The sequence below is a fragment of the Triticum urartu genome, chromosome 1 (genome assembly GCF_003073215.2).
Source record: "Triticum urartu cultivar G1812 chromosome 1, Tu2.1, whole genome shotgun sequence".
NCBI lineage: Eukaryota > Viridiplantae > Streptophyta > Magnoliopsida > Poales > Poaceae > Triticum > Triticum urartu.
Genome location: NC_053022.1, coordinates 60452102 through 60524190, shown reverse-complemented (window position 1 = coordinate 60524190; position 72089 = coordinate 60452102). Strand labels below are relative to the sequence as shown.

The 72089-nt window shown below is 43.4% G+C and overlaps 2 protein-coding genes across 3 annotated transcripts; one reads left to right on the top strand and one right to left on the bottom strand.

Annotated features, from left to right (window-relative positions):
- The first annotated feature begins 41215 nt into the window (after positions 1–41215).
- LOC125547456 (nuclear envelope-associated protein 2-like) lies at positions 41216–45424 on the top strand. Its single transcript, XM_048711323.1, has 6 exons — positions 41216–41481; positions 42496–42927; positions 43018–43125; positions 43551–44012; positions 44135–44236; positions 44870–45424. Exons 2-6 carry the CDS (start codon positions 42733–42735, stop codon positions 45038–45040), a joined length of 1038 nt encoding a protein of 345 aa, XP_048567280.1. The 5' UTR covers positions 41216–41481; positions 42496–42732; the 3' UTR covers positions 45041–45424.
- A 351-nt stretch (positions 45425–45775) lies between these two features.
- On the bottom strand, positions 45776–49970 carry LOC125547439 (probable receptor-like protein kinase At2g47060). Of its 2 annotated transcripts, XM_048711306.1 has the most exons (8): positions 49815–49970; positions 47995–48102; positions 47629–47876; positions 47432–47558; positions 47044–47317; positions 46825–46957; positions 46658–46744; positions 45776–46170 (listed from the first exon to the last, which is right to left on the bottom strand). In XM_048711306.1, the coding sequence occupies exons 2-8, from the start codon at positions 48077–48079 to the stop codon at positions 46036–46038; spliced, it is 1089 nt and encodes a 362-aa protein (XP_048567263.1). In that variant the 5' UTR covers positions 48080–48102; positions 49815–49970; the 3' UTR covers positions 45776–46035. The 2 variants fall into 2 exon arrangements, with proteins under 2 accessions (XP_048567263.1, XP_048567271.1); XM_048711314.1 differs by lacking the exons at positions 47995–48102; positions 49815–49970 and having other exon boundaries at positions 47432–47541; positions 47629–47696.
- Between the last annotated feature and the right edge of the window lie 22119 nt (positions 49971–72089).

The window sequence follows — 72089 nt, the reverse complement described above, 5'->3', positions numbered from 1 at the left end:
TTAGTTTCAAATATCTTTTTTTTCATTTCAAGATTTTAAATTACATTAATTTTTATGCGTGGAGAATTTGTTGGATTTTATATTGATATACATTTATTTTTAAAATCAGTTTGAATGTGAGTCGAAATTTCGGGATTAAAAACAGTTCGGACCGCATCGAAATATGCAAAATTTCGTATAATTTTTTAACCGTGGCCACAATTTGGGCTGTAATGCTAACGAAAAGAATATGGACTCCAAAAAAACCTTAAGAATTGACAAATGGGCTAAAAATTATTAGAAACTAGTCGTCAACCCGTGCAATTGCACGGGCTAGTTATCTTAATTTATCTTGTTCTCTATGTTATGATCTGTTATTGATTTGTGATTTTGCTTGGATGTGTGTCCAATCATGTAGATTAAAAAACATGGGATTTCATATACAGGGAGAATATATGGTGGTAAGCCAAATATTGGATTCCAAAGTCTATCATATAAGGAATTTTAAAAAAGGTGGAAAACAGGCATGTGATGCACGCATAGTTTCGCTACTGATATATTTGTTTGTCTTGTTCTGGAAGATTGTGGAGCTGCCGAATGCAGTGCTTATTTGCTTAAACATAGGCACATGACCTCTTATACATGTAATTATCTCAAATTATGATTTAACAAAAAACATTTTGAGTAGTTTTATTTTTTGGCTAAAATATTCTTCACATGTATGCAAATGCATTTGTGTGACTTTGCATATGGAATAATAGTATTTTGTGCAACATGTGACTGCAAATGGATAGAGTGGTCCTAAAAAGTTTGTGAACCTTCTCCAATTTAGTCTATTTTAATTTATATAAGAATATGTTATATTTTCTTGATTGTAATACTATCATAGAATATTCATAGAAAAAAGTTACACAATATCACTGTGTTACTCTTACTTATTAACATATGATATAAAACTAAAAGTTCAAAGTAAAATATTTTAACTATGTTGTGCCCAAAATTTCTCCAATTTATCAATAGATAGCGTAATCGACTTATGGAAAATATCATGTATACCACATGAAGACGATCTTTATTAGCCTTTGTTGTACTCTCCTACATATATAAGTACAGAGTTGATAAACATTTGTCATCCAAAATTGTATAAAATATGCCTTGGTGTTTTGAAAAATTAAAACAGCTCAATAGTTAATTAATGTGTTCATTAATCCTATACCGACTAACAACAGAGAAATTTGGTGGTTGTTCAGCCAATAAGAAAGAGTAGAATATATATATGCCAATATTAATAATTAAACACGTATAGTTGCAAAATGAATAATTTATAAATACTTTTAACAAACGCATCATTATCTATATATGCAGAATTTTATTTCCAATAGAAGGGAAATAAGACAAAGTAATGCAGCTAATTTAAAGAAAAATAGTATGGTAAGTAAAAGGTGATTTACATGTTCACGGTGGATTCCAATGTAAAATATAATCAACCATTATATGATCAGAGTGAGACAATATGTCATTTTTATTTCTTCAGAGCTATACGGTTGCAAGTAAAACCCAAATAGTGCCTCGGATGCAGAGAATGTTCCATTGAGCCAAGAGCGAAGACAACAGAGACAGTTAATATATCAGAAACATTAGTCATGCAACATACCACTATAGGAAAATAGAGTGCTACTAAAGGAAAATAGTGACCGATGAATAAGTCCTATGACCCAAGGTACTCATTACCCACATACAAAATATAGTATATCGGAAGATGTAATTCAAGCACATTGTAATTTACTATGTATACCGAAAGCACATCATAGTAAAGATAACCTCCATTTGTCCGGTTACTTGCATGAATTTTTTGACTTGCATGATTGAGGCCATACACTATCGCTTGACACTAATCAAGTTGGCTACAAAATTCAAAATCCAAACAATACCATGCAAAGGAAGCATGCACAATGCAATTTATAACCGTGTGGGAATGATTGCGACAAAAGAACGATAATTGTTAGTGTGTTTCTTAAGTTTAGGTGAAGCGTCAGCAACATAATCAACAACAGAGTAGAACACCATAAGTATACAGATTTAAGGGGCTTTAGAACATGATTCATTATTTCAAACTCAGAAAAACTATATATTAATCAGTTTTGTGGATGTAACTAATATTAGAAGGACTGCACAACAATAACTACATCACACCACTCAACATCTAACAATATTGAGATATGTCGTGGACTACTGAGAGGAGCTCGAGATTAACAATGCCAGCAATGACTGATACCAGGGCAACATAATATTGTTTATGCATCAGAAATTGAAATCCTAGAAAGTCACTTGCCTAAAAAATATCTGGAAACCCAATGTTCCTACAGGTCAATTCGTCAGTACATTGTACCTCTTCTCAGATCTAATTTGTACGTGGAGAAAGCTAATCAACATATATGAAGTATATGATCGACCACAGTGCCCCTAATCAAAGCTAGCTCTCACGGTCTGAAGTATTGTTTTTATATGCATTGTCATCAGAACCAAAGATGATCCTAGAAATTAAATCAGTTGCACCTGAATGTCAACTGGACATGGCAATGATCAACGACAGTGCCCCTAACCACGGAATCATGTGGGCCTGTGCACCAAGAACGTTTCGTTGCATGCATGATGACTCAATGATCACCGTTGAATTGAAGGTGCTCCAGCATGACAGTGCACTCACTCCCGTCATCTGCGCAGCCCACCCTTGCGCCAGCGTTGAATTGCTTCCAGGCCCACGACGGAGCACATCAAGAACGACATCAGTGTCGCCACTGAGGTGTCCTCCCACACTGTGACTGACCATGTCGTCCTCATGTAGTCACGTAGATTGCATTACCTCCACATTCCTGCTTGGAGACGCCTCCACTATTGTAGCCGCCTGCTGGCTGCGCATGGCTTGTGAATCATGTATATGCACCAGGAGCTGGATCCATGCATGCATGATGCCCAGCCGTAGTAGCCAATAGAAGATGATCACGTTGTTTACCTGAAGCTTGTTTTAGGGGCCGATCACAGGGTTTCAGACAACACACAAATCATACGTGTTGCGGGCAAACTTCCGCCGGCCTTCAAGTTGAGGAGCTACAAAATCTGTATGATGAGGTCACGGAGGCCAGGGAAGGCAGAGTCGGCTTCTCTGCTTGCTGCAAACTAGAGCTGAATCATCGTATCCCGATGAGAAGTGGAACTTGATATGGACCTTACAGTGCCCCGCAAAGATCCGGATTTTTATTTGGAGAGTTCTCCATAGTGCTATTCCGTGTAGGGCGGTTCTGGCCTCGAAGCACATGAAAGTGAAAACACATTGTCCGAAATGCAATATGGGACCGGATAGCATCAAGCACTTCCTTTTTGAGTGACCAAGATCAAAAGAGGTATGGCGACAATTGGGGCTGATTGATGTTGTCAAGAGGAGATGTACACAATTCAAATCAAGTGAAGAAGTGATGCATGAATTATTAAGCATGGAGGAAACTGAAGTCCAGATCCTAGGTCTTCCCAAACTGAAGGAGGTTGTGGCCACTGCAGCATGGTATGAACACCGAAAAATGTACCATGGAGAGGACATCCAAAAACCCTCACAAATTGCTCTCGCTACATCTTCACACGCAAGGAAGTGCCTGACAGTTGGGACCCACCTGGTCGAAGCGTATGTAGTGTTGTCATTCTGGTCGCGAACGTGTACGTACATATATACTGGTGGATGTAGAGGCGTGCACGTGTCGTACTAGAGGCGGCCAGGGTGTAAGAAAGAAAATACGGCCACGTATGTGTACATACGGACAGGGTCTCAAACGCCTACTCGCGCATACGTACGGCAAGGGCTCGTTGACATGGCTGGGTCGGAACGGAGAAACAGCGTCGTCGTCGTGTTCATGGGGAGGCAACGGAATGCGTCGTGTTCATGGGGAGACAACGGAATGCGTCGTGTTCATGGGGAGGCAACGAAACGCGTGGGAGCCAATCGGCTGGGTCGGAACGGAATGCGTGGTCGTGTTCATCGGGAGGGCTTGGACGGAACAGGCGATGAAAACGAGGCCTGGCGTACCGCACAACGGAGGAAACGGATCTCCTACGTTCGGAACGGGGTCCTGTTGATCGGGAGGGGTCTGGCGTACCGCAAAACGAAGGAAACGGACCTCCTACGGTCGAAACGGGGTTCCTGTTCATCGGGAGGGGTGTGGTGTACCGCAAAACGGAGGAAACGGACTTGTGTTGGAGCGCTACGGTCGAAACGGGGGTCCTGTTCATCGGGAGGGGTGTGGCGTACCGCAAAACGGGACTCCACGGGATACTGTTCATCTCCACCGTCGACCCCCTCCAGCCTCCACGAGCTACTGTTCATCCACCGTCGACCTCCTCCAGCCTCCACCTGCGACTGTTCATCCACGGACTCCTGTTCATCCAGCCTCCACCGCGCGCTACTCCACCGGCTACTGTTCAACCAGCCCTCTCCACGGGCTACTGTTCATCCTGCCATCCACCGTCTACTATTCATCCTGCCCTCCACGGGGTGGTCCTGTTCATCCAGCCCTCCACAGGGTCCTGTTCATCCGGCCCCAACCGGCTCAATCGATCGGGGTCCTGCTCATCCAGAGGCAACACCACGGGGTCCTGTTCATCCACCCCTACCGGGAACTGTTCATCCACCCCCCCCCCCCCCCCCCCCCCCCCCGCAACGCTCACTGTTCGTCCAGAGGTAGCATCGATCGGCTTCAGTTAGCAGCAGTAGCGAAGGAATCGCTCGATCGGGTTCAGTTAACAGCCATCGATCGATCGCTCGGGTTCAGTAACGCGTAGCCTGCAGTGCAATTGCTCGGCTTCAGTTAGAGCCCAATGCCTCGCTCGGGTTCAGTTAGAACCAACGCCTCGCACACACGCGCGTACGTGTACGAGAGAAACGTGCATCGCTCGGCCCCCGACCTCCCACCGTAACCGGGAACTCCCCGAAATTTTCCTCCCCCTCGCTTCTACCACGGTTTTTTCCGTAATGGACGGCCCAAAGAATGTCATGCAGCTGTGTCTCCGGCCCGCCCAGGACGAAAAGCCCATTTTCTGTCATGATTTTTTGCCATAGAAGTAGGAGCCCACCACATCTATGATGGTACCGGGTTTTGTCACAATTATCGTCATAGAAGTGTCATATGTATGATAGGAAAAAAATTCGTTCAGCCCAAAATGTCACGGATGTGTCTTTTTTTGTAGTGGTACCTCTTTTCCTTATTCATTACATGGGTTGTGTGAAGATTACCCCACTTGCGACATTGCTTACAATGCGGTTATGCCTCTAAGACGTGCTTCGACACGTGGGAGATATAGCCGCATCGTGGGCGTTACACAAGGGATAAAAGTGAGCGTAAACGGTATTACAATGTGTTGAAACAAGGCCTAGGGTTCATACTTTCACTAGTGCAAGTCCTCTCAACAATAATAACATAATTGGATCATACAACTATCCCTCAACATGCAACAAAGAGTCACTCCAAAGTCACTAATAGCGGAGAACAAACGAAGAGATCATTGTAGGGTACGAAACCACCTCAAAGTTATCCTTTCTGATCGATCTATTCAAGAGTCCGTAGTAAAATAACATGAAGCTATTCTTTCCGTTCAATCTATCCTAGAGTTCATACTAGAATAACACCTTAAGACGCAAAGCAACCAAAACCCTAATGTCACCTAGATACTCCAATGTCACCTCAAGTATCCGTGGGTATGATTATACGATATGCATCACACAATTTCAGATTCATCTATTCAACCAACACAAAGAATCTCAAAGAGTGCCCCAAAGTTTCTACCGAAGAGTCAAGACGAAAACGTGTGCCAACCCCTATGCATAAGTTCACGAGGTCACGGAACTCGCAAGTTGATCACTAAAACATACATCAAGTGGATCACGTGATATCCCATTGTTACCACAGATAAGCACATGCAAGACATACATCAAGTGTTCTCAAATCCTTAAAGACTCAATCCGATAAGATAACTTCAAAGGGAAACTCAATTCATCACAAGAGAGTAGAGGGGGAGAAACATCATAAGACCCAACTATAATAGCAAAGCTCACGATACGTCAAGATCGTGCCAAAGAACACGAGAGAGAGAGAGAGAGATCAAACACATAGCTACTGGTACATACCCTCGGCCCCGAGGGAGAACTACTCCCTCCTCATCATGGAGAGCGCCGGGATGATGAAGATGGCTGCCGGAGAGGGATTCCCCCCTCCGATGGGGTGCCGGAACGGGTCTAGATTGGTTTTCGGTGGCTACAGAGGCTTCTGGCGGCGGAACTCCCGATCTAGGTTATTTTCTGGAGGTTTCTGTATTTATAGGAAGTTTTGGCGTCGGTCTCACGTCAAGATGGCGCCCGAGTCATCCACGAGGTAGGCCCATGCACCCGGGAGGGTGGGCGCGCCCCCCACCCTCGTGGACGGCCCGGGACTCTTCTGGCCCAACTCTTTTACTCTGGGGTCTTGTTTTTGTCCATAAAAAATCGTCAAAAATTGGCACATCAATTGGACTCTGTTTGGTATTCCTTTTTTGTAAAACTCAAAAATAAGGAAAAACATAAACTGGCAGTGGGCTCTAGGTTAATAGGTTAGTCCCAAAAATCATATAAAATAGCATATAAATGCATATAAAACATTCAAGGTTGATAATATAATAGCATGAAATAATCAAAAATTATAGATACGTTGGAGACGTATCAGGCTCCAACCGGTACTAAAGGGGCAGTCTTTAGTACCGGTTTCAGCCATGAACCAATACTAAAGGGGTCGCTTCCCACCGTTTGGCCAGGTCAAATTTGAACTTTAGTACCGGTTGGTGGCTCCAACAGGTACTAAAGGTCCATCCTATATAAGCAGCACTTCAAAAAAATTCAGTTTCATCTGCCACTTTGATACGTCTCCGTCGTATCTACTTTCCAAACACTTTTGCCGTTGTTTTGGACTCTAACTTGCATGATTTGAATGGAACTAACCCAGACTGACGTTGTTTTCAGCAGAATTGCCATGGTGTTATTTTTGTGCAGAAATAAAAGTTCTTGGAATGACCTAAAAATCAATGGAGATTATTTTTGGAATATATAAAAAATACTGGCAAAAGAATCAAGGCCCGGGGGCCACACCCTGTCCACGAGGGTGGGGGCACGCCTACCCCCCTGGGCGCGTCCCCTGCCTCGTGGGCCCCCTGGTGCTCCACCGACCTCAACTCCAACTCCATATATTCATGTTCAGGGAGAAAAAATAAAGGAGAAGGATTCATCGCGTTTTACAATATGGAGCCGCCGCCAAGCCCTAATCTCTCTCGGGAGGGCTAATCTGGAGTCCGTTCGGGGCACCGGAGAGGGGAATCCGTCGCCATCGTCATCATCAACCTTCCTCCATCACCAATTTCATGATGCTCACCGTCGTGCATGAGTAATTCCATCGTAGGCTTGTTGGACGGTGATGGGTTGGATGAGATTTATCATGTAATCGAGTTAGTTTTGTTACGGTTTGATCCCTAGTACCACTATGTTCTGAGATTGATGTTGCCATGACTTCGCTATGCTTAATGATTGTCACTAGGGCCTGAGTGCCATGATTTCAGATCTGAACCTATTATGTTTTCATGAATATATGTGAGTTCTTGATCCTATCTTGCAAGTCTATAGTCACCTATTATGTGTTATTATCGTTAACCCCGAAGTGACAATAATCGGGATACTTACCGGTGATGACCGTAGTTTGAGGAGTTCATGTATTCACTATGTGTTAATGCTTTGGTACGGTATTCTATTAAAAGGAGGCCTTAATATCCCTTAGTTTCCAATAGGACCCCACTGCCACGGGAGGGTAGGACAAAAAATGTCATGCAAATTCTTTTCCATAAGCACGTATGACTATATTCGGAATACATGCCTACATTACATCGATGAACTGGAGCTAGTTCTGTGTCACCCTATGTTATAACCGTTGCATGATTGATCGCATCCGACATAATTATTCATCACTGATCCATTACCTATGAGCTTTTCATATATTGTTCTTCGCTTATTTACTTTTCCGTTGCTACTGTTACAATCACTATAAAACCAAAACTGCTACCGTTACTTTTACCACTGTTACCACTATTATCATATTACCTTGCTACTAAACACTTTGCTGCAGATATTAAGTTTCCAGGTGTGGTTGAATTGACAACTCAGATGCTAATACTTGAGAATATTCTTTGGCTCCCTTGTGTCGAATCAATAAATTTGGGTTGAATACTCTACCCTCAAAAACTGTTGCGGTCCCCTATACTTGTGGGTTATCAAGACTATTTTTCGGCGCCGTTGCCGGGGAACATAGCTCTATTCTTTGAGCCACTTGAGATTTATATCTGCTGGTCATTATGAAGAACTTGAAAGATTAAAGAACCAAGATTTTTGTCTCAACTACGAGGGGAGGTAAGGAACTGCCATCTAGCTCTGCACTTGATTCACCTTCTATTTTGAGTAAACTTGTGACACCTACACATGATATTGATTCCGATAGGTCGCATGTTATTGATGATGCCACTTCTGCTATGCATGATGCTTATGATGAAACTACTTCTATGCTTGATAATACTGTGCCACTAGGTGGATTTCTTAATGAACAACTTGCTAGGGTCAGAGAGAATGAAATTATTGAAACTGATAATATTGATGAGAGTGATGATAATAAGGCCATAAGAAGATGCAATACAATGCCACATAAAATTCATCGAGGAGCCGACGGAAAACTACGAGTAGTGTGCAGTCCAGAAATAAGGGATAAAAATAAATGTACAGGTGGGAGAGCAGTTTAATATAGCATTGTCCAAGCAAAAAAGAATCGAGAACTAGAACCGGAGAAAATAACCCCCACGTTCAGAACTCCACCGCAAGGAATCAAGATTGGCTCGTTTCAGTTCCCATTGAATAAAGAAAAGGAAGGCACGTTACATGCTATAGATAAATGCATGCATGTGTAATTAAAAATGATTTTCTATTAGGAAGTTTCCTAGTGTATTTACGTTCCTTCAGTTAGTTAGGATTCCTATTTACTTTCCTAGTTCTAGTCATGCACGATTTGGTTTGCTGAGATATTCACGTTAGTTATTTGCTTGCTAGAAGGGACGTGTATTGGCCATATAACGGCCAGGCTACGGCCGTAGGGGATGAGTTTTGGAACTTATTTGTGTGTTATGAAAAAGTCAGAAAACGCCTAGTTCGGGGTGACCAAATCATGAGTATTTTTCTGTGATTTTCCATCGAGAAAATTTACTAGCGACGGAGGGTTGATCATCACATCAACGCCTACGTGTTGATCCAAGGGGATAATTATCTTTGTTCGTGTACTGATCATGCACGGGTAGAGATTGATATTGAAGGTTGTGAGGAACAGGGTGGAAAAATAAAGCATCGCCGTGAAAGATCGGGCCATCTACGCGCGCGAATTAGCATCTCTCTAGTCCATGCCTCATCAAGTGGTATTCAGAGCTAAGGTTAGTCACGGCGATTTAATTTGCAATATTGTCTGCGGAGACGAGTATCAACATGTTGAGTAAGAACATATTGATGGAGGAGGAAGGCATTGGCGAGGTCATTCTTTTTCATAGTCGTTGCATTGTGAACGAACGATATGTCAATCTGACGATCGATGAGACTACTGCAGTCAACATGGTTAGCATCGAGGTGGTGGAATGTAACATCCCAAAATTCTATATTTTGGAATGTTATATTAAATAACGAGAAATCTATTCTCCTGCCGACTGGAAATTCGCTAACAGATCCGAACGATCTGCGTGTCATTGGATCTGGATCACACAATCCCTTCGCTCCTCCCCGAAATCACGTTGATTATTACCTTCCCGCCCGCACTTCCCTTTTTTCGTGCTGAATTAATTACCCGCACTTTCCTTTTTTCCGCATGTATTAATAACCATCTAAAAATAGAGCAAGTTGGGCAAAGAAAAATTGCATGCGGTGACTCGAACTGAGCACCTGTGACATGAAGCTAAGGAAGACCTCAATACACTAACCACTCCACACTGTCTAGGTACGTGCTAAGTTGGATAAAGCTAAACTATTTGATTATGATATTTAGTACTGTATTTCTTATAAAATATACATTTTATCTTTTTAATTCCATGAGTTTTCTCTATTTTATCGTTGTTGTTCCACTTTATGATGGAAGTAGGTATCTCCGCCAACACTCGGATGACAGCGTAGATGATTTTGGTGATGTGATCAATGATTCTTTTAAAGAATATTCAGTCCGAGAGGTAGGAGATGTTGATGAAGGGAAGGTGGTAGGTCATCTATGAAAGACGGTAATTTTTGGGCCGCAAACGCGATAATTTACGTACACACACCGTGATAATTTTAGCCTGAGGTGAAAGAAGTTGTTGGAATATACCAACCGGTAATTATCTATGTGAATAGCCTGGTAATTTATGCACCGCGGACCTGATAACTTACATGCAAACACGATGGTAATTTTTAAACCAGAAAAAGTTGATGAAATATACCCCGGTAATTTCCTTGTGAATATCATGATAATTTACGCACCGCAAACATGATAACTTTTCCCTCCGCCGGAGGGAGGGGTTTTGATGAAATATACCCTCGATAACTTCTGTGTAAATATGATGATAGTTTACGCATCACTGTCCTGGTAACTTCTATGCAAATAACATGATAACTCATACATCGTAGACATGATAAATTATGTACCCAGTCCTGGTAACTTTGTCGGCGGGGGTAGGGGTGGGGGGAGTCGTTGAAACATACCACGATAACTTCTATGCAAATAACATGATAAATCACACATCGTAGACATGATAAATTATGTACCCAGTCCTGATAACTTTGTCGGTAGGGGTAGGGGTAGGAGGAGTTGTTGAACCATACCATGATAACTCTTATGCAAATAACATGATAACTCACACATCGCAGACTTGATAACTTATGTACCTGATCCTGGTAAATATGACGACTGTGGCGAGGGGGGGAGGGTGATGCCCCGCTAATTTCTGTGTAAATAACATGGTAGTAGAAATATACAAAATTGATAACTCCCATACAAACGCCACTTTAACTTTTGACCTGAAATTTTTTTGTTGAAAAACATACACCCGATAATTTCTGTGTAAATAACATGATGATGTATCATTGTAGACTTGATAACTAATATCTTACGTTTAAACACCATGGTGTCTTTCATCCAAGGGGAAAAAGTTTTTGAAACATTTCACCGGTAATTTCTATGTTAAATTACCATACTTCCTAATGCTTTTAACCTTCTCGTACTGTAGTTACCAGCCTTATCATGGTATAGTTATCATGTTGCTCAGACCATAGTTATCACGCTGGTCATTGCCAAAGTTACCAAGCCATACTTTATTTTTTCTTCTGATATGGCAGAAATAAGAAAGGTTCAAATAACATTGTCATTCTACAATAGACAACAACAAAAGGTGGCTTAGTTGGTTATTGGGCTTGATAGGTATTACATAGACCTGGGTTCAAATCCTCTTTCAAGCACTTTTATTTTATTTTCATATTATGCAGCGAAAAACCAGAAAAAACCACTAGCAGTTTACTACGGTTTTTGAGAGAAGGAAAAAAATCAGTGAAAGCGAGCGTGGGATGATAACGATCACGTAGGAACTAGTAGTGCGGATCTGTCGCTAACGACCAGTCGACTGGTCATTAGCATAGTCCATTAAATAAATAAATAGTATTGTTTGTTTGATTGTTGTGTGATGGATTGTGTGAAATTATTTTATTTTCACGAGAATTAAAACATTTTGAGTTCTTGTTTAAAACTTTTTCTAATCATGTTATAAAAGTTGGGTAACATTTTGTCCAATAAATAAAACTATGGTTGGGGAAGTTTATTCAAGAAAATCAAAGGGCTTTAATTTTTGTTTGACTTTTTTTTGAAATATTGGAAACCACAATCACAATTTTGGAGTGAGAATAAGATGACTTTCTCAAATGTGGTGGATGAATATTTCATATGGAGTTTGTTTGGATTTTGGAGTTCCAATTGAAATATTATATTATTTGGAGTTTTACTGTCGTTTAAATATTTCCAAATTAATCAAATAATTTAATGAGAGGAGATAATGTGACTTCTCCAAAAATATATTTGGAAATATTTAATACGGCACAATTGTCCTTTTGTTAATTTACAATTGTCCTTATGTCCATAAAAATGTATTCTAGCTTGCGCACACAAATAATATTTTGTAGGCACCAAATTATAATTACGTGTATGTGAACATTTATTTTATTTGCTGTTTTAAAACGTTTGCACAATAAATATATATATTATTTTGTAATTATGTCCTAATTCTATTTAGACCATGCCCACTTTTACTTTTTTTTTCTTCTTTCTCTCTTTCCATTTTTCCCTTGGGCCTGATTCCCCACTAAGGCCCATCTTATTTTTTCCTTAGCCCAAGTCCAGGAACCCCTTCTTCCTCCTGTGTATGTTTCAATCTGGAGAACAGAAACAGACATGGCACATGTACATCTTCCTCTCCCTCTAGCACTTGAAACGTTCGCTCTTTCCACTTCTTATCAACACGAAAGATCTTTTTTATTGCATGGAGAACCCATTCAGAGGATTAAAATTCCACTTTGATGTCTTAATAGTTCCGGAATCAATCCGTCATTAGAGGCCACAATGAGCTCGTTTGATCTCCCTGTACCGGCTGCCTCGGCCACTATAAATAGGACCCCTAGGTGCGCCTCGAAGCCCTCATCCCTCTCCCCGAAAACCCCTCTTTATATCGCTCTATTACGAGAGGAATTGCTCGTCGAGATTTACCCGTTTTCGCAACTCCGGCGGCTTCTCCACCGCGCCCGAGGACGAGTACGGTCTCACCTCTGCATCTCCCAAGTTCGCCACGGCCTCCTCTCCGCCGTTCGGCCAATCGTTGACGTCGGGACCTTTTCTTCTCCAACTCCGACGAAACTCCGGCCAAACTCCAGTGAGCACTGTGTAAATGACGTAATTGTTTTTCAGAAAAATACTCAAACTTTGGAAATTCATATCTCCTAGACCGTAAGTCCGAATTCAACAAATTTTATATCCACGGATTCGTTGAAACACGAAGTTTATCATGAGACAAAAATATTTCACTTTTGTTAAATTAAATTTGACACAAATTTAAAATTTGTATTTGAGTATTTTTTTTTCTATATCTATTAATCTGTAATTCATTTAAAAATGTTTCCTTCAGCAAAATTGATCTTTCGGTCCATATCTTGTTGTTAGAATTTCTTTTCTTAATTGTTCATCTATGTCTAGCCACTGTTTCAACCTTAACACTTCATATAGTTTTTCTTTTATCATAATTCAATTTCATCATCAGTTTAATTTGATTCTTGATTCAGCTTTCTTGAGAAGATCATTAGGAACCTCTCTGGTCATATGCTATCATTTTACAAATTTAGACTCCACGACATGTTACATACATTTTGTAACATAAATCTTTGTGCCACAAACTCCATCTACCATTTTCATTAGATTTTATCGTAGAACCTTGCCTCACAACTCTTCAGTCCGTGTTCTTCACTTTGACCCAACCCTAGTACAAAACCTATATCATATTTTCATTCTTGATCTTATCTCAACCCGTAACCAAGTCCTAGCAACTTATGTAGGAATGTTTTTTTATTTTGTATTGTAATTTGAATATTTTATTTGGATGTTGTTGTGTGTTAAAGTACTTTCTTATATCGTTAGATATATCGTAACGAGAAGGAGAGACGACTCAATAGAATATTTCATCTTCATCAACAGTACAAGGCAAGTTACATCTTGATCATGTTTTTTATACCTATGTTTTATATATGCATTTAGTCCTTTGATGTAGGGTTTGCATGAATATGTTAGTTGGCTATATTATAAACCCAGTAGTGCAATGAGGTAGGTCTGAGCCTTTACTTCTTTGTCGCCAACATTGTAGGGATTTTTGCTATGCCATTGTAGATGGGGATTGGTATGTGAGATCATGAAAGTTGCGAGTGATATAATAATTAAGGGTAACCTTAAGGTGGCAACATTAACACACATCTGGGTGGATTGGTAAGGGGCACCCTGGAGAAACCAGTGGACTTGTCCGGGCACCCTGGAGAAACCAGTGGACTTGCCCAGGGGATCCCGGAGTATCTGTGTGATCACCCTATGGACTGCCACCCAGGCTTAAAGGGATTCATCAATTTTTCATGACTAGAAGCTTACGTGCACAGCCACAAGCTATTATGGGCTCTGGCTTAGTTGAGTATGTTGTGTGACCACTTACGGTGGTAGACTAGCAGATGTAGTTATATATGTAGGTGTACCGGTCTACCTAGGGTTAAGAGGGAACACTTCAGAAAGACTATGTCTCGATCTTCCGGCTCTCAAACACCAGGCAGTGCGAGGACTACAAAGGAGGTGATTGAGTCTTGTGGGGAAAAGTGTGCAAAACTCTGCAGAGTGTAAAACTAATCGATTAGCAGTGCCCCCGGTTATGGACAATTTGAGCATCTGGAAAGTGGGAATTGAGCGATCTCATCACTCTTAATTAAATTAATGGGTTTTAATGAATTTGTGTATAGGTTGAATGGAGCAACCATCTCAATCATATTATGATGAATTATGTAGTAACAATATGATATTCTTTTGATGATAGGGAAAAATCAGCTTTATGCAAATTAAATTTAGAACCATCCACCAGCCATAATGCATGTATAAATAGGACATTTATTCATCTCTTGTGGTGTTAATTTCCAGTACATTCAATGTACTGACCTACACGGCTGCAACATATTATGTTGCAGGTATTATCTGACGAGTAAGTGATACGATAGGGTTACGGTCCGCACTCAACTTGCCGATGGTGTTGATGGGACTCCACACCCGTTTGCCTGTTTCCGCTGAGATTCTTAAGGTATATATCAGTTTTTCGTTACTTATACATGTGATTGCACTTTGATATATACATTGATGTACTGTGTGTGCTAGCATACTGATCCAGGGATAGCACAGATACACAGAGACTTGACCTTCTGAGGTCGGATCGCTACATGGAAAAATTGGGGCTGAAGATGACACCTCTTGAAATACCATACACACTGAAGTGGTTCAAAGGTGAAATCCACATTACACATCAAATTTTGCTAATTTTTACTTTGGGAAAATATTGTTGTGCGTATTTTTTTCACATTTGTCCTATGCCCATGGTGTCATGCCATCTACTGCTTGGGAACCCATGGTGCAAACGTGTTGGGGCTGTTCGGAATTCCAAGAAAAATACTTACTCTGTATCATGGAAGGGCCAACACATCTGTTTTATTCGTATGCCAGTGCATGTGTTCATGGCAGATTGGATAGGCCATTTGCAGAAAAGAAGAGAAGAGCAAAAAGAAATAGAGGAAGAAGTTGATGAACCGATCAAGGGTGTAAATCTTTTGGTGGAAAAGGTTCAAGGGGTGGTGATGCAAAGGGGCAGCGATGGAGTGTTTTCAAAACACAGTGTAAGATCAACAATCGTGCTTGCAAGTTGATAATTGATGGTGGTAGCTTTACAAATGTCATTGACAAAGATCTTGTGCAGGCATTGGGTTTGTCCATGTGGCGCCACCCGCAACCGCACCACGTGGAGTGGCTATACAACTCTGGAAAATTAAAGATCACACATAAGGTACGTGTGAAGTTTGCAATTGGAGATTATATTGATAAGGTGGACTGTGATGTTGTGTCGATGGACGCATGTCAGTTGCTATTGGGAAGACCATGGCAGTTTGATCATGATGCAGTTCATGCTGGAAGAACCAACACATACACATTTATGCATGGCGGAAGGAAGCATATGCTTAAACCAATGGCGGATAACGCAATCAACATAGAGCTACAAATTCCGGAGAAGGCGGAGCAGAAAATTGACACGAAACCAAGGATGGTTTCGCTTCAAGGGGAAGAGGATGATAAGGCCATCAGAAGATGCAATACAATGCCATGTAAAATTCATCGAGGAGCCGACGGAAAACTACGAGTAGTGTGCGGTCCAGAAATAAGGGATAAAAATAAATGTATAGGTGGGAGAGAAGTTTACTATAGCATTGTCCAAGCAAAAAAGAACCGAGAACCAGAACCGGAGAAAATAACCCCCACGTTCAGAACTCCACCGCAAGGAATCAAGATTGGGTCATTTCAGTTCCCATTGAATAAAGAAAAGGAAGGCACGTTACATGCTATAGATGAATGCATGCACGTGTAATTAAAAATGATTTTCTATTAGGAAGTTTCCTAGTGTAGTTATGTTCCTTCGGTTAGTTAGGATTCCTATTTACTTTCCTAGTCCTAGTCATGCACGATTTGGTTTCCTGAGATGTTCACGTTGGTTATTTGGCTTGCTAGAAGGGACGTGTATTGGCCATATAACGGCCAGGCTAGGACCATTGTAGGGGATGAGTTTTGGAACTTATTTGTGAGTTATGAAAAATTCAGAAAACGCCTAGTTCGGGGCGACCAAATCATGAGTATTTTTCTGTGATTTTCCATCGAGAAAATTTACTAGCGACGGAGGGTTGATCATCACATCAACGCCTACGTGCTAATCCAAGGGGATCATTATCTTTGTTTGTGTACTGATCGTGCACGGGTAGAGATTGATATTGAAGGTTGTGAGGAACAGGGCGGAAGAACAAAGCATCATTGTGAAAGATCAGGCCATCTACACGCGCGAATTAGCATCTCGCTAGTTCGTGCCTCATCAGATGATGAAGATTCTCCCCCTAGATATGAATTGCATGTTGTGCCTAAGGGTTATGTTATGGATGAAGAAACTGCTAGAGACTTTCTCGCTTGCAATGATAAGTCTGATTTTAAGAAATTATTAGCTAAGCTTGAAGAAAAGTCTTTGAATGCTAGAATGAAATATGACCCTGCTTTTGCTACTTCACCTATATTTATTACTGATAAGGATTATGATTTCTCTGTCGATCCTGAGTTAATTAATTTGGTTGAATCTGATCCTTTCTATGGCTATGAATCTAAAACTGTTGTGGCACATCTTACTAAATTAAATGATATAGCCACCCTGTTTACTCATGATGAGAAAACTTGCTATTACTTTATCCTTAAGTTATTCTCATTCTCATTAAAGGGTGATGCTAAAACATGGTTTAATTCTCTTGATCCTGGTTGTGTGCATAGTCCCCAGGATATGATTTATTACTTTTCTGCTAAATATTTCCCCGCTCATAAGAAACAAGCTGCCTTAAGGGAAATATATAATTTTGTGCAAATTGAAGAAGAGAGTCTACCACAAGCTTGGGGGAGGCTTCTCCGGTTACTTAATGCTTTGCCTGATCATCCTCTCAAGAAAAATGAAATGCTTGATATCTTTTATAATGAACTAACTGATGCTTCCAGAGATTACCTGGATAGTTGTGTTGGTTGTGTTTTCAGGGAAAGAACTGTAGATCATGCTGAGTTGCTATTGAATAATATGTTGAGTAATGAAAATGATTGGACACTTCCTGAACCAAATCCTAAGCCAACTCCGAAGAAAAGGGGTATTCTATTTCTCAGCCCTGAAGATATGCAAGAGGCAGAAAAGGGGTATTCTATTTCTCAGCCCTGAAAAAGGTATTAAAGCTGAAGATGTTAAGAATTTACCACCTATTGAAGAAATACATGGTCTTGATAACCCGACACATGTAGTAAAGGTAAATTCTCTCTATAGATTTGATAAATGTGAAATCCCATCTACTAAGTTTGCTAGCCAATGCTTAGATGAGTTTGATGAGTTTATGGTTTGGCAAGAAGACTTCAATGCTTATATGATTGAACACTTGAGTGATTATATGTCTAGAGTTAAAGGTGAACTTAAACTCATTAGTAAACATGCTTCTATGGTTACCACTCAAGTAGAACAAGTACTTAAGGCTCAGAATGATTTGCTCGATGAATTAAATAATAAGGAAAATGATAATGATGTTAGAGTTATGACTAGAGGGGGTAAAATGACTCAGGAACCTTTGTATCCTGAGGGCCACCCTAAGAGAATTGAGCAAGATTTTTAGAGAACTAATATTGATGCACCTAGTTCTTCTAAGAAGAAGAAAAAGAAAAATGATAGGACTTTGCATGCTTCTAGTGAACCTGTTGTTGACACACCTGAGAATCCCAACGATATTTCTATTGCTGATGCTGAAACACAATCTGGTAATCAATATGAACCTAGTGATAATGTTAATGATGATGTTCATGTTGATGCTCAACCTAGCAATGACAATGATGTAGATATTGAACCTGTTGTTGATCTTGATAACCCACAATCAAAGAATCAACATTATGATAAGAGAGACTTCGTTGCTAGGAAGCACGGTAAAGAAAGAGAACCATGGGTTCAGAAATCCATGCCTTTTCCTCCTAAACCATCCAAGAAAAAGGATGATGAGGATTTTGAGCGCTTTGCTAAAATGATTAGACCTATCTTTTTGCGTATGCGTTTGACTGATATGCTTAAAATGAATCATTATGCTAAGTATGTGAAAGATATTTTTACAAACAAAAGAAAGATTCCGGAAGCTAAAATTTCCACCATGCTTGCTAAGTATACTTTTAAGGGTGGAATACCAAAGAAACTAGGAGATCCCGGAGTACTAACTATACCATGCTCTATTAAAAGAAACTATGTTAAAACTGCTTTATGTGATCTTGGAGTCGGTGTTAGTGTTATGCCTCTCTCTTTATATCGTAGACTTGATTTGAATAAGTTGACACCCACTGAAATATCTTTGCAAATGGCTGATAAATCAACTGCTATACATGTCGGTATTTGTGAGGATGTGCCTGTTGTGGTTGCAAACATTACTATTTTAACGGACTTTGTTATTCTTGATATTCTCGAGGACGATAGTATGTCTATTATTCTTGGAAGACCCTTTTTGAATACTGCAGGGGCTGTTATTGATTGCAACAAAGGCAATGTCACTTTTCATGTTAATGGTAATGAGCATACGGTACACTTTCCGAGGAAACAACCTCAAGTCCACAGTATCAATTCTATTGGAAAAATTTCAACAATTACTATTGGGGGTTTTGAATTTCCTCTTCCTAATGTCAAGGAGAAATATGATATTCTTATTGTTGGGGATGTGCATATCCCCGTTGAGGTAACCTAGTGTTATTCAAAATTTCTCCGGTTTCATGCGATTCGGAATGAGTTTGTTAACAAGACTTGATCAACTTTGTTAGTGGATTCCTTTTGATGAGCATGAGATGGATGAAGTTAGAAAGCACAACTTTCTGTACCCTCTTTTTACTTTCTGTTATTTATATTAAATAAAGCAAAAATAGTATTTTCTGTCTGTTTTCTGAATTATCCTAATAAAAAAATACCCCGAAAATAAAAGTTCTCCAAATGCCCTGAAAATGAAATATGATTTTTTCCATAATATTTAAGAATTATTGGCACTAAGAACACATCAAGGGGACCCACCGTGTGCCCACGAGGGTGGAGGGCGTGCCCACCCCCCTGGGCACGCCCCCGTGACTTGTGGACCCCACGTGGGTCCCCTCCACTTATCCTTGCACCCACACACTTCGTCTTGCTCCAGAAAAAATCACTCACCAGCTCAAACCCGAGTTCTTGCTCATCTTGCTGCCATTTTCGATCTCCTTGCTCAAAGCTCCATTCACAAAATTGCTTTGGGGGATTGTTCTTCGGTATGTGACTCCTCCAATGGTCCAATTAGTTTTTGTTGTAGTGCTTTATTTTATTGCAATTTTTTGCTGCTTAGGCGACCCTATTCTTGAGCTTGCATGTCAAATTTATGTGGTCAAAAGTAGTTTTAGTGCATGATATAGCCTCTAGACACTTGTAGGAGTAGTTGCTATCAATTTTTTTGAGTTTGGTTCACTTTTATTTTAACGTTACTAAAAATTTCAAAAAAAAATCAGAGAAAGAAATATGTTTAGGAAAATGTACCAAGGTGGTTCCTCAAGGAAGCAAGGACCCAGGCCCGCGATACGCGAGCCAGACCATGAACTGCCAAGAGAAGCTCAAGTGCGGCCTTGTGAGTGGCCGTCAAAAAAATTCATGGTTCAGGAAGGAATTAAGGAGGAATTTGAAGCGTATGTGCGTAAGCTAAACTTGAGGGCTTCGTGGCAGATAAGTGCCCTTAGTACTACTACCTCACTGATTCCTTTGTGAGAAGATTTAAATTTACATCATCACGCAATTCTCAAATCGTCCTGTTTGATCTTTATGATAAATCTTATACCATGGACTTAGAAGATTTTAATACTGCTTGTAAACTCCACAGTGGGGTAATGTTAGTGAACCTCGCAAATCTGAATATAAAGATTTTCTTGCTAGTATCATTGTAGGGGAATCTAGAGAAATAACACAAGCTACCATAGAGAGCATTCATTTTCCTGCCATACATTATTTTGATCTCTTTATAGGTAGATGCATTAATGGTAAGGATGAAGCATGTCACATGTGTGTCTCCGACCTAAGTGTTCTCAAGAGTGTTGTATTAGGAGATAGACAATATAACTTGGGGGCCATTGTTGCACGTAGGCTGCATAATAATAGTATTAATGGAGATTTCTTCAGTGGAATTTATGCAACTCGCGTAGCTTGAGATACTCATACGCGGAGATGATATTGAGTTGCCTCCTACTTATTTAGATTATAATGCTATGGTTCGTCATTAGTTTATCGAGAGGAACGATCAGTCCCTCCAGTACTGACTAATCTTTGACAGATGACACACTTATCACGTCGCTCTCCCTGCTCCTACTTTCTTTGACTTTCAGGCAAAAAGTAGATATGTTATAACCAGGGAGGAGGCGAACGAGCACGAGAGGAGGACGTAGGCAGCTCGTCTCCAAGTTGCAGATCTTCATGCAGTAGCTGATGCATCTTAGTACTACCCCAGCTTCAACTTTGGATATCCACCAGGCCATCCATGGGCATAGACCAACTTAGGCCAAAAGCCTAAGCTTGGGGGAGTATGTGTCTCTCACCGACATTACATTCATGTTCACACACTCATGCCAGTTGTTGGTGCTCATACTTTTCATTGTATCATACATGATAGTTTATTTTCTTTTTAAGCTTTCTTCTTGTGCGTTTGAAAACCCTTAAGAAAAACCAAAAAATTAGTTGTAGCCTTTAGCTAGTTTACTTTCCATGCCTGTAGTAGTAATTAAAAAGAAAACCCAAAAATATTTCTCGTTCTTCTTTTGCTTGTTGGGAGCTTTCCCGTGTAAATAATTTTGTTTCTTTTCTTTGGGGGTCGAGAGGAGAAGACCTTGATGAAAATGTTGAGTGGCTCTCATATGCATTATTATTAATCTAACAAAGAGCCCATATTACCTTGTCTTCTCCCTTGAATTAAATGCTTGCAGATTCCAGCTTAGTCCAATGCACGTGCACTATTATTATTATCCACAACGTTCGGTCGTGCAAGTGAAAGGCAATAATGATGATATATGATGGACTGATTGAGATGAGAGAAGCTGGTATGAACTCGACCTCTCTTGTTTTTGTAAATATAATTAGTTCATCGTTCCTGATTCAGCCTATTATGAATGAAACATGTTTGCAATGACAATTAGAGATTATAGTTGCTCATGCCATGCTTAATTAGCTAGGAGTTTATAATGGTTTACCTTGCGTGCCAACATGCTATTAAAATGGTTGTGAAGTGGTATGATAGGGTGGTATCCTCCTTTGAACGATTCGAGTGGCTTGACTTGGCACATGTTCACGCATGTAGTTGAAACAAAATCAACATAGCCTCTACGATATTTATGTTCATGGTGAATTATATCCTACTCATGCTTGCATTCGGTGTTGATTAATTTTAATGCATGTTCATGACTGTTGTCGCTCTCTAGCCGGTCGCTTCCCAGTGTCTTCCTAGCCTTCACTTGTACTAAGCGGGAATACTATTTGTGCATCCAATTCCTTAAACCCCAAAGTTATTTCATATGAGTCCACCATACCTTCCTATATACGGTATCTACCCACCGTTCCAAGTAAATTTGTATGTGCCAAACTCTAAGCCTTCAAATTAACATTATGTTTTGTATGCTTGAATAGCTCATGTGTCAACTAGGGCTGTCTGTATCTTCCATGCTAGGTGGGTTATTCTCAAGAGGAGTGGACTCCGCTCCTCACTCACGAGAAAATGGCTGGTCACCGGGATGCCCACTTGATACGTCTCCAACGTATCTATAATTTTTGATTGTTCCATGCTATTATATTATCTGTTTTGGATGTTTATGGGCTTTATTATACACTTTTATATTATTTTTGGGACTAACCTATTAACCGGAGGCCCAGCCCAAATTGTTGTTTTCTTGCCTATTTTAGTGTTTCGAAGAAAAGGAATATCAAACGGAGTCCAAACGGAATGAAACCTTCGGGAGAGTTATTTTTGGAACGGAAGCAATCCAGGAGACTTGGAGTAGATGTTAGAGAAGCTTCGAGGTGGCCACGAGGCAGGAAGGCGCGCCCGCCCCCCTGGGCGCGCCCCCCACCCTCGTGGGCCCCTCGTGGCTCCCCTGACCGACTTCTTTCGCCTATATATATCAATATACCCTAGAAACATCGAGGAATAGAATAGATCGGGAGTTCCGCCGCCAGAAGCCTCCGTAGCCACCGAAAACCAATCTAGACCCGTTCTGGCACCCTGCCGGAGGGGGGAATCCCTCTCCGGTGGCCATCTTCATCATCCCGGCGCTCTCCATGACGAGGAGGGAGTAGTCCACCCTCGGGGCTGAGGGTATGTACCAGTAGCTATGTGTTTGATCTCTCTCTCGTGTTCTTGAGGTGGTACGATCTTGATGTATCATGAGCTTTGCTATTATAGTTGGATCTTATGATGTTTCTCCCCCTCTACTCTCTTGTAATGGATTGAGTTTTCCCTTTGAAGTTATCTTATCGGATTGAGTCATTAAGGATTTGAGAACACTTGATGTATGTCTTGCACGTGCTTATCTGTGGTGACAATGGGATATCATGTGATCCACTTGATGTATGTTTTGGTTATCAACTTGCGAGTTCTGTGACCTCGTGAACTTATGCATAGGGGTTGGCACACGTTTTCGTCTTGACTCTCCGGTAGAAACTTTGGGGCACTCTTTGAAGTTCTTTGTGTTGGTTGAATAGATGAATCTGAGATTGTGTGATGCATATCGTATAATCATACCCACAGATACTTGAGGTGACATTGGAGTATCTAGGTGACATTAGGGTTTTGGTTGATTTGTGTCTTAAGGTGTTATTCTAGTACGAACTCTATGATAGATCGATCAGAAAGGATAACTTTGAGGTGGTTTCGTACCCTACTGTAATATCTTCGTTTGTTCTCCGCTATTAGTGACTTTGGAGTGACTCTTTGTTGCATGTTGAGGGATGATTATATGATCCAATTATGTTATTATTGTTGAGAGGACTTGCACTAGTGAAAGTATGAACCCTAGGCCTTGTTTCCTAGCATTGCAATACCGTTTGTCCTCACTTTTATCATTAGTTACCTTGCTGTTTTATATTTTTAGATTACAAAAACCTATATCTACTATCCATATTGCACTTGTATCACCATCTCTTCGCCGAACTAGTGCACCTATACAATTTACCATTGTATTGGGTGTTTTGGGAACACAAGAGACTCTTTGTTATTTGGTTGCAGGGTTGTTTGAGAGAGACCATCTTCATCCTACGCCTCCCATGGATTGATAAACCTTAGGTCATCCACTTGAGGGAAATTTTCTACTGTCCTACAAACCTCTGCACTTGGAGGCCCAACAACGTCTACAAGAAGAAGGTTGTGTAGTAGACATCAAGCTCTTTTCTGGCGCCGTTGCCGGGGAGGTTAGCGCTTGAAGGTATATCTTTAGATCTTCAATCGAATCTTTTTGTTTCTTGTTTTAGCACTAGTTTAGTTTATAAAAGAAAACTACAAAAATGGAATTGAGTTTGCCTCATACGCTTCATCTTTTTAATATCTTTCATTAGAATGATGGAAAGGAAAATTGTGCTCAAATGCTAGAAGAAGAAGTCTCTAAAATGTTTGGCACTAAATCTTTGAATGATGAGCATGATTGCAATGTTGTTAGTACGAACTCCTTGAATATCCATAGTACTAATGATGATTGCACTAGTCATGATGAAAATGTCTCTTATAAGCATGTCAACTTTTGTGGAGTGCATAGAGTTTGCAAGTACACACCAAATAGGGAAGATAGATTTTGCAAGAGGCATAAGTATTTGGAAACTAAATGGTTACAAGAAAGGCTAGATGATTGTGCTGAAAGATTCAATATTTATCGCCATCCTTGTGAACTTTGCAATGAACATGGTCATTTAAAGCTCCAATGCTATTTGTTTCATGATCAAATCGTGTCCAAAAATTGTGATAACTTGATTACCCTTGAGCATCAGAAAGAGATTAGTCTTTTTTTGGGGTATGAAGAAATGAAACGTATAACTGAGGGTATTCCAAAATTTAATCTTGATAGATTTCTTGATTTTGATCTAGAGGAAATTTATATGAATTGTGCGGTGAATTGCATTGAAAATCCTTATATTGCCAATTACATAAAGTCAAGAAAACAAATAGAATATGAAGAGAATACTAATGAAAGGGAAGAGACTTCCCAATATCCCCCTATTATTTCTTATGATGAATCAGATAACGAGGAGGAGCCTTCTATCCAACCAATCTCATTAATAAGGAGCTCCGAAAAGAGGATTAAACCCACACATGATGTGAAGAAGAAAAAGAAAAGATGGAGAAGCAAAGGTAAAACTGTATCCCTCCCAAATGATGTTGCTCCTATTACTCATTCTGATGATGATAATTGTTATACTATTGGTGTTATCCATACTATTAATAATAAGAGTAATTATGCTTATAATATGAAAAGGCCCAAGCTTGGGGATGCTATGTTTGATGAGAATGACATGTTTGAAAATGTATTTGCTGCAATTAATGTTAGTCCCAAGCTTGGGGATGCCATGTTTAATGAAGATGATATTTTTAGTCTCCCAAGTTTTGATATGCAAATATATTATGATGATAGCATGCCTCCTACTTATGATGATTATATTGATGAAAGTGGGTTTGGAAGAGTGTCAACTTTAGGAAGTAATGATCCCACTATTTTGGAGGATGTTGAATCTTATTGTGATAATTATGGAAGTGGATTTGGGGAGGTCATGACTTTATTTAGTAATGATTCCACTATCTTGGAAGAGGTTTCAATCGATTATGATGAGAACAAAGTTGCTACTTATGATGATTATTGTGATGATACTTACGCTATAAAAAGTAGTGATGATTATATTTATAAACCTTGTCATGATTATGATTACCCTTTTTCTGAACATTACTCCTTTGATGTGGAAACAATTTATAGTATTCAAGTTTCTTATGATACTCCCACTATTCCGAATGAGAAGAATTTTGCTTATGTGGAGAGTAATAAAATTTCTATGCTTGTAGATCATGAAAATAATGCTTTATGTGATAGTTATATTGTTGAATTCATTCATGATGCTACTGAAAATTATTATGAGGGAGGAATATATGCTTGTACGAGTTGCAATAATATCAAGTTTCCTCTCTATGTGTTGAAAATCTTGAAGTTATGCTTGTTTTACCTTCTTATGCAAGTTGATTCTTGTTCCCATAAGTTGTTTGCTCACAAAATCCCTATGCATAGGAAGTGGGTTATACTTAAATGTTCTAGTCATATTCTTCATGATGCTCTCTTTATGTTACAATTCTTATCTTTTATGTGAGCATCATTGAAATCATCATGCCTAGCTAGGGGCGTTAAACGATAGCGCTTGTTGGGAGGCAACCCAACTTCATTTTTGTTCTTTGCTTTTTGTTCCTGTTTAGTAATAAATAATTCATCTAGCTTCTGTTATGATTGTATTTTTTATGTTTCAATTAGTGTTTGTGCCAAGTAAATCCTTTAGGATCTTCTTGGGTGATTGTTGTTTGATCTTGCTGATAAAAACAGAAAGTATGCGCTCACGAAAATAATTTTCATTTTTAGCAGAGAGCGATAAAATACCAATTCCAACTGCAATAGATCGTTATATAAATTTCCTAGGACTTCCTAATTTCTCAGGATTTTTGGAGTTACAGAAGTATTCAAGAATTACAAATCACTACAGACTGTTCTGTTTTTGACAGATTCTGTTTTCATTGTGTTGTTTGCTTATTTTGATGAATCTATGAGTATTATCGGAGGGTATGAACCATAGATAAATTGGAATACAGTAGATATTACACCAATATAAATTTAGAATGAGTTCACAACAGTACCTAAGTGGTGGTTTATTTTCTTATACTAACGGAGCTTACGAGTTTTCTATTAAGTTTTGTGTTGTGAAGTTTTCAAGCTTTCGGTAAAGATTCAATGGACTATGGAATAAGGAGTGGAAAGAGACTAAGATTGGGGATGCCCAAGGCACCCCAAGGTAATATTCAAGGACAACCAAGAGCCTAAGCTTGGGGATGCCCCGGAAGGCATCCCCTCTTTCGTCTTCGTTCATCGGTAACTTTACTTGGAGCTATATTTTTATTCACCACATGATATGTTTTTTGCTTGGAGCGTCATTTTATTTTATTTTATTTTGCTTGCTGTTTGAATAAAATACCAAGATCTGAAATTCTTAAATGTTAGAGAGTCTTCACATAGTTGCATGATTATTCGACTACTTATTGATCTTCACTTATATCTTTTGGAGTAGTTTGTCATTTGCTCTAGTGCTTCACTTATATCTTTTTAGAGCACGGCGGTGGTTTTATTTTGAAGAAATTGTTGAACTCTCATGCTTCACTTATATTATTTTGAGAGTCTTTTAGAACAGCATGGTAGTTTGCTTTGGTTATGAATTTAGTCCTAATGTGATAGGCATCCAAGAGGGATATAATAAAAACTTTCATATAAAGTGCATTGAATACTATGAGAAGTTTGATACTTGATGATTTTTTTTTTGAGATATGAAGATGGTGATATTAGAGTCATGCTAGTTGAGTAGTTGTGAATTTGAGAAATACTTGTGTTGAAGTTTGTGATTCCCGTAGCATGCACGTATGGTAAACCGTTATGTGATGAAGTCGGAGCATGATTTATTTATTGATTGCCTTCCTTATGAGTGGCGGTCGGGGACGAGCGATGGTCTTTTCCTACCAATCTATCCCCCTAGGAGCATGCGCGTAGTACTTTGTTTCGATGACTAATAGATTTTTGCAATAAGTATGTGAGTTCTTTATGACTAATGTTGAGTCCATGGAGCGCAACTTTCGCTGGTACCATAAACCCACCATTTACCTTCCTCAAAACAGCCACTATACCTACCTATTATGGCATTTCCATAGCCATTCCGAGATATATTGCCATGCAACTTTCCACCGTTCCATTTATTATGACATGCTCCATCATTGTCATATTGCTTTGCATGATCATGTAGTTGACATCGTATTTGTGGAAAAGCCACCGTTCATAATTCTTTCATACATGTCACTCTTGATTCATCGCTCATCCCGGTACACTGCCGGAGGCATTCATATAGTCATATTTTGTTCTAAGTATTGAGTTGTAAGTAAATAAAAGTGTGATGATCATCATTATTAGAGCATTGTCCCAGTGAGGAAAGGATGATGGAGACTATGATTCCCCCACAAGTCGGGATGAGACTCCGGACGAAAAAAAATAAAAAAGAGAAAAGAGAAAAAAGAGGCCATAAAAAAGAGAAGGCCAAAAAAACAAAAAAACAAAAAAAATGAGAGAAAAAGAGAGAAGGGGCAATGCTACTATCCTTTTGAAGGAAATATGCCCTAGAGGCAATAATAAAGTTATTATTTATTTCCTTATTTCATGATAAATGTTTATTATTCATGCTAGAATTGTATTAACCGGAAACATAATACATGTGTGAATACATAGACAAACAGAGTGTCACTAGTATGCCTCTACTTGACTAGCTCGTTAATCAAAGATGGTTATGTTTCCTAACCATAGACAAAGAGTTGTTATTTGATTAACGGGATCACATCATTAGGAGAATGATGTGATTGACTTGACCCATTCCGTTAGCTTAGCACTCGATCGTTTAGTATGTTGCTATTGCTTTCTTCATGACTTATACATGTTCCTATGACTATGAGATTATGCAACTCCCATTTACCGGAGGAACACTTTGTGTGCTACCAAACGTCACAACGTAACTGGGTGATTATAAAGGAGCTCTACAGGTGTCTCCAAAGGTACATGTTGGGTTGGCGTATTTCGAGATTAGGATTTGTCACTCCGATTGTCGGAGAGGTATCTCTGGGCCCTCTCGGTAATGCACATCACCTAAGCCTTGCAAGCAATGCAACTAAATGAGTTAGTTGCGAGATGATGTATTACGGAACGAGTAAAGAGACTTTCCGGTAACAAGATTGAACTAGGTATTGATATACCGACGATCGAATCTCGGGCAAGTAACATACCGATGACAAAGGGAACAACGTATGTTGTTATGCGGTCTGACCGATAAAGATCTTCGTAGAATATGTGGGAGCCAATATGAGCATCCAGGTTCCACTATTGGTTATTGACCGGAGACATGTCTCGGTCATGTCTACATTGTTCTCGAACCCGTAGGGTCCGCACGCTTAAGGTTTCGATGACAGTTATATTATGAGTTTATGAGTTTTGATGTGCCGAAGTTGGTTCGGAGTCCCGGATATGATCGCGGACATAACGAGGAGTCTCGAAATGGTCGAGACATAAAGATTGATATATTGGACGGCTATATTCAGACACCGGAAGTGTTCCGGGGAAGTTTCGGATAAAACCGGAACATCGGGGGGTTACCGGAACCCCCCGGGGGGTTAATGGGCCTCATGGGCCTAAAGTGGAGAAGAGGAGGGGCTGCCAGGGCAGGCCGCGTGCCCCCTCTCCCCCTAGTCCGAATTGGACAAGGAGGGAGGGGCGGCGCCCCCCCTTTCCTTCCTCTCCTCTCTCCCTTCCTTCCCCCTCTCCTACTTGGACACGGAAAGGGAGGGGAGTCCTACTCCCGGTAGGAGTAGGACTCCTCCTGCGCGCCTCCTACTAGGGCCGGCCGCACCCTCCCTTGGCTCCTTTATATACGGAGGCAGGGGGCACCCCTAGACACACAAGTTGATCCACGTGATCGTTTTCTTAGCCGTGTGCGGTGCCCCCTTCCACCATAATCCTCGATAATATTGTAGTGGTGCTTAGGCGAAGCCCTGCGACAGTTGAACATCAAGATCATCACCACGCCGTCGTGCTGACGGAACTCTTCCCCGACACTTTGCTGGATCGAATTCCGGGGATCGTCATTGAGCTGAACGTGTGCTGAAACTCGGAGGTGCCATAGTTTCGGTGCTTGGATCGGTTGGATCGTGAAGACGTATGACTACATCAACCGCGTTGATATAACGCTTCCGTTGTCGGTCTACAAGGGTACGTAGATCACACTCTCCCCTCGTTGCTATGCATCACCATGATCTTGCTTGTGCGTAGGAAATTTTTGAAATTACTACGTTTCCCAACACCTTTTACCACACTTGTGCTTCAAAGTAGCACCATGATCTTCATGATAGAGAGTCTCCTATGTTGTCACTTTCATATACTAGTGGGAATCTTTCATTATAGAACTTGGCTTGTATATTCCAATGATGGGCTTCCTCAAAATGCCCTAGGTCTTCGTGAGCAAGCGAGTTGGATGCACACTCACTTAGTTTCTTTTTGAGCTTTCATACACTTATAGCTCTAGTGCATCTGTTGCATGGCAATCCCTACTCACTCACATTGATATCTATTGATGGGCATCTCCATAGCCCGTTGATACGCCTAGTTGATGTGAGACTATCTTCCTCCTTTTTTGTGTTCTCCACAACCACCATTCTATTTCACCTATAGTGCTATGTACATGGCTCACGCTCATGTATTGCGTGAAGATTGAAAAAGTTTGAGAACATCAAAAGTATGAAACAGATGCTTGGCTTGTCATCGGGGTTGTGCATGATTTAAATATTTTGTGTGATGAAGATATAGCATAGCCAGACTATATGATTTTGTAGGGATAGCTTTCTTTGGCCATGCTATTTTGAGAAGACATGATTACTTTGTTAGTATGCTTGAAGTATTATTATTTTTATGTCAATATTAAACTTTTGTCTTAAATCTTATGGATCTGAATATTCTTGCCACAATAGAGAAGATTACATTGATAAATATGTTAGGAAGCATTCCACATCAAAAAATCTGTTTTTATCATTTACCTACTCGAGGACGAGCAGGAATTAAGCTTGGGGATGCTGATACGTCTCCAACATACCTATAATTTTTGATTGTTCCATGCTGTTATATTATCTATTTTGGATGTTTATGGGCTTTATTATACACTTCTATATTATTTTTGGGACTAACCTATTAACCGGAGGCCCAGCCCAAATTGTTGTTTTCTTGCCTATTTCAGTGTTTCGAAGAAAAGGAATATCAAACGAAGTCCAAACGGAATGAAACCTTCGGGAGAGTTATTTTTGGAACGGAAGCAATCCAGGAGACTTGGAGTATACGTCAGAGAAGCTTCGAGGTGGCCACAAGGTAGGGAGGCACGCCTGCCCCCCTGGGCGTGCCCCCACCCTCGTGGGCCCCTCGTGGCTCCCCTGATAGACTTCTTTCGCATATATATATATATATATATATATCAATATACCCTAGAAACATCGAGGAATAGAATAGATCGGGAGTTCCACCGCCAGAAGCCTCCGTAGCCACTGAAAACCAATCTAGACTCGTTCTGGCACCCTGCGGAGGGGGGAATCCCTCTCCGGTGGCCATCTTCATCATCCCGGCGCTCTCCATGACGAGGAGGGAGTAGTCCACCCTCGGGGCTGAGGGTATGTACCAGTAGCTATGTGTTTGATCTCTCTCTCTCTCGTGTTCTTGAGGTGGTACGATCTTGATGTATCGCGAGCTTTTCTATTATAGTTGGATCTTATGATGTTTCTCCCCCTCTCTTGTAATGGATTGAGTTTTCCCTTTGAAGTTATCTTATTGGATTTAGTCATTAAGGATTTGAGAACACTTGATGTATGTCTTGCACGTGCTTATCTGTGGTGACAATGGGATATCATGTGATCCACTTGATGTATGTTTTGGTGATCAACTTGCGAGTTCCGTGACCTCGTGAACTTATGCATAGGGGTTGGCACACGTTTTCGTCTTGACTATTCGGTAAAAACTTTGGGGCATTCTTTGAAGTTCTTTGTGTTGGTTGAATAGATGAATCTAAGATTGTGTGATGCATATCGTATAATCATACCCACGGATACTTTAGGTGACATTGGAGTATCTAGGTGACATTAGGGTTTCGGTTGATTTGTGTCTTAAGGTGTTATTCTAGTACGAACTCTATGATAGATCGATCAGAAAGGATAACTTTGAGGTGGTTTCATACCCTACCATAATCTCTTCGTTTGTTCTCCGCTATTAGTGACTTGGGAGTGACTCTTTGTTGCATGTTGAGGGATAGTTATATGATCCAATTATGTTATTATTGTTGAAAGGACTTGCACTAGTGAAAGTATGAACCCTAGGCCTTGTTTCCTAGCATTGCAATACCATTTGTGCTCACTTTTATCATTAGTTACCTTGTTGTTTTTATATTTTCATATTACAAAAACCTATATCTACTATCCATATTGCACTTGTATCACCATATCTTCGCCGAACTAGTGCACCTATACAATTTACCATTGTATTGGGTGTGTTGGGGACACAAGAGACTCTTTGTTATTTGGTTGCAGGGTTGTTTGAGAGAGACCATCTTCATCCTACGACTTCCACGGATTGATAAACCTTAGGTCATCCACTTGAGGGAAATTTGCTACTGTCCTACAAACCTCTGCACTTGGAGGCCCAACAACGTCTACAAGAAGAAGGTTGTGTAGTAGACATCACCAGTTCCATGCTCAAATCAAATCAAAATAATTGTAAACAAAACTCCCCCAGGATTGTTGTTAGTTGGAGGCACCCGTTGTTTCGGACAAGCCATGGATTGATGCTTGTTGGTGGTGGGGGAGTATAAACTTTACCATTCTGCTTGGGAACCGCCTATAATGTGTGTAGCATGGAAGATACAAAGATCTCTCGGTTGTTAAGTTGACAATGAAAGTATACCGCTCAAAATAGTATTCATCTCTATTTCAAAATCTAGCTCTAGCACCTCTACAAATCCCTGCTTCCCTCTGCGAAGGGCCTATCTATTTAGTTTTATGTTGAGTCATCATCCTCTTATTAAAAAGCACCAGTTGGAGAGCACCGCTGTCATTTGCATGTATTATCGTTAGTTTACATTGAGTATGACTTGACTGGATCTCTTTTACCATGAATTACAATGTCTAGTCAGTCCTTGATCTTTAAAGGTGCTCTGCATTTATGTTTTGCGGTCTCAGAAAGGGCTAGCGAAATACCATCTTGTTATATCATATTATGATTGTTTTAAGAAAGTGTTGTCATCCGAGATTTATTATTATTGCTCGCTAGTTGATTATGCCATTGATATGAGTAAACATGAGACCTAAATGTTATTGCGAATATGGTTAGTTCATAATCTTTGTTGAAAACTTGAATGTTGGCTTTACATGTTTACAACAAGAGCAAACGGAGTTTGTAAAAGTTTTTCTTTATCACTTTCAGTCTATCAACTGAATTGCTTGAGGACAAGCAAAGGTTTAAGCTTGGGGGAGTTGATACGTCTCCGTCGTATCTACTTTTCCAAACACTTTTGCCCTTGTTTTGGACTCTAACTTGCATGATTTGAATGGAACTAACCCGGACTTGCGCTGTTTTCAGTAGAATTGCCATGGTGTTATTTTTGTGCAGAATAAAAATTCTTGGAATGACCTGAAAATCAACGGAGATTATTTTTGGAATATATAAAAAATACTGACAAAAGAATCAAGGCCAAGGGGCCACACCCTGTCCACGAGGATGGGGGCGCACCCCCTGCCTCGTGGGCCCCCTGATGCTCCACCGACTTCAACTCCAACTCCATATATTCGTGTTCGGGGAGAAAAAAATAAAGGAGAAGGATTCATCACGTTTTACGATACGGAGCCGCCGCAAAGCCCTAATCTCTCTCAGGAGGGCTGATCTGGAGTCCGTTCGGGGCTCCGAAGAGGGGAATCCGTCACCATTCTCATCATCAACCTTCCTCCATCACCAATTTCATGATGCTCACTGCCGTGCGTGAGTAATTCCATCGTAGGCTTGTTGGACAGTGATGGGTTGGACGAGATTTATCATGTAATCAAGTTAGTTTTGTTAGGGTTTGATCCCTAGTATCCACTATGTTCTGAGATTGATATTGTTATGACTTTGCTATGCTTAATGCTTGTCACTAGGGCCCGAGTGCCATGATTTCAGATCTGAACCTATTATGTTTTCATGAATATATGTGAGTTCTTGATCCTATCTTGCAAGTCTATAGTCACCTATTATGTATTATGACCCGTTAACCCCGAAGTGACAATAATCGGGATACTTACTGGTGATGACCGTAGTTTGAGGAGTTCATGTATTCACTATGTGTTAATGCTTTGGTCCGGTACTCTATTAAAAGGAGGCCTTAATATCCCTTAGTTTTCAATAGGACGCCGCTGCCACGAGAGGGTAGGACAAAAGATGTCATGCAAGTTCTTTCCCATAAGCATGTATGACTATATTCAGAATACATGCCTACATTACATTGATGAACTGGAGCTAGTTCTGTGTCACCCTATGTTATAACTGTTGCATGATTGATCGCATCCGACATAATTATCCATCACTGATCCATTGCCTACGAGTTTTTCATATATTGTTATTCGCTTATTTACTTTTCCGTTGCTACTGTTACAATCACTATAAAACCAAAACTGCTACCGTTACTTTTAGCACTATTACCACTATTATCATATTACCTTGCTACTAAACACTTTGCTGCAGATATTAAGTTTCCAGGTGTGGTTGAATTGACAACTCAGCTGCTAATACTTGAGAATATTCTTTGGCTCCTCTTGTGTCGAATCAATAAATTTGGGTTGAATACTCTACCCTCGAAAACTGTTGCGATCCCCTATACTTGTGGGTTATCACACTTCTCCTCTCTCTGCTTCGACATCGCCGCCGCCCCGTACACCGCCCACGTCCCACGCCGTCGCCCATCGCTGTCCCCGTTGCCGCCCCTGCCGTGCGCCGTCGTCGTCCCCTTCGCCGCAGCCCTCGTCCCCGTCGACGCCCCGACCCGTCGTCGCTGATACGTCTCCGTCGTATCTACTTTTCCAAACACTTTTGCCCTTGTTTTGGACTCTAACTTGCATGATTTGAATGGAACTAACCCGGTCTGACGCTGTTTTCAGCAGAATTGCCATGGTGTTACTTATGTGCAGAAACAAAAGTTCTCAGAATGACCTAAAACTCCATGGAGCGTCTTTTTGGAAATAATAAAAAATACTGGCAAAAGATAAAGACCAGGGGGCCCACACCCTAGCCACGAGGGTGGGGGCGCGCCTGCCCCCTGGGCGCACCCCCTACCTCGTGGGCCCCCTGGAGCTCCTCCGACCTCAACTTCAACTCTATATATTTTCTTTCGGGGAGAAAAAAATCAGAGAGAAGGATTCATCACGTTTTACGATATGGAGTCGCCGCCAAGCCCTAAAACCTCTCGGGAGGGCTGATCTGGAGTCCGTTCGGGGCTCCGGAGAGGGGAATCCGTCGCCATCGTCATCATCAACCTTCCTCCATCACCAATTTCATGATGCTCACCGCCATGCGTGAGTAATTCCATCGTAGGCTTGCTGGACGGTGATGGGTTGGATGAGATTTATCATGTAATCGAGTTAGTTTTGTTAAAGTTTGATCCCTAGTATCCATTATGTTCTGAGATTGATGTTGCTATGACTTTGCTATGCTTAATGCTTGTCACTAGGGCCTGAGTGCCATGATTTTAGATCTGAACCTATTATGTTTTCATCAATATATGAGAGTTTTTGATCCTATCTTGCAAGTCTATAGTCACCTACTATGTGTTATGATCCGGCAGCCCCGAAGTGACAATAATCGAGACCACTCCCAGTGATGACCGTAGTTTGAGGAGTTCATGTATTCACTATGTGTTAATGCTTTGGTCCGGTACTCCATTAAAAGGTGGCCTTAATATCCCTTAATTTCCGCTAGGACCCCGCTGCCACGTGAGGGTAGGACAAAAGATGTCATGCAAGTTCTTTTCCATAAGCATGTATGACTATATTTGGAATACATGCCTACATTACATTGATGAATTGGAGCTAGTTCTGTGTCACCCTAGGTTATGACTGTTACATGATGAACCGCATCCGGCATAATTCTCCATCACCGATCCATTGCCTACGAGCTTTCCATATATTGTTCTTCGCTTATTTACTTTTCCATTGTTATTGCTATCATCACTACAAAATACCAAAACACTATTTTTGCTACCATTACCTTTTGCTACCATTACCACTACTATCATATTACTTTGCTACTAAGTACCTTGCTGCAGATATTAAGTTTCCAGGTGTGGTTGAATTGACAACTCATCTGCTAATACTTGAGAATATTCTTTGACTCCCCTTGTGTCGAATTAATAAATTTTTGGTTGAATACTCTACCCTCGAAATGTTGGGGATCGTAGCAGAAAACAAAAAAATTTCCTACGTTTCACCAAGGTCAATCTATGGAGTCAACTAGCAACGAGAGGAGAGTGCATCTACATGCCCTTGTAGATCGCGAGCGGAAGCGTTCAAGAGAACGGGGATGATGGAGTCGTACTCGCCATGATCCAAATCACCGATGACCAAGTGCCGAACGGACGGCACCTCCACGTTCAACACACGTACGGAGCAGATGACTTCTCCTCCTTCTTGATCCAGCAAGGGGGAAGGAGAGGTTGATGAAGATCCAGCAGCACGACGGCGTGGTGGTGGATGCAGCAGTGATCGCAACAGGGCTTCGCCGAGCTTCTACGAGAGGGAGAGGTGTAGCAGGGGAGAGGGAGGCGCCAAGGCTTGAGGTGCGGCTGCCCTCCCCCCCCCCTTTATATAGGCCCCCTAGGGGGTGCGCCGGCCCTAGGAGATGGTATCTCCTAGGGGGGCGGCGGCCAAGGGGGTGGAGTACCCCCCAAGGCAAGTGGAGGCGCCCCCTCCCCTAGGGTTCCCAACCCTAGGCGCATGGGGGGCCAAGGGGAGGCGCACCAGCCCACTATGGGCTGGTTCCCCTCCCCACTTCAACCCATGGGGCCCTCCGGGATGGGTGGCCCCACCCGGTGGACCCCCGGGACCCATCCGGTGGTCCCGGTACAATACCGGTGACCTCGAAACTTTCCCGATGGCCGAAACTACACTTCCTATATATAATTCTTCACCTCCAGACAGTTCCGGAACTCCTCGTGACGTCCAGGATCTCATCCGGGACTCCGAACAACTTCCGGATTACTGCATACTCATATCTATATAACCCTAGCGTCACCGAACCTTAAGTGTGTAGACCCTACGGGTTCGGGAGACAAGCAGACATGACCGAGACGACTCTCTGGTCAATAACCAACAGCGGGATCTGGATACCCATGTTGGCTCCCACATGCTCCTCGATGATCTCATCGGATGAACCACGATGTCGAGGACCTAATCAATCCCGTACTCAATTCCCTTTGTCAATCGGTACGTTACTTGCCCGAGACTCGATCGTCGGTATCCCAATACCTTGTTCAGTCTCGTTACCGGCAAGTCACTTTACTCATACCGTAATGCATGATCCCGTGATCAACCACTTGATCACATTGAGCTCATTATGATGATGCATTACCGAGTGGGCCCAGAGATACCTCTCCGTCATACGGAGTGACAAATCCCAGTCTCGATTTGTGCCAACCCAACAGACACTTTCGGAGATACCTGTAATGTACCTTTATAGTCACCCAGTTACGTTGTGACATTTGGCACACCCAAGGCACTCCTACGGTATCCGGGAGTTGCACAATCTCATGGTCTAAGGAAATGATACTTGACATCCAGAAAAGCTACAGCAAACGAACTACACGATCTTTGTGCTATGCTTAGGTTTGGGTCTTGTCCATCACATCATTCTCCTAATGATGTGATCCCGTTATCAATGACATCCCCATGTCCATAGCCAGGAAACCATGACTATCTGTTGATCAACGAGCTAGTCAACTAGAGGCTCACTAGGGACACATTGTGGTCTATGTATTCACACATGTATTACGATTTCCGGATAATACAATTATAGCATGAATAATAGACAATCATCATGAACAAGGAAATATAATAATCATTTTATTATTTCCTCTAGGGTATATTTCCAACACGAAAGTTGTTGCGGTCCCCTATACTTGTGGGTTATCAGTCGCCGTCCCCGTCGTCGCCGTGTCGCCGCCGCCCCATACGCCGTCGCCCCGTCGTTGTGCTGGTCGATCGCCGCCCCCATCGTCGCCCCGGTCACCCCGTGCTATGAGCCCCCTGTGCGCGCCATGGCCGCGCCCCGATTGAGCCCCCGCTCGTACACAAACACACACACACGCGCACACACACACAGTTTTTTATTTATTTTGTGTTTTCTGTTTTTTAGATTAATGTCAAATTGTTAATGTCAAAGTTTTAGCTAGCTAAATGAATTAGATTAATGCATGTCAAATTGTTAATTAGATTATCAAATTAGATGAATTATCTAGATAAGAATGTTAGATTAATGTCGAATGTTAGATGAATTAGATAGAAATGTTAGATATTAATGTCAAATGTTAGATGAAAAATGAATTAGCTACATATTAATGTTAATTAGATGAGTTAGTTTTTTTATACTTTTAGTTATAGATGAATTAGATATATTAATGTCCGATGAATTAGTAAGTGCTTAGTTGAATTAGTAAGAAAATTAATAAGTGCTTAGTTGAATTAGTAAGAAAATTAATTATTTTTATTTATAGTAAGTGCTTAGTTGAACTAGTTGAATTAATAGAACTAGTTTATTTTTAGTAAGAAAATTTAGGTATATGAGATTTGATGATCTAATTAAAATTTTACTATAGAACTGGTTTATTTTTAGTAAGAAAATTAATAAAACTAGTTTATTTTTAGTAAATGCTTAGTTAAATTAGTTGAATTAATAGAACTAATAAATGTTTACCAATTAATGTTTCAACTATGAACATAGGAAATGTCTGATGACGAAAAGGATTTCGGTATGTGCGAATATTGTGAAGACGAGCACGGCCTGTGCGACAGAAATTTCCTAGTTGATGGTAGGCACTTCAGCATCAAGCTGGATGAGACCTTCGAAGTCGATACTGTAAGTCACAACGACAAGTCTTTTTCCGTAATTAAGCATAACTTATGCTTCATTTGTTTTAACTTATAATTTTAATTTTTTACTATTCTAATAGCGTATCCCCTACCATGTAAGAATTTTTGTCTTGGATAAGATTGGTTTCAGTCCTATAAAAACTATGGAGGTAAAGAGAGTTCACTTGAGGACCGAGCATGGTTATACTTTCGACGCAAAATTGTACAATGCAGACACCTACACCTATTTTGAATGCAAAACTTGGAGAGCATTATGCAATGCTTATGCATTTGAGCCTGGTATGTTTATCACCTTTGATATTCCTCCGGAAGATGATATTGAAGGTAATATCGACATCCGGGTCGATGTGCAGACGCCTCCAGTTCTACCATTATGTGAGTTTCTCAACCATATTTATGTCTTCGATATTATTTATTCAAAAATAGCTAACAACTAATTTCTATTGACAGCTTATTTCCATTCAAGTAAACATGTCCGACGCTTGGTAGACATGACCGTCCACTGTCCCGGGGTTGAACTGAACTACGAGGAGATAAGTCATTATGTTTCATGGCTTGAGGATCTTGATGTTGTCAAAAGAAATTATTTTCCTGGACTTGAAAATCTTAGTACTCAAAAAGTGCGACCAATAATGTTCGTATTGAACTACGGTTACATCTATTTAGTAAATATGATAAGATTTTTACTATTTATCCTTAGTGCATGTTTTGCATACATTATTTTTAAGCTAAACTTCATTGCTAAGTATGTTACTATACGATGTTCTTCAACAGGGACTCCCGATGATAGTTGTGCCTCATTGGATCGAGACTAAAGGTCACATGTCAATGGTTAGCTTACGGCCAAGACATCCTACATCGCACATGAGTGCATTCATGATTTCTAAAACCGAGCCTTAATAGTGAAAGACCGGAGCAAAATTATGAAGGATCGCAGAGAAGTATTAGAGGGCGGCAATCAGAAGCGTAGCCCACAATTAGGAGATAGGTTCATCTGCATGCCCCAATATGGTGAATCAGGAGAGCTACACATGTATTATGCTATTTTACCTGAGAGAGAGAGCAGCATGAGTGATTAGCTAGTTCCTGCTCTTAGTACTTGTCCTCTCATGTCCGTGTTCGTCGTCCTGAAATTAATCTCAAAATGATTTGCTTTTGTGGTCTTATGAACGCTTATAATCTCGACCTTGTTGAGCTCGATGATATCTTTGCTTCTGGTACAAGTGAATGTTTCTTCTTTAAGCTAGAATGAGTTTGTAGATGATCATGTGCTACACTATACCAGCTAATGAAAAAAAATTAAATGGAAAACACAAAATTAAAGGAAAAAAAATAATAAAACCAAAACCCTAAACCTTTTAGTACCGGTTGGTGTTATCAACCGGTACTAATGGTCTCCCCGTCCCCGGTGCTGACTCGTGCCACGTGTTAGCCCAACCGGCACTAAAGGGTCTTACGAACCGCTGCTATAGCCCGGTTCTGCACTAGTGTTGTAAACTATGAATCTGTAATGTTTCGTGAATTGTGTGAACCTTAATTATTATGTTTGTTTTTTATGTGCGTGCTAATATGTAGTTGCAATGTAACTATAATTGGAACAATTCGGCGAAAACAAATTTTTACTCCCCTAAATTTAAGGGGTCGGCTAGAAACGACCAAAATTTAGAGGGGTAAAAATACTCCACTAAAGTCTACTCGGTCGTTTACTCCTCTAATTTAGGGTGTCGGCTAGAGATGCCCTAAGATGTTGTGCATATTTTAATATGGAGTATATACAGACTGAAATGAGTGAGCAAACATACATTGAAATTCATTTATATATATCTGATCGGAAAAAAATTTAAAACTTTTATAATAGTGAACAGAGGAAGTAACAAGAGTGGTTGTGTAGCTACTCCCAGTTCCTTTGTTAATCAAACGCCTTTTCACACAATCAAGGCGTAGGTGGCGAATAATATACCTAAACTCTATCGAACTGACGTGCGCTAGGGTTGTTTTCTGGGCCTTCTATAAAATTTAACAAACTATCGCCTTGAATGTCTACTGGGCTTCCTTTGTGACCCGTCATTGGGGCTAACCCGACCCCTCATGGGCGGGTCATAATTGATAGTTATATCTCCAACACTCTTTGAAAACCATTCACTCCCTTCAAAAACCACGCGAACATGATTATTATACCCACCTCCCCTTCACCTGACCCACCCCCTCTTTGCATTTCCCCATTCTTTCCTTGAGCACATGCTTACATCCTCTTCGTCGTCGACAAGGGGCTCCGGCTTCTCCTTACTCTTCTCCAGCAGCCACAAGCGGATGTCGCGTTGCATGTCCTCTCGAGAAAAGAAGCAATGATGCTCGTACCGGATTACTTCTCCCGGCTTCAAGTCCTCTCCCCAAGGGGAGTAGTGCCGGTAAAGATCATGGATTCTCATCTCGTACATCGCACAGGGGGGAGCATGCCTTCAAAACCCCGCCCTTTTCTGATCTTGCATGGAGAGAAAGGGGTGATCGGGTTCTTAGGGAGTGTCTCAGGCGCGACTGTGCGTTAACACGGCTGTACAAAATGCGACGGTAAAAAGCTCACCGTACCGTCGCGGCGTTAAAAATGCGACGGCGGCACCACCACCACCACCACAGCCCCACTCTACGCGCACACGGAACAGGGGATCCGACCCGGCGCACGGCCACGTGCCGCACAGCAGCCCAGGAAATTTCGGAGTTTGCCGCGCGCTGACGCCGCCGGGGCCCACACGCCAGCATTTCAGTTTCGAAACCCAGCGGCAGCTCCCCAACTATCCCCTCATTTCCTTCCCGTTCTCTCTCCCCTCCCCTCATCAATCTCCTCCCCTCCGCCACCAGACGCTGCGAAAATTCAGGGGGAAGCCCGTCCCAGAATCTCAAAAACCCTGCTGCTGCCCCAGGCGAGCAATGGGGCCGTAGATCTCCGCCGGAGGGAGCGGAAGGAGGGTCTGTGGTTCCTGGAGCTTCCCGTGCTGGGATTCGGCCGGCGACGGCGGCTGCTGCTGGGGACGAAGGTGCGAGATTCCCTTGGCCACCCTGTGTTTATGCTCAGTCCGTGACGCGGTGGTCGCTGTGTTTGTTTGTACGGGTCTTTTTGCCGGGGGGTTGAGAGATTGCGAGCTCGGAGGATTTGAGCGGTCAATACGCGGTGCTCGGTGTTCTTGAGTTTGTCCTGCAAATCTTTGGAATCTGTGGCCGTTTTTACTTTGCCTGGATTGTTGCCCCGGTTTGAATTATTTCGAACCCAGAGGAAAAAATCTCGAATTGTTCTTTTTTTTTTAATTTTAACCTCGCAATCCACGGAATCAAGTACTCCCGTACAATATTACTACTAGAAAAATAAATGAGTGATTTTTCCGAGGAACTAGTAGTACTACTCTGTCGGCAGTATTTAATTGAGCACTTAAAGTTTTCTGTCGGATTCTTTGGAAAATTTGAACGCGTTTGAAAGTTCGCAGATGCGCAGCTTCTTTTTGTCCTCATCTACTAGCTGGAATCTCGATTGGAAGATGCTTTTGTTTTGTCCCAATACTTCTCTTCAGTAATTTCTTTTAAAAGCCTGATACCTTGATATAAAAGATTGTTTCTCACATGGCCGTAGAACAGTACAATATCGCAGTCAGTGTATTCTGTAAAAATTAACCTGTACCGCGGAACGCGTGAGTTGACTTGAAGCACCAAGAACATGTTATGTTTGCAGCCTAGTGTCCGCAAAGTTGACTAAGAGATGCTTCAGGAGTTGATCCCTTCATTGGCCGCCATGAACAAGTTACTTGTAGTTTGAACAACATTATCTTACTTTGCTTCATTTACTGTCCAGCCATTACTAATTGTACAAAACTATGTCGACCGCTGAAAGCAACACTTCTGTCAATTACTTGCCAACTGTCTAGTGCCACAAGAAGAGCTCGTACCCGTGATCTGAAGTAACGGATGCTTTCAGGCCAGTAACTTAAGGGCGACACGGTGCATGAAGCAAGCATCACCATCTTTCTCTGCCCCTAAATTTGTGCAATTGTTTTGTGCAGTGAAAGCTACCGGTTGGCTGCTACTGACCTGTGAAAGAGAGAAGTTTGTGAGGCGGCCAGGGTGTTTGGTTTGGTCAAAGAGGAGCTCTCAGTGCCCTTATTTTTCTCCTGTATACATGGGATGCTTGCTGTGAGCCCCGCTGTTTGTTCTTGGAGAAAATAGGACAGTGCTCCCAGGATCTGAGTTTTGGCCTTTGGGCTTAAAACAATCTTGTCTGTTTGGTTCGGGGCTTGGCTATGGCAGTTTCAGAGAAGGCGGTACGACCATGCTCATCGTCTTCGTCGGGTTTGGACCCGCTGTTGAAGGATCTTACGGAGAAGAAGCTGAGGTTTAGAAGAAACGTGGCATCTCTGGCGTCTGAGCTAAAGGATGTGAGGCACAAGCTTGCTTCGCAGGAGCAGTTGTTTACTAGGGAATCCCAAACTAGGGAGGTTAGTAAATTTCTACTACTTGCTAATTTCTACCTTCAGCATGGCTTACAAAGTTACAAGTTTGGCCTGACTAGGGAGAGAACGTTGCAGGTTGCGGAGACGAAGGCAAGGAGCATGGAGGAGGAAGTGAGTAAGCTGCAGAAATGCTTACTGGACAAAGATGAGCAGCTAAATGCAACGAGAGGCATCACCGAACATGTGAGGAATTCCCTCCTTTCTCCATTTGGGGTTGCGTTTCCATTTTTTAAATTTCTCCATTTCTATTCCATGATGAATTGCTAAAGTTTGTGTTTGATATTAACTTCTAAGCATACTACTCTAGATTCCATACATGATTTAAAATGAGTTGAATGCAGTGCAACATAGTGGGTGATGATGTATTTGCTTGTAAAATTGCTTTCCTTTGTTTCTTTCCTGAACTGATTGTGCCTGTCTTTTGCTGAACTGATGGTGATCTAAGCACTTGGAAAAGAGTAGTACGATTTCACATCTTCATACTTCTAATCAAAAAATCTTCTTATGCGTGACGTACCTCATTATGATACTGGTTTCCCAACCCTAATGATTCCATTTTGCTTCAAATTGAAATTCTCTTTGTCAATAACTTTTGTAATTATGTGCAGTACCTCGATGATTTGGATGATCTTAAATCACGACTATCAGTAACTCAAGCTACAGCAGAAGCCAGTGCTGCATCAGCCATGTCGGCTCAGGCGCAGTGCTTGTCATTGCTGAAAGAGCTGAATGAGAAGGATCGCTCGCTGAAAGAGCATGAGCTTCGAGTTAACAAGCTTGGCGAGCAGCTAGGTCTTCTCCAGAAGGACCTTGAGGCAAGGGAGCTTTCACAGAGGCAACTCAAGGATGAAGTTTTAAGGATTGAGACAGATATCATGGGTGCAGTTTCCAGAGCTGGGTCTAGTAAAGATAACGAGCTTCTGAAGGTTTTATCCGATGTTTCACCAAGGAATATCGAGAATATTGGCAAGCATTTGAATACTAAGGATACAGAGATTGCCAGGCTGAGAGATGAAATTAGGATATTATCTGCTCATTGGACAAACAAAACAAAGGAACTAGAGTCACAAGTAAGTTGTCTTCCTTGCATCCACAAAATAACAAAATTTTGCCTGAAATTGTTTCGCAGACATTGTTTTCGCTGCAATTTAGCTCCGTAAGTTTACTCGAGATATGTTTTTTCGCTGAACAGCTAGAGAAGCAGCGCAGAACCGACCAGGAACTGAAAAAAAGGGTTCTCAAACTTGAATTCTGCCTTCAAGAATCACGATCTCAAATCCGAAAACTTCAGAGGGTATGTACATATACGTGTGTATCATTTTCCTTTAACAAGTGAAAAAGGAAACATGACTTCGATTTCGCCTGCTCTGCTAGCATCATTGTCCATATCCATTTATGGCCTTCGTGAATTGAATATACGCCACCTTATCCCTGAGCATCGTAACAAGATTTCTGACAGTTAAGTTAATAAATCAAATAATCAATGCCATATTGCCATGTGAATGAAGCATCTCTGCTACGGCAGTTGGCCATAATGATGTGTCGAAAATGTTCAGGTCAAAGTCAAACAGATCACTGATTCATGCGTTCTAGAAAAACCCTATTCTTTAGTATCAGTGATCTCATCTTCTCTGGTACCAGCTAAATCATGCATGTGTGCAATCTTTTTCTCTAGAAAACTTGAGGAAGAAATCGAACACTCCTGGCCTCTGCATTGATTGTTGATGCCTGCAATAAAATATACTGAAGCAACGCATACACTGCTTGTGATAGCCATGTTTTTGCAGCAAACTGTTGAAGTTGAACTAATTAATGGCAACTAAACACATGTCGAAACCTTGAGAAGATTTTCATGGTGCTCACCGATCAGTTGGGATCATTGAGGAATCCGAACCCGAGACTAACTCATCGGCTCTTGCCTCTGCAGTTGGGGGAGAAGAGGGACAAGCAACTCAAGGAGCTCAAGGATCAGATGGCCATGAAGCAGCCCGACGGCCCTCGCCGCGACGAAGGCAAGAAGCCCTTCTGGGAGAATGATACGTTCAAGTTTGTCGCCGGCATGTCGATGCTGGTCGTGATGGTCCTCGCAAAGCGCTGAGAACAGCGTCATCTTGTGTAGAGAAGTTATGTTAGGTGAGCAACTAGCTCGCTCTGTAGTTTTAAGAAGCCAGTCATGTACTGGAGTAGCGTTGTAAAATTAGGTTTAGGCCTGGACATGCTGCATGGTCAGATGTTCAGAGACCAGAATTCGTCGACGTCCAGGTTTAGTCCTCTAGACCGTAGCAGTGTAGCTCAGCTGCTAGTTCATGTGTGGTAGTTAACTGTAATCCTGTACTTATCCTATGATGTTTAGGACTACTCTTTAGCATCTACTATTCCTCTAATTTAAGAGGTTTAGTACTCTTTAGCATCTACTACTTCCTCTGTAAACTAATATAAGACGTTTTAGATCACTAAAGTACATGTAATATGTTTTAGATCAGGCAAATTTTAACATGGTCCCTCTTACCTCCTTTTTTTACATGTGAGGTAAGAAGGTAAGAGTCAATCAAGCCATTCATTGATGAGATCAACGGCTAAGATCTATTTTATACTCTTACCTCTCATGTGAAAAGAGGGGGTAAGAGGGACCATGTTAAAACTGCTCTTTAGATCATTAAAGTACATGGCTAATTCCTGCTTCTTCAGTCCATTATGCGACTCCTTTTCCCTTCTGTTTCTGTTTGAGATTCCAGTAAAATCTTAGCAAGATTCCTGTTCCAAACAAGGCTATACAAAGAAAAATCCAACACAAAATGAGAAATTTGTTCCGGAATCTGGACTTGGAAGCAAATGGCATAAGCTCACGCAGCAGTGTTTATTATCTTCCTTTTTCTCTCTGTCCGATGACAAGTGTTCTAGGTACTAGATACTTGCTGACCTTGCAACCGATACAAAGAATCAAATATTTCTGGTACTAGAATCTCGAGGATTACAACTTGGGAAGAATAATCACAAATGTACAAAAACCGCCTGCCACGCGCCCCGCAAGAACAACAATTGATGGCTCATTTTCCCTTATCTATTATATCATACAAAAGGCCGGAGTGGTGCTTAGCGTCCGGCATGCTCAGCCCCGGGGTGGGCTGCTCGCGCATTCAGCAGGGGCTGGAGCGCCTTGACGACGATGCTCATGTTTGGCCGGAAGTCGGCTTCATATTGGACGCACAATGCCGCGACGGCTGCAAACTGTTTCAAACAACACGCAGAAGAGGAAATGGTGTTACAAGTGGCTTCACCTAAGAATACCTCGACTTAGTTATGACATATAGCATGCTCCGAGAATGATGTTAATCACAGTAGTAGGACATATTTTATAGAAATACTTTTACCTATGCCACAACAAACACAGTTTCTGGAAATTAAATTCTTAGCTAGTACTCCCTCCGTGCGGAATTACTTTGACATGCTCGAACAGGCGTTAGTGCTAGATACATCCGTTTGAGCGTCAAGTAATTCCTGGCGTTAGTGCTAGATACATCCGATTGAGCGTCAAGTAATTCCGGACGGAGGGAGTATTACTCATCCATTCAAAACAAAAATGGCAAGCTTAGTAAGTTCCAGCAAAATCAGTATTTTGTTTTCCTCGTCTTTATACTTTATAAAATACTGATAACTGACACAGACTGCTTAACCCATGCATTGTTTCGAAACCAAGAGAGGCTATTTATGATACCTTTGCAACAGCCTTAGGAGGATAGTCCCCTCCAAGTCTAGAGTCAACACATTGCCTAACCTTATCTTCACTCAGTCTTGGGGTGGCCTGCCAGTGTATAACAAACAACTGTTAGAATTCCATCCACCAAAGGAGATCACTTGTGCAGTATTGGGTACAAAAATTACCCATGTGACAAGGCTCTGCTGCCCCCTTGGTAATGTATGGTCGACAGGTTTCCTCCCAGTCAATAGCTCCAGAAGAACAACTCCAAAACTGTACACATCGCTCTTAGAGCTAAGTTGACCAGTCATTGCATACCTGATCAAAAAGTTTAAACAAGCTTAAGTTGAATGATCCAAAGCTTCATGGAGCAAATGAGCAACTGAAAGAAAACAAGAACATACTCAGGTGCATGGTATCCAAATGTTCCCAGAACCCTAGTTGAGTGAAGCCGGGCTGCCATGTCAGGAGCTTGGTTTGACAAATCGAAGTCGGCTATTTTAGCTACATCATCATCAAAGAGAAGAACGTTGCTGGACTTGATGTCCCTGTGTATGACGTGAGGCTGTGCTTTCTCATGAAGATACTCTAGGCCTTTCGCTGCACCAACAGCTATCTTCACCCGTTGTATCCATGATAAGACCGGACCTGGCTGAGCCCCTTTAACACCTTTCCTTCCTGTAAACATTTAAAGTAAAGGTTTATATCAAACATAAGAACTTAACTGCACCAATAGATGAATAAAAAAACATTACACGAATGTTCAAGACTTCAAATTGTACAAAACCATACCATGAAGCATATCATGAAGAGAACCCATAGTGGCAAACTCATAAGCAAGGACACGGGTGTTCCCGTCAAGACAGTAACCAAGCAACTCCACAACATTTTCATGCTTAAGCCTTGATACCATAGATACCTGTGAATGTAAGTTGTGAGATAGAAGACCATAGTAAATGCAGAATTCCTAAACAGGGAGAAATACGAACCTGTGCCAGCAATTCTTGGTCTGGCTGCTTACTGGAATCCAGCTTTTTGATTGCTGCACCTCTACCATTTCTTAGAGTACCAAAATATACTCTGCCAAAGGAACCCTCACCAATCAAAGCTTCATCACCAAAACCCTTAGTAACCTCCCTAATTTCATCCATAGGAATGGTGGGAACTGCAATGGGTTGCACTTTCACAGGTTGAGGACCTTTGGGAGTTGGATCGGCAGTGCGATATGCATCATTCCCTGCAGATCAGTTGCAGTTCATTAGATGAATATTATCAGGCAACAGAAGTAGAATGTTGTACGAGAAATAGGGTTGCAGATGATAGAATTGTAATAAAAAAGAATTCGAAGTTATTACTTGCTGGATGGTTTCCTGGGTATTGATTCCTGTTGTCTGGTGCTCTTTGAGTATCTTCATCACCACAGCATCCAAAGCAAGACATATTCTTCCGAGAACAAGTCCTGGCTGGAACCAAGCATCTTTTTATCAGAACCAGCAGTATGAACATAGATAGCTCATACAAAAACAAACAAGCGAGCACTCGGTTGGGAACATAAACGGAACTGTAACTGTAGTTTTGTGGCCATATATCTGACAAATACTAATAGCACGTGCCACAGGACTAGTGGAGAGAAATGGAAGGTGACTTAGTTTCGATTCATACTTCATTCTGTATATAGCGTAATGGCCCCAATGGGGAAATAGAAGTTGAATTTTTAGGAAACAAGTGAAGGAATGGTTAAGATGTACAGCTAAATTTCCCCTCTCCATTCATTTTATCCCACTACTTTGCTTCCCTTTGTCTCACTCTCTCCTCTGTATCTATCTCAAATGGAAAAACCAAGCCCATAAGTGAACCATGACCTGCTTGCAGGTGCAGCATATTCTTCTACGGTACATGCAGCAAGGGAGCTACAGAAATCACACATATATTTTCTATCAAGCAAAACAATCTCATGTGCACACCAAGTTCATGTGCAAACATTCTCTGCCAAGGAAAACCTAAAATATGGAGCCATTCCTCTGTGCTTTATTATTTCTTATTATTATCTTCCCAGGTAGGATTGGAATCCACATGGAAGGCAGAAACTAACAACCACTACTAGCTATTATAGCTGACCAAAAGACAGCTCATTCTGCATCAACATGCTTGATACTTGTCAATATCCTACAGGTTTCATACCACATTGATCCAGACCCAATGACGCATAGCGGCTGGAAACGTCTTAGATTATTCATCCAGCTATCAGTGGCTGGCCCACCGCACCAGATGAACACTTGCAAATTATGTGCTTCCTTTTGCTAGTAAACAAGTGCAACCGCCACAAGGTAGCTATGATAAATGAGAGGGTGGGAGTACATTACTGCCTGGTCCACAGCTTTGAGCTCAACGATAACTACTTCTAAATTTGCATGCAATTAAACTGAAATTACGCGAGGGAAATAGCGCGCAAACAACCTTGGCGGTCTGGCGGGCGCGCCAACTCAGTTCTTCACTCACTCTTGCCCACAGTTCAACCAGTCATGTAACTAATTCCCACAGCACATTAATTCGGGATGCACCCCAAAGAAAACAGATCAAAAGGATAACCACACCAGTCACTATTATTAGCTCTCACACTCCACTGGATGTTAATTCCTATATATACGGACGAAACATCATGCAGCTGTACCGCTGATTCATCATGCCACGCCATAAACTGAGCATTGAAGACACAGAATCGAACTAATTTCTGACGAGAGGCAGCCGCTGCCCTCCAGATACATATTCGCAGTTGACCACTCGCAAGAACTGATTACTAACGAACTTAGAACCCTAGCTTGCTTCTTCACACTAAACGAAGGGGAAAAGCTAGAAAATACTGTAATACAAGAAGTCAAGGCCCTCTTCTTTTCCCTCTCCCACTGCTGCAAGAAGTCAAGCTTAGCACGCCACAAATTCCGCGACGAATCGGAGCCAGACGAGCAAATCGACCGGCAAGAAAGGGGAACCGGCAAGATTCGGAGCTCGGAACAACCAGAGGGGCGCAGCCAGCCCCCGTCCCGCGAAGCAAGCCCGCCCAGGGACGAGATCACGGGAGATCCCGCGAGCGCCCGCAGATCGGAGCAAAAGGCGAGCTGCTGGGGGCAAAGAGGGGAGGGGAGGAGGAGGGGAGCCGAATCCGGCGTGAGAGCACCTTGGGCGTGTCCCGGCGACGGCGACGGCGGAGGGGAGGAGGACGGAGCGGAGGAGCAGGTAGCGGCGGAAGCAGGCAAGAAGGGGGAGGGGAGTAGCAACAGCGTCTGTGAGCTGTCCGGTCCACCCGCGGCGGCGAGCGAGAGGTTATATGCTGGTGCTGCGGGCTGGCTGGTCTACCGGTCGTACCTCCGTCCCCTCCGCGTGCTCGTCAGAACGCGTGTGTGGTGGGGTTGGGTAGGGAAACGGCCATGTGTTTTCTTTCTTTCTTTTCTCCTCCTCTTCTTCTTCTTATTATTTTATTTATGTGTGTACTCTCTCTGTAGATACATCCGTTTATGCGACAAGTAATTTGAACGAAGAAAGTATATAATCTTTTTAATATATGTACGTACATGTTCTTGCTTTTAGTTGGCGAAGAGCGAAAGGCAGTGTCCAACATGTGCGGTGTGTGATGATTGATCAGTAAAAAGGCCAAGAGAGATGCATACAGTGGTTCTGTCTAAATTGATTAAGATGGAGCGGGCCTTGTTATGCCGTCTAAATTCGTAATACGCGCTAAAGTCACACGCTAGATGGACGAGCACGGGAGGGTGACGGCGACTAATTGGGACTTAAATATGTCGCACTTGGTCTTGATTGAGCCATCCAGTTGTGGAACTTGTCAAATTAAGAAGAATGGAGCCACCAGCAACGTTGACTAGAGAGGCTTGGACTAGCAACCAGGTTAAAAAGGTGCTTCGAATCGGTGAAGACTGATTCCTGTGGCATTTTCTGGGTGTGGACGAGCAAATTCCACGGATGCGTGTCGAATTGACCTTCTAACAATTGTGACGAGGCTGTGGGTTTTGAAGATTTTTTTATGAGGAGTACTTAGTTTTTCTGTCATTAAAGAATGCGTTGTTTTAGTTGAATCATGTAGCGGTATCAAATAGTAATGTTTGTGACTTTAATACGTGCTCATATTATAGCATTTTTGTTTCCCTACAATAAAAAAGTTACACCCCCCCCCCCCCCCCCCCCCCCCCCCCCCCCCCCCCCCCCCCGCACGCGCGCCGACGGCCACCACCTTGTCTTCATCACTCACAATGCGTCTGTGTAAAAGTGAAAGAAACTAGACGGCGCAATTATTGACTTCCAGATACGACAACAATGAGAGGGCCACCGCAACAGGGAAGAACTAGAGGAACTTATTTGCCGCCGCCATCACCATTGTTGAAGCCAAACGGGCTACAAACAACTAAACAACCCGCGCACGGAATCCGTTGACCCCCCTCATATCGGCGACCAGGCGGCCGACGGAGGAGGGGGGGGGAGGGGTCGCCGAAAGCGTCACGAGGCCTATAAGAACTCACGACGTAGGCAAGGCATCTCACTCTCGGTGAGCGGGGTCTATTCACCAGTATTTCCTATATATTCCCATATTCGATACATGTTAAGTGCTGGAGACAGTGGCGATTCTATGTGTTAGACCCCATAACTTTTTTGATTACACCCTTAGCTTTTATACATAATTGTGCCAAAATAAGTAGAATAATTGAGAGAGTCTGGTACACTTGACCCCACTGCATTTTTGTGCTGGCAGGTTGGAGGCCCCTAATTACCGTCCTATCATACGACGAATGAACAACGGTACATAATCAAAGTAAACACACGTACCACACCGTGGAAAACTCCAATCATCAAGTCAAAAAGGCAAAATGAAGAACATGCAAGAAGAGCCGCGAGAGAATGAAAGCATTCACACGTCTATTTGACGTACACGACAGGGACACCGTCGCCGTTTGTGTAACCTCTCCGCGTACTCTTTCGATCGCCCCGTATTTGTTTTTTCCTTGTCAAAAAATAAACACAGGAGAACTAATATGCTTATTATTATTATTATTATTATTATTATTATTATTATTATTATTATTATTCATTTTGCTTAGCAGACACGAACATATCTCATGGCAGTACCTGTCAGCCTACAAGCTACGGGTTCTAAAAATCTTTCTGTAGTGTATTCGTGGTCTCATGAACGGTTGGATTCTTCCCGTGTGAGCTGGATTTGGCGTCGGGTTGGTGCCGGTGATGAGTAGTCCAGTGGCAGGTTGTGACGTTGGGGTTGGGGGAGGATAGCGGCGGTGCTGGCTGGCTGGCTGGCACCCGGTTTTTATTTCTGACCTGACGCGCGCCGTCAGGTCGGGTCGGCTTGGTTCACATGCCACTGTGCTCTCCCTGTCCGTCGCCTCCGGTTCTGGTGGCATCTTGGTCTTGCACAGGACCAAGGACAGGGTCAAAACTCCAGAGCGGTCACCTGATTTGTTCTGACAGGTTCGAACGTTTAAAATCTTGCAAATCGGCACTAACATGGAGGGAGGTTTGGAAGAGTCTGATGTCCGTCATGTCAAACTCCAACCACACGGATTTACCCACCCTTCTGTGCATCCACTCCCGCTGACTGGCCTTTCCCTACCCGTACAATCCTCCTTCTTTCCTACACATCCATCGGTGCCGCACACCACCACACCTCCGGCCACCGTGATAGGCAAGAAGTCCGATGCCGAGAAGTGGTCGTCGACGCGCAACTCCAGATCCAGTCCATCCATGCTCTTCGGTGGCCATGTCTTTCACAAATTTACTACATGTGACCATGTCGATTCCCCTGCAGCTGAACCGAGCGCCGCTTGACGGTGCCCGGCTATGAGGCCTCTCACCACATCGACTTTTCGACCTGGTGGGCCGGGCTGAGGACCCCTCGTTAGTTCCACATGGGCCGCATCGGGCAACCCATGACGTATACAAGGAAGATCCAAAAAACTTGGCGTACACAACATGATGCTGGATTCGTGGAGGAATCTACCTCCTCATACGTAGCCGACTACGCTCTTGTACCCTAGGACCCCCCCCCACCACCACCACCACCACCATCATCCGGATATCATATATAAAACTGGGGGCAAGCTCGTAGAAACAATCATAAATCTCTTAGTAGTTTACATGTACTTTGTACACACTCCAATGAAATAAAAGCACAAACATGAAGTAGGGTTTTATCTCCTCGGAGAGCCTGAACCTAGGTAACTCTTGTGCCCCTATTGCCATCGTTCCAAGGAATCTAGCTTAGGATCCTCTACCTAGATTTATGCCGGATTTAGCTCCGATGGTGGTGGCCTATGCAAGTCCTGCTAGATGGATCGTCACGGTTCAATGGGAGTCAAGATCAACGCTTATATCGGGACCGACACGTTCTTCGTTCCAGTTCAGATTTTTCGTCTTCGACGTCGTCACCCTTGTAGCCAACTCGGCTAGCCACCTCAGCCAGATTGAGTCCTTTGCTCTAGGTTGGATCGTGAGATTCGACAACATGGAGTGCATCACGGATCTCCGCGGAGAGCTGCTCTTCATGAGCTTGGTGTCATGCCTGTTGGGGAACATAGTAATTTCAAAAAAAAAATCTACGCACACACAGGATCATGGTGATGCATAGCAATGAGAGGGGAGAGTGTTGTCCACGTACCCTCGTAGACCGAAAGCGGAAGCGTTTGCACAACGCGGTTGATGTAGTCGTACGTCTTCACGATCCGACCGATCAAGTACCGAATGTATGGCAGAGTTCAGCACACGTTCAGCTCGATGATGTCCCTCGAACTCCGATTCAGCCGAGCTTTGAGAGAGAGTTCCGTCAGCACGACGGCGTGATGACGATGATGATCTTCTACCGACGCAGGGTTTCGCCTAAGCACCGCTACGATATTACCGAGGTGGACTATGATGGAGGGGGCACCGCACACGGCTAAGAGATCCAAGAGATCAATTGTTGTGTCTAGAGGTGCCCCCTGCCCCGTATATAAAGGAGCAAGGGGGGAGAGGCGGCCGGCCAGGAGGAGGCGCGCCAGGGAGGAGTCCTACTCCCACCGGGAGTAGGACTCCCTCCTTTCCTAGTTGGAGTATGAGAAGGGGGAAGGAGGAGGGAGAGAGGAAGGAAAGGGGGGTGCCGCCCCCCTCCTTGTCCAATTCGGACTAGAGGGAGAGGGGGCGCGTGGCCTGCCCTGGCCGCCCCTCCTCTTCTCCACTAAGACCCATCTTGGCCCATTAAACCCCCGGGGGGTTCCGGTAACCCCCGGTACTCCGGTAAAATCCTGATTTCACCTCGAACACTTCCGATATCCAAATATAGGCTTCCGATATATCAATCTTTATGTCTCGACCATTTCGAGACTCCTCGTCATGTCCGTGATCACATCAGAGACTCTGAACTTCCTTCGGTACATCAAAACACATAAACTCATACTATAACCGTCATCGAACTTTAAGCGTGCGGACCCTACGGGTTCGAGAACTATGTAGACATGACCGAGACATGTCTCCGGTCAATAACCAATAGCGGAACCTGGATGCTCATATTGGCTCCTACATATTCTACGAAGATCTTTATCGGTCAAACCGCATAACAACATGCGTTGTTCCCTTTGTCATCGGTATGTTACTTGCCCGACATTCGATCGTCGGTATCTTAATACCTAGTTCATTCTCGTTACTGGCAAGTCTCTTTACTCGTTATGTAATACATCATCCCGCAACTAACTCATTACTTGCAATGCTTGCAAGGCTTATAGTGATGTGCATTACCGAGTGGGCCCAGAGATACCTCTCCGACAATCGGAGTGACAAATCCTAATCTCGAAATACGCCAACCCAACAAGTACCTTCGGAGACACCTGTAGCAACTTTATAATCACCCAGTTACGTTGTGACATTTGGTAGCACACAAAGTGTTCCTCCGGTAAACGGGAGTTGCATAATCTCATAGTCATAGGAACATGTATAAGTCATGAAGAAAACAATAGCAGAATACTAAACGATCGTGTGCTAAGCTAACGGAATGGGTCAAGTAAATCACATCATTCTCCTAATGATGTGATCCCGTTAATCAAATGACAACTCATGTTAATGGCTAGGAAACATAACCATTTCTGATCAACGAGCTAGTCAAGTAGAGGCATACTAGTGACACTCTGTTTGTTTATGTATTCACACAAGTATTATGTTTCCGGTTAATACAATTCTAGAATGAATAATAAACATTTATCATGATATAAGGAAATAAATAATAACTTTATTATTGCCTCTAGGGAATATTTCCTTCAGTCTCCCACTTGCACTAGAGTCAATAATCTAGATTACACAGTAATGATTCTTACACCCATGGAGTCTTGGTGTTGATCATGTTTTGCTCGTGGAAGAGGCTTAGTCAATGGGTCTGCAACATTCAAATCCGTATGTATCTTGCGAATTTCTATGTCTCCCACCTGGACTTGATCCCGGATGGAGTTGAAGCGTCTCTTGATGTGCTTGGTTCTCTTGTGAAATCTGGATTCCTTTGCCAAGGCAATTGCACCAGTATTGTCACAAAAGATTTTTCATTGGACCCGATGCACTAGGTATGACACCTAGATCGGATATGAACACCTTCATCCAGACTCCTTCATTTGCTGCTTCCGAAGCAGCTATGTACTCCCCTTCACACGTAGATCCCGCCACAATGCTTTGTTTAGAACTGCACCAACTGACAGCTCCACCGTTCAATGTAAAAACGTATCCGGTTTGCGATTTAGAATCGTCCGGATCAGTGTCAAAGCTTGCATCGACGTAGCCATTTACGACTAGCTCTTTATCACCTCCATAAATGAGAAACAAATCCTTAGTCCTTTTCAGGTATTTCAGGATGTTCTTGACCGATGTGCAGTGATCCACTCCTGGATTACTTTGGTACCTCCCTGCTAAATTTATAGCAAGGCACACATCAGGTCTGGTACACAGCATTGCATACATGATATAGCCTATGGCTGAAGCATAGGGAACATCTTTCATCTTCTCTCTATCTTCTGCAGTGGTCGGGCATTGAGTCTTACTCAACTTCACACCTTGTAACACAGGCAAGAACCCTTTCTTTGCTTGATCCAGTTTGAACTTCTTCAAAACTTTGTCAAGGTATGTGCTTTGTGAAAGTCCAATTAAGCGTCTTGATCTATCTCTATAGATCTTGATGCCCAATATATAAGCAGCTTCACCGAGGTCCTTCATTGAAAAACTCTTATTCAAGTATCCCTTTATGCTATCCAGAAATTCTATATCATTTCCAATCAGCAATATGTCATCCACATATAATATCAGAAATACTACAGAGCTCCCACTCACTTTCTTGTAAATACAGGCTTCTCCAAAAGTCTGTATAAAACCATATGCTTTGATCACACTATCAAAACGTTTATTCCAACTCTGAGAGGCTTGCACCAGTCCATAAATGGATCGCTGGAGCTTGCACACTTTGTTAGCTCCCTTTGGATCGACAAAACCTTCCGGTTGCATCATATACAACTCTTCTTCCAGAAATCCATTCAGGAATGCAGTTTTGACATCCATTTGCCAAATTTCATAATCATAAAATGCAGCAATTGCTAACATGATTCGGACAGACTTAAGCATCGCTACGAGTGAGAAAGTCTCATCGTAGTCAATCCCTTGAACTTGTCGAAAACCTTTTGCAACAAGTCGAGCTTTATAGACAGTAACATTACCGTCAGCGTCAGTCTTCTTCTTGAAGATCCATTTATTTTCAATGGCTTGCCGATCACCGGGCAAGTCAACCAAAGTCCACACTTTGTTCTCTTACATGGATCCCATCTCAGATTTCATGGCCTCAAGCCATTTTGCGAAATCTGGGCTCACCATCGCTTCTTCATAGTTCGTAGGTTCGTCATGGTCTAGCAACATAACTTCTAGAATAGGATTACCGTACCACTCTGGTGCGGATCTCACTCTGGTTGATCTACGAGGTTCAGTAACAACTTGATCTGAAGTTTCATGATCATCATCATTAACTTCCTCACTAATTGGTGTAGGTGTCATAGGAACCGGTTTCTGTGATGAACTACTTTCCAATAAGGGAGCAGGTACAGTTACCTCATCAAGTTCTACTTTCCTCCCACTCACTTCTTTCGAGAGAAACTCCTTCTCTAGAAAGGATCCAAATTTAGCAACAAAAGTTTTGCCTTCAGATCTGTGATAGAAGGTGTACCCAACAGTTGTTGGGGAACGATGCAGAAAACAAAAAAATTCTTACGGGTTCACCAAGATCCATCTTGTTGGAAATATGCCCTAGAGGCAATAATAAAACGATTATTATATTTCCTTGTTTATGATAATTGTCTATTGTTCATGCTCTAAATTGTATTATCCGGAAATCGTAATACATGTGTGAATACATAGACCACAATGTGTCCCTAGTGAGCCTCTAGTTGACTAGCTCGTTGATCAACAGATAGTCATGGTTTCCTGGCTATGGACATAAGAATGTCATTGATAACGGGATCACATCATTAGGAGAATGATGTGATGGACAAGACCCAATCCTAAACATAGCACAAGATCGTATAGTTCGTTTGCTAGAGTTTTTCCAATGTCAAGTATCTTTTCCTTAGACCATGAGATCGTGTAATTCCCGGATACCGTAGGAGTGCTCTGGGTATACCAAACGTCACAACGTAACTTGGTGACTATAAAGGTGTACTACGGGTATCTCCGAAAGTGTCTGTTGGGTTGACACGGATCAAGACTGGGATTTGTCACTTCGTATGACGGAGAGGTATCTCTGGGCCCACTCGGTAATGCATCATCATAATGAGCTCAAAGTGACCAAGTGTCTGGTCATGGGATCATGCATTACGGTACGAGTAAAGTGACTTGCCGGTAACGAGATTGAACGAGGTATTGGGATACCGATGATCGAATCTCGGGCAAGTAACGTACCGATTGACAAAGGGAATTGTATATGGGGTTGCTTGAATCCTCGACGTCGTGGTTCATCCGATGAGATCATCGAGGAGCATGTGGGAGCCAACATGGGTATCCAGATCCCGCTGTTGGTTATTGACCGGAGAGCCGTCTCGGTCATGTCTACATGTCTCCCGAACCTGTAGGGTCTACACACTTAAGGTTCGGTGACGCTAGGGTTGTAGAGATATGAATATGCAGTAATCCGAAAGTTGTTCGGAGTCCCGGATGAGACCCTAGACGTCACGAGGAGTTCCGGAATGGTCCGGAGGTGAAGAATTATATATAGGAAGTGCAGTTTCGGCCATCGGGAGAGTTTCGGGGTCACCGGTATTGTACCGGGACCACCGGAAGGGTCCCGGGGGTCCACCGGGTGGGGCCACCCATCCCGGAGGGCCCCATGGGCCAAAGTGGGGAGGGGAACCAGCCCATGGTGGGCTGGTGCGCCCCCCTAGGCCCACCCCATGCGCCTAGGGTTGGGAACCCTAGGGATGGGGGGCGCCCCACCTGGCTTGGGGGGCACTCCACCCCTTGTCCGCCGCCCCCCTAGGAGATCCCATCTCCTAGGGCCGGCGCACCCCCTAGGGGGCCTATATAAAGGGGGGGGAGGGAGGGAGCAGCCACACCCTTGAGTCTTGGCGCCTCTCTCTCCCCTGCTACACCTCTCCCTCTCGCAGTATAACGGCGAAGCCCTGCTGCGGTGACGCCCTGCATCCACCACCACGCCGTCGTGCTGCTGGATCTTCATCAACCTCTCCTCCCCCCTTGATGGATCAAGAAGGAGGAGACGTCACGCTGACCGTACGTGTGTTGAACACAGAGGTGCCGTCCGTTCGGCGCTAGGATCTCCGGTGATTTGGATCACGTCGAGTACGACTTCCTCATCACCGTTCTTTGAACGCTTCCGCGCGTGATCTACAAAGGTATGTAGATGCAATCCGATCACTCGTTGCTAGATGAACTCATAGATGGATCTTGGTGAAACCGTAGGAAAATTTTTGTTTTCTGCAACGTTCCCCAATAGTGGCATCATGAGCTAGGTCTATGCGTAGTTCTCCTTGCACGAGTAGAACACAATTTGTTGTGGGCGTAGATCTTGTCAACTTTCTTGCCGCTACTAGTCTTATCTTGCTTCAGCAGTATTGTGGGATGAAGCGGCCCGGACCGACCTTACACGTACGCTTACGTGAGACTGGTTCCACCGACTGACATGCACTAGTTGCATAAGGTGGCTAGCGGGTGTCTGTCTCTCCCACTTTGGTTGCAGCGGATTCGATGAAAAGGGTCCTTATGAAGGGTAAATAGAAGTTGACAAATCACGTTGTGACTATTATGTAGGTAAGAAAACGTTCTTGCTAGAACCCTTTTGAAGCCACGTAAAACTTGCAACAACAATTAGAGGACGTCTAACTTGTTTTTGCAGCAAGTGCTTTGTGATGTGATATGGCCAAAGTTGTGATGAATGATGAATGATATATATGTGATGTATGAGATCATGTTCTTGTAATAGGAATCACGACTTGCATGTCGATGAGTATGACAACCGGCAGGAGCCATAGGAGTTGTCTTTATTTTTTGTATGACCTGCGTGTCATTGAGAAACGCCATGTAAATTACTTTACTTTATTGCTAAACATGTTAGCCATAGTAGTAGAAGTTATAGTTGGCGAGCAACTTCATGGAGACACGATGATGGAGATCATGGTGTCATGCCGGTGACAAGATGATCATGGAGCCCCAAGATGGAGATCAAAGGAGCTATGTGATATTGGCCATATCATGTCACTATTATTATTTGATTGCATGTGATGTTTATCATGTTTTTGCATCTTGTTTACTTAGAACGGCGGTAGTAAATAAGATGATCCCTCATAATAATTTCAAGAAAGTGTTCCCCCTAACTGTGCACCGTTGTGACAGTTCGTTGTTTCGAAGCACCACGTGATGATCGGGTGTGATAGATTCCAACGTTCACATACAACGGGTGTAAGACAGATTTACACATGCAAACACTTAGGTTGACTTGACGAGCCTAGCATGTACAGACATGGCCTCGGAACACAGAAGACCGAAAGGTCGAGCATGAGTCGTATAGAAGATACGATCAACATGAAGATGTTCACCGATGTTGACTAGTCCGTCTCACGTGATGATCGGACACGGCCTAGTTAACTCGGGTCATGTTATACTTAGATGACTGGAGGGATGTCTATCTAAGTGGGAGTTCATTATATAATTTGATTAGATGAACTTAATTATCATGAACTTAGTCTAAAATCTTTACAATATGTCTTGTAGATCAAATGGCCAACGTTGTCCTCAACTTCAACGCGTTCCTAGAGAAAACCAAGCTGAAAGATGATGACAGCAACTATACAGACTGGGTCCGGAACCTGAGGATCATCCTCATAGCTGCCAAGAAAGATTATGTCCTATTATCACCGCTAGGTGACGCACCCGTCCCACAGAACCAAGACGTTATGAACGCTTGGCAGACACGTGCTGATGATTACTCCCTCGTTCAATGCGGCATGCTTTACAGCTTAGAACCGGGGCTCCAAAAGCGTTTTGAGCGACATGGAGCATATGAGATGTTCGAAGAGCTGAAAATGGTTTTCCAAGCTCATGCCCGGGTCGAGAGATATGAAGTCTCCGACAAGTTCTTCAGCTGTAAGATGGAGGAAAATAGTTCTGTCAGTGAGCACATACTCACAATGTCTGGGTTACATAACCGCTTGACTCAGCTGGGAGTTAATCTCCCGGATGACGCGGTCATTCACAGAATCCTTCAGTCGCTTCCACCAAGCTACAAGAGCTTTGTGATGAACTTTAATATGCAGGGGATGGAAAATACCATTCCTGAAGTATTTGCAATGCTGAAATCAGGAGAGGTAGAAGTCAAAAAGGACCATCAAGTGTTGATGGTGAATAAAACCACGAAGTTCAAGAAAGGCAAGGGTAAGAAGAACTTCAAGAAGGACGGCAAGGGAGTTGCCGCGCCCGGTAAGCAAGCTGCCGGGAAGAAGCCAAAGAATGGACCCAAGCCCGAGACTGAGTGTTTTTATTGCAAGGGAAGTGGTCACTGGAAGCGGAACTGCCCCAAATACTTAGCGGACAAGAAGGCCGGCAAAACAAAAGGTATATGTGATATACATGTAATTCATGTGTACCTTACCAGTACTCGTAGTAGCTCCTGGGTATTTGATACCGGTGCAGTTGCTCACATTTGTAACTCAAAACAGGAGCTGCGGAATAAACGGAGACTGGCGAAGGACGAGGTGACGATGCGCGTCGGGAATGGTTCCAAGGTCGATGTGATCGCCGTCGGCACGCTACCTCTACATTTACCCACGGGATTAGTTTTAAACCTCAATAATTGTTATTTAATACCAAGTTTGAGCATGAACATTGTATCAGGATCTCGTTTAATTCGAGATGGCTACTCATTTAAATCCGAGAATAATGGTTGTTCTATTTATATGAGAGATATGTTTTATGGTCATGCTCCTATGGTGAATGGTTTATTCTTAATGAATCTCGAGCGTAATGCTACACATATTCATAGTGTGAATACCAAAAGATGTAAGGTTGATAATGATAGTCCCACATACTTGTGGCACTGCCGCCTTAGTCACATAGGTGTCAAACGTATGAAGAAGCTCCATGCAGATGGACTTTTAGAGTCTCTTGATTATGAATCATTTGACACGTGCGAACCATGCCTCATGGGTAAGATGACCAAGACTCCGTTCTCAGGAACAATGGAGCGAGCAACCAACCTATTGGAAATCATACATACTGATGTGTGCGGTCCAATGAGTGTTGAGGCTCGTGGTGGCTATCGTTATGTTCTCACCCTCACTGATGACTTGAGTAGATATGGGTATATCTACTTAATGAAACACAAGTCTGAAACCTTTGAAAAGTTCAAGGAATTTCAGAGTGAGGTTGAGAATCAACGTGACAGAAAAAATTAAGTTTTTGCGATCAGATCATGGAGGAGAATACTTGAGTCACGAATTTGGTACACACTTAAGAAAATGTGGAATAGTTTCACAACTCACGCCGCCTGGAACACCTCAGCGTAATGGTGTGTCCGAACGTCGTAATCGCACTCTATTGGATATGGTGCGATCTATGATGTCTCTTACCGATTTACCGCTGTCATTTTGGGGCTATGCTTTAGAGACTGCCGCATTCACTTTAAATAGGGCTCCGTCGAAATCCGTTGAGACGACACCGTATGAATTATGGTTTGGGAAGAAGCCTAAGCTGTCGTTTCTAAAAGTTTGGGGATGCGGTGCTTATGTCAAGAAACTTCAACCTAAAAAGCTCGAACCCAAGTCGGAAAAATGCGTCTTCATAGGATACCCTAAAGAAACTATTGGGTATACCTTCTACCTCAGATCCGAAGGCAAGATCTTTGTTGCCAAGAATGGATCCTTTCTAGAGAAGGAGTTTCTCTCAAAAGAAGTAAGTGGGAGGAAAGTAGAACTTGATGAAGTATTACCTCTTGAACCGGAAAGTGGTGCAACTCAGGAAAATGTTCCTGTGGTGCCTGCACCAATTAGAGAGGAAGTTAATGATGATGATCAAGATACTTCTTATCAAGCTCCTACTGAACTTCGAAGGTCCACAAGGACACATTCCGCACCAGAGTGGTACGGCAACCCTGTCTTGGAAATCATGTTGTTAGACAATGGTGAACCTTCAAACTATGAAGAAGCGATGGCGGGCCCGGATTCCGACAAATGGCTAGAAGCCATGAAATCCGAGATAGGATCCATGTATGAAAACGAAGTATGGACTTTGACTGACTTGCCCGATGATCGGCGAGCCATAGAAAATAAATGGATCTTTAAGAAGAAGAGAGACGCAGATGGTAATGTGACCATCTATAAAGCTAGGCTTGATGCTAAGGGTTATCGACAAGTTCAAGGGGTTGACTACGATGAGACATTCTCCCCCGTAGCAAAGCTGAAGTCCGTCCGAATCATGTTAGCAATTGCCGCATACTATGATTATGAGATATGGCAAATGGACGTCAAAACGGCATTCCTTAACGGTTATCTTAAGGAAGAACTGTATATGATGCAGCCGGAAGGTTTTGTCGATCCTAAGAATGCTGACAAGGTGTGCAAGCTCCAACGCTCGATTTATGGGCTGGTGCAAGCATCTCGGAGTTGGAACATTCGCTTTGATGAGATGATCAAAGCGTTTGGGTTTATGCAGACTTATGGAGAAGCCTGCGTTTACAAGAAAGTGAGTGTTATATGTAGATGACATACTTTTGATGGGAAATGATATAGAGCTTTTGGACAGCATTAAGGCCTACTTGAATAAGAGTTTTTCAATGAAGGACCTTGGAGAAGCTGCTTATATATTAGGCATCAAGATCTATAGAGATAGATCAAGACGCCTCATAGGTCTTTCACAAAGCACATACCTTGATAAGATATTGAAGAAGTTCAATATGGATCAGTCTAAGAAGGGGTTCTTGCCTGTGTTGCAAGGTGTGAAATTGAGCTCAGCTCAATGTCCGACCACGGCAGAAGATATAGAAGAGATGAGTGTCATCCCCTATGCCTCAGCCATAGGTTCTATTATGTATGCCATGCTATGTACCAGACCTGATTTAAACCTTGCCGTAAGTTTGGTAGGTAGGTACCAAAGTAATCCCGGCAAGGAACACTGGACAGCGGTCAAGAATATCCTGAAGTACCTGAAAAGGACTAAGGAAATGTTTCTCGTTTATGGAGGTGACGAAGAGCTCGTCGTAAAGGGTTACGTCGACGCTAGCTTCGACACAGATCTGGATGACTCTAAGTCACAAACCGGATACGTGTATATTTTGAATGGTGGGGCAGTAAGCTGGTGCAGTTGCAAGCAAAGCGTTGTGGCGGGATCTACATGTGAAGCAGAGTACATGGCAGCCTCGGAGGCAGCACACGAAGCAGTCTGGGTGAAGGAGTTCATTATCGACCTAGGAGTCATACCCAATGCGTCGGGCCCGATGACTCTCTTCTGTGACAACACTGGAGCTATTGTGCTTTCCAAGGAGCCCAGGTTTCACAGGAAGACCAGGCATATCAAGCGTCTCTTCAACTCCATTTGTGAAAGTGTTCAAAATGGAGACATAGAGATTTGTAAAGTACATACGGACCTGAATGTAGCAGATCCGTTGACTAAACCTCTCCCTAGAGCAAAACATGATCAACACCAGAATTCCATGGGTGTTCAATTCATCACAATGTAACTAGATGATTGACTCTAGTGCAAGTGGGAGACTGTTGGAAATATGCCCTAGAGGCAATAATAAAATTATTATTATATTTCCTTGTTTATGATAATTGTCTATTGTTCATGCTCTAATTGTATTATCCGGAAATCGTAATACATGTGTGAATACATAGACCACAATGTGTCCCTAGTGAGCCTCTAGTTGACTAGCTCGTTGATCAACAGATAGTCATGGTTTCCTGGCTATGGACATTGGATGTCATTGATAACGAGATCACATCATTAGGAGAATGATGTGATGGACAAGACCCAATCCTAAACATAGCACAAGATCGTATAGTTCGTTTGCTAGAGTTTTTCCAATGTCAAGTATCTTTTCCTTAGACCATGAGATCGTGTAACTCCCGGATACCATAGGAGTGCTCTGGGTATACCAAACGTCACAATGTAACTGGGTGACTATAAAGGTGTACTACGGGTATCTCCGAAAGTGTCTGTTGGGTTGACACGGATCAAGACTGGGATTTGTCACTCCATATGACGGAGAGGTATCTCTGGGCCCACTCGGTAATGCATCATCATAATGAGCTCAAAGTGACCAAGTGTCTGGTCACGGGATCATGCATTACGGTACGAGTAAAGTGACTTGCCGGTAACGAGATTGAACGAGGTATTGGGATACCGACGATCAAATCTCGGGCAAGTAACATACCGATTGACAAAGGGAATTGTATACGGGGTTGCTTGAATCCTCGACATCGTGGTTCATCCGATGAGATCATCGAGGAGCATGTGGGAGCCAACATGGGTATCCAGATCCCGCTGTTGGTTATTGACCGGAGAAACGTCTCGGTCATGTCTACATGTCTCCCGAACCCGTAGGGTCTACACACTTAAGGTTCGGTGACGCTAGGGTTGTAGAGATATGAATATGCAGTAACCCAAAAGTTTTTCGGAGTCCCGGATGAGATCCTGGACATCACGAGGAGTTCCGGAATGGTCCGGAGGTGAAGAATTATATATAGGAAGTGCAGTTTCGGCCATCGGGATAGTTTCGGGGTCACCGGTATTGTACCGGGACCACCGGAAGGGTCCCGGGGGTCCACCGGGTGGGGCCACCCATCCCAGAGGGCCCCATGGGCCAAAGTGGGGAGGGGAACCAGCCCATAGTGGGCTGGTGCGCCCCCCTAGGCCCACCCCATGCGCCTAGGGTTGGGAACCCTAGGGGTGGGGGGCGCCCCACCTGGCTTGGGGGGCACTCCACCCCTTGGCCGCCGCCCCCCCTAGGAGATCCCATCTCCTAGGGCCGGCGCACCCTCCTAGGGGGCCTATATAAAGGGGGGGGGAGGGAGGGGGCAGCCACACCCTTGAGTCTTGGCGCCTCCCTCTCCCCTGCTACACCTCTCCCTCTCGCAGTATAATGGCGAAGCCCTGCTGCGGTGACGCCCTGCATCCACCACCACGCCGTCGTGCGGCTGGATCTTCATCAACCTCTCCTCCCCCCTTGCTGGATCAAGAAGGAGGAGACGTCACGCTGACCGTACGTGTGTTGAACACGGAGGTGCCGTCCGTTCGGCGCTAGGATCTCGGGTGATTTGGATCACGTCGAGTACGACTTCCTCATCACCGTTCTTTGAACGCTTCCGCGCGTGATCTACAAAGGTATGTAGATGCAATCCGATCACTCGTTGCTAGATGAACTCATAGATGGATCTTGGTGAAACCGTAGGAAATTTTTTGTTTTCTGCAACGTTCCCCAACACATCTATGAGTTCATCTAGCAATGAGTGATCGGATGCATCTACATACCTTTGTAGATCGCGAGCGGAAGCGTTCAAAGAACGGGGATGAGGGAGTCGTACTCGACGTGATCCAAATCACCGGAGATCCTAGCGCCGAACGGACGGCACCTCCGCGTTCAACACACGTACGGTCAGCGTGACGTCTCCTCCTTCTTGATCCAGCAAGGGGAAAGGAGAGGTTGATGAAGATCCAGCAGCACGACGGCGTGGTGGTGGATGCAGCAGTCACCGCAGCAGGGCTTCGCCGAGGTGTAGCAGGGGAGAGGGAGGCGCCAAGGCTTAAGGGTCCGGCTGCCCCTCCATCCCCCCCTTTATATAGGCCCCCTTGGGGGGGGCGCCGGCCCTTGGAGATCAGATCTCCCAAGGGGGGCGGCGGCCAGGGGGGTTGGAGTACCCCCCAAGGCAAGTGGGGCGCCCCCCACCCTAGGGTTTCCAACCCTAGGCCCAGGGGGTGGGCCAAGGGGGCGCACCAGCCCACTATGGGCTGGTTACCCTCCCCACTTCAGCCCATGGGGCCCTCCGAGATGGGTGGCCCCACCCGTTGGACCCCCGGGACCCATCCGGTGGTCCCGGTACAATGCCGGTGATCCCGAAACTCTCCCGATGGCCGAAACTGCACTTCCTATATATAATTCTTCACCTCCGGATCATTCTGGAACTCCTCGTGACATCTGGGATCTCATCCGGGACTCCGAACAACTTTCGGGTTACTGCATATTCATATCTCTACAACCCTAGCGTCACCGAACCTTAAGTGTGTAGACCCTACGGGTTCGGGAGACATGTAGACATGACCGAGACGGTTCTCCGTTCAATAACCAACAGCGGGATCTAGATACGCATGTTGGCTCCCACATGCTCCTCGATGATCTCATCGGATGAACCACGATGTCGAGGATTCAGGCAATCCCGTATACAATTCCCTTTGTCAATCGGTACGTTACTTGCCCGAGATTCGATCGTCGGTATCCCAATACCTCGTTCAATCTTGTTACCGGCAAGTCACTTTACTCATACCGTAATGCATGATCCCATGACCAGACACTTGGTCACTTTGAGCTCATTATGATGATGCATTACCGAGTGGGCCCAGAGATACCTCTCCGTCATACGGAGTGACAAATCCCAGTCTTGATCCGTGTCAACCCAACAGACACTTTCGGAGATACCTGTAGTATACCTTTATAGTCACCCAGTTACGTTGTGACGTTTGGTACACCCAAAGCACTCCTACGGTGTCCGGGAGTTACACGATCTCATGGTCTAAGGAAAAGATACTTGACATTGGAAAAACTCTAGCAAACGAACTGTACGATCTTGTGCTATGTTTAGGATTGGGTCTTGTCCATCACATCATTCTCCTAATGATGTGATCTTGTTATCAATGACATCCAATGTCCATAGCCAGGAAACCATGACTATCTGTTGATTAACGAGCTAGTCAACTAGAGGCTTACTAGGGACATGTTGGTGTCTATGTATTCACACATGTATTACGATTTCCGGATAACACAATTATAGCATGAATAAAAGACAATTATCATGAACAAGGAAATATAATAATAATCCTTTTATTATTGCCTCTAGGGAATATTTCCAACAGTCTCCCACTTGCACTAGAGTCAATAATCTAGTTACATTGTGATGAATCGAACACCCATAGAGTTCTGGTGTTGATCATGTTTTGCCCTAGGAAGAGGTTTAGTCAATGGATCTGCGACATTCAGATCCGTATGTACTTTACAAATATCTATGTCTCCATCTTAAACATTTTCACGAATGGAGTTGAAGCGACGCTTGATGTGCCTGGTCTTCTTGTGAAACCTGGGCTCCTTGGCAAGTGCAATAGCTCCAGTGTTGTCACAGAAGAGTTTGATCGGCCCCGACGCATTGGGTATGACTCCTAGGTCGGTGATGAACTCCTTCACCCAAATTGCTTCATGTGCTGCCTCCGAGGCTACCATGTACTCCGCTTCACATGTAGATCCCGCCACGACGCTGTGACGCCCGGATAATTAGGCTACAGTAATCGCACGTTAATGGTGCCACGTCACACGATTACTGTTGCTAACCTCGCGTTAGTTCGAAACCGATCCAACTTCAAAATTGAATTAAAGGCAAACAACAAAAGTTTTCAGAAACTAAAACTAAAATGTTCAGGTTGTGTCAAATAAATCATAAGTAGTAATGGTGGAGAAACCACATTTTTATAAAATATTTAAATGCTCTAAATTAACTAAAACAACAACTTGAACAATTAATTAAATACCTTTTCAAGTTATAAGGTTACAAACTATTTTAATTAAATGCCAAAATAATATTGGCAGTGGTATATTTGGTAATGCTAGTTTAGGTACTATTTTTATATTTTATAAAAATAAAATAATTAGTAAACAAAATAGGAAACTAATAGACAGTAAAAGAAAAGTAAACAAAAGGTAAAAGGATTTTTTTAAAAGGTAAACAAGCCCCCTGTTCACTGGACCCAAGCCACTAGAGCCGGCCCAGCCCACCCCCCCACACCCGCGGTCGATCCCCTCCTCTCACTGCTCCTCCGACCGGGCGCCTGGACGCGCTCCCACGCGACCGCCTCGCCGGCGACGCTGGGAGGAGGATAAGGCCGCCAGCTCTCCGACGCCTCGGCCCCCTCGCCTCCCACTTGCCTGCTCTGCTCCACTCGCCCCCCACTCCTCTCCCTTCCCCCTCCTCCAGATCCATCGAGCGCTGCCACCGCCGTCGCTCCACCGTGGCCATGGCCAACGCCCTCCCTGGGCCTTGTCGAGCACGCCCACGCGGCCACCGAGCCCCCTTCGCCTCGCCGACGTGTTCATGAGCTTCGCCATCGCCCTCCTCGTCTTCTGGTGCCACCCGTTGGAGTTAGGCGCCTCTGCTTCGACCGGATCGGGATCGTCTTCAACCTCCAGTCGCCGGCAATCTTCCTCGATTTGAGCATCCCCTGCTGCTCCTAGTCACTCGCCGGGTCTCCGTGTGCCTCCGTGGTGAGCCCCTCTGCCGATTCCCCGCCTTTCCCCTTCGAATCCCTCGCCGTAGGAGTCCCCACCCGTGCTAGGCCGTCACGTCCGGAGCTTCGCACTCCGCGCTCCTGGCCACGCTCCCCCGAGCCCTTGCCGCATCCGTCCGCGCCCCTGCGGCACCCATGAACGCCCGCCCTGCCTGCTGCCGTCCAGCCGCTCCCCTGCCTTGCGCCCGCGCGCCATGGTCGCATAGCACCGCGGCCACGCGCCCACCGGCCCGCACGCTGCTTGCGGCCGCTGCCGTTGCGTGCCTTCGCCTAGCCCCGTGCCTTCTCTGCTGCTGCGTGCTTGCTGCTCACGCACCGCTGCTGCTCTGCTGAATCTGCTGGTGCTTACTACTACTGCCGCCGCTGGTTGCTACTATGATGCTGCTCTGCTACAGTAACATTCAGTTACTGTAGTAGTAGCTAGCTTTTGCGCTGCTATGCTGTTTAGCTCTCTGGACAGCCCCTAAACAACAACTCATCAAGTGCTAACATGAGTAAAAATAATATGAGTAGAAAGTACACATGACAAACTCCGTTTTATCCCACTGGACCAAATCCTTTCGATACCTGGATTAAATCCTATGAAAATTGCAAAATGCTTTGTTGTGTTAACAGGGAACAGAAGTAACCCCTAGCTATGTGTTCCGTGTGTGTGCGTATGTGTATTCTGTGTGTGTGGCCGGCCGTGACTAATTTCCAGCCATGTCCAATTAGTTTAGGATTAATTAGTAGTTAGGTTATCTACTAGTAGATGACATGTGGGACTCCCCCTTGATTAAATTAGTGAGTTGTTTTATTAACATTTGAGACAATGGCATATGGGACCAACCTACACTATTCATCTTTTGACTATTCAATGTTTGATTAGGTCAACCCACCCCACTGGCCCCACTGGCATACTCATAGGCTAGAGTAACACTAGGAGGCAAAAATAATTGCTGTTATAATTTCGAATTAAATTAAACCCAGTAATTTCTAGAAAATGAATTAAAACTTTAAAATTTAATATAAAATAATCCGTAGCTCGGATGAAAATAATTTATACATGAAATTTGCTCAAAACGACGAGACGAACCCGGATACACAGCTCGTTCGTCCGCCACGCATCCCTAGCATAGCAAACACGCAATTTTCCCCCTCCGATTCATCTGTCCGAAAACGCGAGACACCGGGAATACTTTCCCGGATGTTTCCCCCCTTCGCCGGTATCACATAATACCGCGTTAGGGCATACCTAGCACCGCGTATTGCCACGTCTTGCTTTGTGTTACATTTGATTGCTCTGTTATTTATTGTGTTCCCCCTTCGTTACTTCTTTCCGGTAGACCCTGAGGCCGATGCCGGTACCCCTGTGATCGACTACTTCGACGACCCCTCCTTCTTGCCTGAGCAACCAGGCAAGCCCCCCCCCTTGATCACCAGATATCGCCTACTCTCTTCTATACTGCTTGCATTAGTGTAGTGTAGCATGATACTGCTTTCCGTTATTCCTATCCTGATGCATAGCCTGTCCTTGTTACTACTGTTGTTACCTTTACCTACAATCCTACATGCCTAGTATAGGATGCTAGTGTTCCATCAGTGGCCCTACACTCTTGTCCGTCTGCCATGCTATACTACTGGGCCATGATCACTTCGGGAGGTGATCACGGGCATATGCTATATACTTTACACTGTTACATTACCTGTGGTACTGTTCGGAGATGGGGGCTGAAGGGGCAGGTGGTTCCACCCAGGTAGTGGTGGGCCTGGGTTCCCGACGGCCCCCGACTGTTACCTTGTGGCAGAGCGACAGGGCAGGTTGAGACCACCTAGGAGAGAGGTGACCTGGCCCTGGTCGGCGTTCGCGGACACTTAACACGCTTAACGAGATCTGGGTATTTGATCTGAGTCTGGCCATTTGGTCTATACGCACTAACCATCTACGGGGAGTAGTTATGGGTATCCCGGCGTCGTGGTATCAGCCGAAGCCTTCGTGACGTCAGCGACTGAGTGGCGCGCGCCGGATTGGACCGTAAGCCTGCTCTTGTATTAAGGGGGCTAGTTCTGCTTCCGGCCGCATTCGCAACGTGCAGGTGTGCTATGGGCGATGGGCCCAGACCCCTGTGCGCTTAGGTTTAGACCGGCGTGCTGACCTCTCTGTTGTGCCTAGGTGGGGCTGCGACGTGTTGATCTTCCACGGTCGGGCATGACCCAGGAAAGTGTGTCCGGCCAAATGGGATCAAGCGTGTTGGGGTATGTGGTGCACCCCTGCAGGGAAGTTAATCTATTCGAATAGCCGTGATCTTCGGTAACAGGACGACTTGGAGTTGTACCTTGACCTTATGACAACTAGAACCGGATACTTAATAAAACACACCCTTCCAAGTGCCAGATACAACCGATGGTCGCTCTCTCACAGGGCGACGAGGGGAGGATCATCGGTTAGGATTATGCTATGCGATGCTACTTGGAGGACTTCAGTCTACTCTCTTCTACATGTTGCAAGACGGAGGCTGCCAGAAGCGTAGTCTTCGAAAGGACTAGCTATCCCCCTCTTATTCCGGCTTTCTGCAGTTCAGTCCACATATGATAGCCTTATTCCATTTGATACCAATGCATACATATGTAGTGTAGCTCCTTGCTTGCGAGTACTTTGGATGAGTACTCACGGTTGCTTTCTCCTTCTTTTCCCTCTATCCCTTCTACCTGGTTGTCGCAAGCAGATGCTGGAGTCCAGGAGCCAGACGCCACCGTCGATGACGACTACTACTATTCGGGAGGTGCCTACTACTACGTGCAGCCCGCTGACGACGACTAGGAGTAGTTTAGGAGGATCCCAGGCAGGAGGCCTGCGCCTCTTTCGATCTGTATCCCAGTTTGTGCTAGCCTTCTTAAGGCAAACTTGTTTAACTTATGTCTGTACTCAGATATTGTTGCTTCCGCTGACTCGTCTATGATCGAGCTCATGTATTCGAGCCCTCGAGGCCCCCTGGCTTGTAATATGATGCTTGTATGACTTATTTATGTTTTAGAGTTGTGTTGTGATATCTTCCCGTGAGTCCCTGATCTTGATCGTACACATTTGCGTGTATGATTAGTGTACGATTAAATCAGGGGCGACACAAGTTGGTATCAGAGCCGACTGCCTGTAGGAATCCCCCTTCCAAACTCCTTGGCCGAAGTTGAGTCTAGTGACTGAAAAACTTTTACTAACATGGCTATGTGCCTTACGGGTCCATGTTGCCATTTGGGTGGTATTAGGATCTTTTATTCCTTGTCTATACTCTGGGACTCTGATCACTCTTCTATTTGGGGTAAAAGGTTTTGCTAACTCTAACTCTAGGTTCTCGTAATTACTTCCTTCCGGAGAGCCCCTTATTACAGATGATCGCCTGCTGCACCAGAAAATTCA

Coding starts and splice junctions, on each gene's coding strand:
- LOC125547439 (XM_048711306.1), bottom strand. CDS start 48,079: ATGTCTTGCTTTGGATGCTGTGGTGATGAAGATACTCAAAGAGCACCA. Junction 47,877..47,994: donor CCCAGGAAACCATCCAGCAA/GTAATAACTTCG, acceptor ACTGATCTGCAG/GGAATGATGCATATCGCACT. Junction 46,958..47,043: donor TTTGGATACCATGCACCTGA/GTATGTTCTTGT, acceptor CTTTTTGATCAG/GTATGCAATGACTGGTCAAC.
- LOC125547456 (XM_048711323.1), top strand. CDS start 42,733: ATGGCAGTTTCAGAGAAGGCGGTACGACCATGCTCATCGTCTTCGTCG. Junction 43,126..43,550: donor CGAGAGGCATCACCGAACAT/GTGAGGAATTCC, acceptor AATTATGTGCAG/TACCTCGATGATTTGGATGA. Junction 44,237..44,869: donor AAATCCGAAAACTTCAGAGG/GTATGTACATAT, acceptor TTGCCTCTGCAG/TTGGGGGAGAAGAGGGACAA.